The sequence below is a fragment of the Ovis aries genome, chromosome 20 (assembly GCF_016772045.2).
Source record: "Ovis aries strain OAR_USU_Benz2616 breed Rambouillet chromosome 20, ARS-UI_Ramb_v3.0, whole genome shotgun sequence".
In the NCBI taxonomy this organism is placed as follows: Eukaryota; Metazoa; Chordata; class Mammalia; order Artiodactyla; family Bovidae; genus Ovis; species Ovis aries.
This window is the reverse complement of record NC_056073.1, coordinates 29,828,609-29,900,697: the sequence shown is the minus strand read 5'-3', so window position 1 is coordinate 29,900,697 and position 72,089 is coordinate 29,828,609. Positions and strand designations below refer to the sequence as shown.

Below are 72,089 nucleotides of genomic sequence, written 5' to 3'. Positions count from 1 at the left end.
GTGGTACAGTTCATGGGGTCACAGAGTCAGACACGACTGAGTGACTGAACTCAACTGAACAGGGACTCTGGCCCAACTGTGGCCTTTCCTTCTGCACATTTGTAACTAAATGGACAGACATGACAAAAGGCAATTTGGAATATCAATGGTCATTATGGGGGACTTTTGAAATCCCTAAACTTAGTTTCCTCAAAACTGAATTGGGCTATGATAACACAGTAAATTTCAAGAACTGAATGAAATAGTTATTTTAATTGATATTTTGAGGCTTTCCTCAAGTCTGCAGTCTAAAATTTCCCCTTTGCAAAATAAGATTTTAAAATTAACCAAGGCAAAGAAATGATTAAGGAAAGATAAAATGGCTCCTGAAGGCTCAGGCTTTTCTTGCTTGGCTTCTTTGTCTCAAGCACTTTTGACATCATTTTCTTCTTTTCTTTCTGTGACACCTGTTCCTTTACTATATCCTCAAGTTCCCCACCAAAACTTCCCCTTCTCTTGGAAACTCTCCCCACTCCCCATTCCTCTGAATTATCAGAACCTGTCCCCTTAAATGTAAGCCTTCTGAGAGTCCAGAAGCTAAACAGTTTCCTATATTCCAAGGACTAGACCTCAAATTTGAACTGAAGTCAAGGATTTTCCCAAAGAAACCAAATATTCTCACAGATTTGCTGAGGAACTTAATGCAGTCATTCAAATCTATCAATCTGAGTTCTCTGACTTAGTATCAGCTAATTTTTATGCAGTGAAGGCCAGGCCTAGCACTGAATGATAACTCACTCACTTGGGAAAATTCCAAAAGGTTTCTAGAATTACAACTGGGAGACCAGTCCACTAATTTATATACTCAGGCTTGGGCAAATGCTAGGCAGCGTCATCAAACGATTGGCTTTTTCAATTTTGTTGATGGGAGCAGGCTTGCACACAAAAATCTGATGAACCTGGTCATGACTATTACAATGGTCTTCAAATCATTTTTATTGAAAATTCTGATATTCCTTCAGATATTCATTCTGCTCAGGTAGCTCTTAACTCTATGTTTATTAATAGGCTGAACTGAGACTCTCCCGTCTTGTCAAAAGGGGACCAGGACAGAATAAGAAACTGTGTCCAATGCAGATTTAGTTAATCTGGCAAAACTGCCTTTTCCCCCTTCTAGATGAGTCAACTATAACGAAGATGAGCAAAATTCTTAATTACAGTAAACGACACCTCCTAAGTGAAACTAAACCCTCCTAGTTTCTGCTATTCAATATTGTTGCAAACTTTAGACCTCTACCCATCTTTCCAAAGTCCTCCCAGTTCTCAAAGACAGTGTTCTGAGGAACTTTAGATGCTCTTCCCGATCCTTTAGTTACAAAGTCATGTCCAACTCTTGTGACCCCATGGATTGTAGCCCACCAGGCTCGTCTGTCCATGGGATTTCCCAAGTAAGAATACTGGAGTGGGTTGCCATTTCCTTCTCCATGGGACCTTCCTAATTCAGGTATCGAACTCCTGTCTCCTGCATTGCAGGCAGAATCTTTACCGACTGAGCCACCAGGGAAGTCCCCTTCAACATTAGCTTAGAGAAACATTATTCCTGATTGAGGATGAATCTCTTCTAGTCCTAATTGATCTGGAGCCACACTCTGGGTGCTCAGCCTCACTACAATAAAACAGCCCCTGACTGAGAGAACTGAGTAATTTCACACAGTAGGGATCTCCAATGAACGTCAAGAGATTCCTATCTCTGAACTTATTTCCTTTAGCTTAGGCCTATAGAGAGATACAGACTCTTACCTCCACTCTATCCATTTATTAGGCTGAGATTTCTAGAAGTATCATGCCAAAATTTCTTTTTCTCAAAAGGGGAAAAATGTTCTAGAAATGGATACTTGTCATCAAAGTAATCAACCAGGTGAGTTAAATGCTTCTTAGACATCTTTTATTGTCGGTCTCTGACAGGATTGGAACTGATTTTGGAAGCACTGTTCATTTGTCCCAAATGAAATCAGCTACCACCTTCTTTATGGGAAAAATCTCCAACTGATGTTGGCAGAATTCATAGCACACCTCCCACCAAGATTCATACCTTCATACATCTTCCTAGAATTAGTCAATACCCTATAAGTTAAAAGGTCCTTCAAGTCAGAAAGCCCAAAAAAGAAGATTACAAGGTCAAGCCTCATTCCTACACTAACCCAGGTAATACTCCTATTTCACTGGTGAGAAAACCTAGGACTAGGGGTGGAGGTTTGAAATAATGTGCAATTAAAAAATACAATAGAGTCAATAACACAATGTTCATCTCTTTCTCTGTCTTACATAGGGTGGCACTTTTGGCACAATGTTGTAACTTTTCTTTATCATCCTCCTTACTTTCCTTATGAAATCCTCAAAGACAGATAACATGATGTTTATTTATATACCAATTGTCTTTCACAATGCCTGTAAATATATTTGATAAATAGAAGTTTACTGAATCCCCAGAGTAATTCTGCACTGGGAGTTTTTATGGGGATTGCTGCTGAAGATTAGCACAAACGAACTACAAAAAGTCACTGATTAGAGAATAGGTCTCCTAGAAACTCCCACTAAATTTCTATTCAACAAAATGCCATTTACAAGCAAAGGGATCGTTATTCTAGTTATGTTGGGAAAGTTGAGATTCAGATTTGATGGTGTGCATGATGTTGTTGGGTAAATCCTCAGGGCTGCTGAGTAGCTCTTAGAGGCAACTGTAAAGCAAAGGGAAACAACAGTGATGGGAGCTGAGTCACGTTAGCTTTCCACTGCAATCGGTCCTTAACTGACTGATTCTCCACTAAGACGTAACCCTAGAGATTGCTCCATTTTGTGAGTGATAATGAAACTCATTTGAAACTTTTTAATAACTGCATGCAGCATGGGGAGAGCACGTTAATCAGCTCTCCTGTTCAAAGAGCTGAATCCCTGTGGACATAGAGAAAACAAGATCATGGTTATCAGTAGTCCAATTCTGTCTTTATAATGAGATCTCTAGGGTCTTGATTTCCTTCCAACTTGTGTAAAGAGCAGCAGAAGTTGAAAATCGCTCTCCCTCTTGCTCTAGCTGTAAATAGTACTCATTGAACTCATCATGACCTTAAGAATCCCTTCAGATTTTCTGTAATCATCCAGAGGGAAACACATAAGTGAATGTGGCCATGTGTGAATATTACAAGAAAATAGAAATGGCCTAAGAGAAACTACTTTTTGCAATAGATCCAAACATTTCACATCCTTCAGTTTTTTCAATCTATAATTTCATCTCTTCTTTCTGATCTCCTTTAGAACATAACTGTTAAGACAAACAAGTCACTTGTTCAGTGAAATAATTGGCAGGTTATATTTTCTTTTCACTTAGAAGACAAGAAGAAAGTAAATGACTCAAACAAAAGCCTGCATTTCTTTTTGGTTGTTTGGATTTATCAATTTTATGTTCATATAAACAACTGCAAAATACTTAATCACAGAAAGCAATATACTATTACATCTAACCTTTTCCCAAGCTTATTCACACTGTTACCTTGAAAAATACCAAGAAGGAAATCAAGCTAATGTGTTTTCTTTTTTTAAAAACCTAGCCATCTGTGTAAAAATATTTTTTGCTTACAAGTTCCATTTGAGCTTACAGAATCAAAGTGAAGTTTAATTTACAGGGAAATGAAAGTTTTTAGTGTAATAGATTTTTGGTCTCAGATCTACAAATCATTTTCCTGCTTTGATTTTGAAAATCATATGTTTTCTCTATCTAAATGTCAAACTGAAAGAGCCAAAATTATTTATTTCCTACCAAATTCCTGGGTATTGTGAGGAAATAATGAGGTGATGAATTTAATTATGTGGTTACATTAAGGTGGGTCAGAAAACTGGGCAGCGGTGGAGCTCTGGATCAATGAGATTCTGTTTTACAAAGCAAAATCATGGGCTGTATACCACATGTCTGCAACTGCTTATAATAATTTTTATATTTTAGGGATGTGATGCAAACGTTTGTATTCTTTGGGAGGTTACAATTGTTCTAGAGACTAACCTAAATATTAAACTTCAGTCAAATTACTTTTATTTATTTCCAAAATTTTATTTAACCCTTTTAAATGTTAAGGTAACATATACTCATGGTTGTATGTTACATTTTCATATGGTTATATTAACTTTTTTTAATTTAGAAGATTGAAAATCCACTTTCTTCAAACTCTCCAATTATCTTTGCATATTTATGTAAACCATAGAAATGGAAATGTACTAGAAACTTTAAAAAGTTTATTTTATATACTTAAAATAATTATAGTTTAATACTTTTATTAATTTAAACATATTGTTTTAAATATAATTTAAATTTAATATAATTTTAGTATGTTCAATATGGTTAATACATATGTTTAAAATATTTAGTACAGAATATGCTTAAAATATACTTAAATATTGCCTTCCATATCAATAAAACACACCGGGGTTTTTTTTTTTATGTGTGATTTTTCTGTTACTTTACAACTCTGCAAACATTTATTTAACCACTGTACAGCGAATAGTCTAGTGGTTTTCTCCACTTTCTTCAATTTCAGTCTGAATTTGGCAATAAGGAGTTCATGATCTGAGCCACAGTCGGCTCCCAGTCTTGTTTTTGCTGACTGTATAGAGCTTCTCCATCTTTGGCTGCAAAGAATATAATCAATCTGATTCAGGTGTTGACCATCTGGTGATGTCTATGTGTAGAGTCTTCTCTTGTGTTGTTGGAAGAGGGTGTTTGCTATGACCAGTGCGTTCTCTTGGCAGAACTCTATTAGCCTTTGCCCTGCTTTGTTCTGTACTCCAAAGCCAAATCTGCCTGTTACTCCAGGTGTTTCTTGACTTCCTACTTTTGCATTCCAGTCCCCCATAATGAAGAGGACATCTTTTTGGGGTGTTAGTTCCAGAAGGTCTTCTAGGTCTTCATAGAACTGTTCAACTTCAGCTTCTTCAGCGTTACTGGTTGGAGCATAGACTTGGATTACTGTGATACTGAATGGTTTGCCTTGGAAACAAACACAGATCATTCTGTCGTTTTGAGATTGCATCCAAGTACTGCATTTCAGACTCTTTTGTTGACTATGATGGCTATTCCATTTCTTCTAAGGGATTCCTGCCCACAGTAGTAGATATAATGGTCATCTGAGTTAAATACACCCATTCCAGTCCATCTTAGTTCACCGATTCCTAGAATGTCGATGTTCACTCTTGTCATCTCCTGTTGAACCACTTCCAATTTGCCTTGATTCATGGACCTAACATTCCAGGTTCCTATGCAATATTGCTCTTTACAGTATCGAACCTTGCTTCTATCACCAGTTCCTTCCACAACTGGGTATTGTTTTTGCTTTGGCTCCATCCATCCCTCCCTTCATTCTTTCTGGAGTTATTTCTCCACTGATCTCCAATAGCATATTGGGCACCTACTCAATATTGGTAATTGTGTCTCCCTCCCCCCAGTCATTCTGGGTAAGAGGTTTATCAATTGATAAACCCAAAAAAACATACTTTTGGTTTCATAGTTTTTAAAACATTTTTTGTTTTCTATTTTTTTGATTTCACTTCTACTGAAATTTGATATTTTGTTATTTCCTTTACCTCTGCTAATATTGACTTTCCATTTGTTCTTATTTCCTAGTTCTTTAAAGTGAAAGTTGAGGATTTTTTTTGTATTCTTTCTTCAATTACATTTAATGTGATTATCAATATGCTTGCATTTAAATCTGTCATCTGTCATACTTATTGTTTCCTATTTCATTCATCTGTTTTTTCTTTTACCCTCTTTTCCTGCTTTCTTTTTATTAATGAATGTTTATAATTACATTTAATATTCTATCTTGTGTTACTAGCTGTATCTCTCCTTTTTTTGGTAAATAAATCTATTTGTTTTAATTGGAGGCTAATTACTTTATAATATTGTGGTGGTTTTTGCCATATATTTACATGAATCAGCCATGGATGTACATATGTTCCCCATCCTGAACCCCCTTCTCCTCTACCCCCACCAATCCCATCCCTCAGTGTCGTCCCAGTGCACTGGTCCTGAGTGTGCTGTCTTGTGCATCGAACCTGGACTGGCGATCTATTTCACATATGCTAATATACATGTTTCAATGCTATTCTCTCAGATCATCCCACCCTCGCCTTCTCCCACAGAGTCCAAAAGTCTGTTCTTTACATCTCTGTCTCTTTTGCTGTCTCACATATATGGTCATAATTACCCTCTTTCTAAATTCCATGTATATGCATTAATATACTGTATTGGTGCTTTTCTTTCTGACTTACTTCACTCTGTATGATAAGCTCCAGTTTCATTCACCTCATTAGAACTAATTCAAATGCAATCTTTTTAATAGCTGAGTAATAGTCCATTGTGTATATGTACCACAGCTTTCTTTTCCATTCATCTGCCGATGGACATCTAGGTTGCTTCCATGTCCTAGCTATTGTAAACAGTGCTGTGATGAACACTGGGGTACATGTGTCTCTTTCAATTCTGGTTTCCTCAGTGTGTATGCCCAGCAGTGGGATTGCTGGGTCGTATGGCAGTTCTATTTCCAGTTTTTAAAGGAATCTCCACACTGTTCTCCATAGTGGCTGTACTAGTTTGCATTCCCACCAACAGTGTAAGAGGGTTCCCTTTTCTCCACACCCTCTCCAGCATTTATTGTTTGTAGACTTTTTCTGACCGGCATGAGATGGTACCTCATTGTGATTTTGATTTGCATTTCTCTGATAATGAGTGATGTTAAGCATCTTTTTATGTGTTTGTTAGCCATCTGTATGTCTTCTTTGGAGAAATGTCTGTTTAGTTCTTTGGCCCATTTTTTGATTGGGTTGTTTATTTTTCCAGAATTGAGCTGCATGGGCTGCTTGTATATTTTTGAGATTAACTGTCAGTTGCTTCATTTGCTATTATTTTCTCCCATTCTGAAGGTTGTATTTTCACCTTGCTTATAGTTTCCTTCATTGTGCAAAAGCTTTTAATTTTAATTAGGTTCCATTTGTTTATTTTTGCTTTTATTTCCATTACTCTGGGAGATGGGTCATAGAGGACCCTGCTGTGATTTATGCCAGAGAGTGTTTTTCCTATGTTTTCTTGTAGGAGTTTTATAGTTTCTGGTCTTACATTTATATCTTTAATCCATTTTGAGTTTATTTTTGTGTATGGTGTCAGAAAGTTTTCCAGTTTCATTTTTATACAAGTGGTTGACCAGTTTTCCCAGCACCACTTGTTAAAGAGATTGTCTTTTCTCCATTGTATATTCATTCTTGCTTCCTTTGTCAAAGATGAGGTGTCCATAGGTGTGTGGACTTATCTCTGGGCTTTCTATTTTGTTCCATTGATCTATATTTCTGTCTTTGTGCCAGTACCACACTGTCTGGATGACTGTAGCTTTGTAGTATAGTCTGAAGTCAGGCAGGTTGATTCTTTCAGTTCCATTCTTCTTTCTCAAGATTGCTTTGGCTATCTGAGTTTTTTTTTGTATTTGCATACAAATTGTGAAATTATTTGTTCTAGTTCTCTGAAAAATACCATTGGTAGCTTGATAAGGATTGCACTGAATCTATAGATTCCTTTAGTTAGTATATTCATTTTCACTATATTGACTCTTCCGATCCATGAACATGGTATATTTCTCCATCTATTTGTGTTATTTTTGATTTCTTTCAACCAGTGTTTTACAGTTTTTTTATAAATAGGTCTTTTGTTTCTTTAGGTAGATTTATTCCTAAGTATCTTATTCTTTTCATTGCAATGGTGAATGGAATAATTTCTCTTTCTGTTTTCTCATTGTTAGTGTATAGGAATGCAAAGGATTTCTGTGTGTTAATTTTATATTCTGCAACTTTACTATACTCATTGATTAGCTCTATTAATTTTCTGGTGGTGTCTTTAGGGTTTTCTGTGTAGAGGATCATGTCATCTGTTCATTATTAATGTAGTAAATAACAACCCACTCCAGTATTCTTCCCTGGGAAATCCCGTGGACAGAGGAGCCTGGCAGGTTACCATGCATGGGTTGCAAGAGCTGGACATGAGCATGAATACATCTTTATCACAATCTGGCTTCAAATACTATTTTACCACTTCATCTATCCATTACATTACTTTTGTCTTACATTTTACTCCTACATATATATCTTTAACTTATCACAGTCTAACTGCCTTTAACTGATTGAGATGAATCACTTCAAAGATACTCATTTAGTCTGTAAATAGGAAGTGTATAAATTATGGAAGGACTTCTTTTCTTCTTCTTCTTCTTCTGCTTCACAAAAAGGCATGTGGACAGCTTCAGCCATGCATCATAGCCTTCTCCAGAAATGACTGGTGACATGAGTGTTAGTTGCTCAGTCCTATCTGACTCTTTGCAACCACATGGACTATAACCAATCAGGCTCCTCTGTCCATGCAATTCTCCAGGCAAGAATACTGGAGTGGGTAGCTATTCCCTTCTCCAGGAGATTGTCCTGACCCAGGAATAGAACCCGGGTCTCCTGCAATATAGTCAAGTTCTTTACCATCTAAGCCACCAGGGAAGCCATAAGGCTTCCTTAATTATCCCATTTTCCTTTCTGCTTTCCCCAGCAGTAAGTTTTCAGGGCTAATGAAATGGAACTTGCTTGCATTTTAATACTATATTCCTTAAATAAGAACATTTAGTTTTATTTATTCTTTAAATAATAGCATATTTCTGAAGTCCAAGAAATAAGGACAGCCATAGATGAGTAAGCTCCTGTTTCTACAAGAATCAAAATGCCAAAGTATTCTAGATATCCTGGATTTGTGCAAGTGTGCAGATGTGTGTCTCAAATGTGACAGAAACCATATATATGCCTATGGCATGAGAAGTAGAACATTTTTCTACCATTTACTTTTTGATCTGTCTCTGCTGAATGACATGGATTAGGGAAAATAAGCTTACATAATATTGAAAAAAATTTTAAAGCAACTGGATTTAAGATATAACTAAAAAGGTGTTCCCATGTTTTCATGACTTGCCTTAGTTTTCTTTGGGGCCATGTTGAATTCTTTCTAGTTTTCTTTACTTCAGCATCATCCAACTCAGTATATCTTTTCTTTTCTGTTTGTTTATGTTATACAGCATTCTATAAGGTTTTTTGATTGAAATATAATTGCTTCACAATGTTGTGTTAGTTTCTGCTGTGCAATAAAGTGAATCATCTATAGTATACATATATTCCCTCCCTCATGAGCCTCCTTCCCCCCTGCAACCCATCCCATCCAGCTAGGTCATCACAAAGCACTGAGCTGAGCTCCCTGTGCTATACCAGAGATTCTCATCAGTTATCTGTTATACATGGTAGTGTATTTATATCAGACCTAATCTCCCAATTCATCTCACCCTCCCCTTCCCCCACTGTATCCACACATCCATTCTCTACATGCGGGTCTCTATTCCTGCCCTGAAACTAGGTTTGTCTGTACCGTTTTACTACATATATGCATTAATATATGATATTTGTTTTTCTTTTTCTGACTTACTTCATTCTGTATGACAGGCTCTAGGTCCATTCACATCTCCCCATTCACATCTCTACTAATAACCCAATTTTGTTCTTTTTAATGGCTGAGTAATATTTCATTGTTTATACATACCATATATTCTTTATCCATTCATTTGTTGATGAACATTTAGGTTGCTTCCATGTCCTGACTTTTGTAAACAGTGCTGCAATGAACATAGGGGTACATGTGTCTTTTTGAATTATAGTTTTCTCAGGGTATATGCCCAATAGTGGGATTGCTTGGTCATATAGTAGTTCTACTTTTAGTTTTTAAGGAACTTCCGTACTGTTCTCCACAGTGACTGTGTCAATTTACATTCCCACCAACATTGTAAGAATATTCCTTTTAGTCTTCTTTAGTACTGATGCTTGAATTCTTTACAGATTCAAAATATGAGTTTTTCTTATCAGGTATACGGGTTGTAAGTATTTTCTCTATTACTCAGTGACTTGCCTTTTGATAATCAACGGTATCTTTTGATGGTCAGAAATTTAAAATTTTAATGAATTTTAACTTAAATTTTGTTGTATATTGTCAATACTTTTGTGCCCTGTTTAAGAAGTCTTTATTTGCCATAAAGACATTTTTCTATGTTATTTTTCCCAAGCTTGAAGTAAATTGTATCTAAGATGTTCACCACCAATTTCTTTCCTCTGAACACATAATGCAATTTCCTTAACAGAAAGAATGTATTCTTCCTTTCTATGTTGGCTGCCCTTACTGATTCACTTGACCAACAGGATGTGGTGAAAGTAACATTCTGGAACTTTGGAAGTTGAGTCATAAAAAGCTTTAAACCTTCCATCATAGTTTCTTGCAACACTCAGGCTAGGGGAAGCCAGCAAGTAGGTTAGAAATCTAACTACCCTGAGACCACTCTGGCAGAGAAGTGGTTCATGTAAGCACCCACATATTTCAGCTATTTCAGATGAAACACCAGACCTGTGAGTTTAAAACCATACTACACATTTTATTCCTGAAAGATGTAACGTGGAGAAGAAATGAGGCCCCGTACGAAGTGTAACAGCTGTTTTAGGCCTTTTAAGCCATTGTAGTTGAGGTCCCAGACATTATGCAGCAGAAATGAGTCCAAATTCCTCATCTACACAATAATGAGCATAATAAGTTGTTGTTTTTAAGCCTCTAGAATTTAAGGCTATTTGTTATGCAGTGTAAAATAACAAGAAAAAAACAAATTTTATTTCTACATTTAATTCTGGTAAGAAGTATAGTCAAGTGTCATTTTTTCCTACATGGATATTCAATTACACCAGCTCTATTCAAAAGAATTTTTTTCCATTAAACTGTCCTAGTGACATTCAAAAATAAAGTGAATATTTATGTGAGGATCAATTGCTAGGCTCTATTCTGTCCTAGTAACTTGTTTGTCTTTCCTATAAAGTATGTTCTTCCTCAAGATTATTTTGACTCTTCCAATTTTTTGCATTTCATATAAATATTTGGATAATATCGCCAATATCTATGGAAAATTGGGCTTGCATTTTTGTTTGGGACTATATTTATTGATCATAGGGAGAAAAAATGAGCATCTTAAAATACTGATTCTTCCAATCAATAAATGCATCTCTACTTTTATTTAGATTTTCTTCAATTTTTCTTGTAAATATTTATCCATTTTAAGTATAGAAGTTTTTCAGATCTTTAACTGTATGTTAAACAAAATTTACATTACTAAAAATAAAAGCTACCCTAGGGCTTCCCTAGGTTGCCCAGTGGTAGAGAATCTGCCCACCAATGCAAGAGACACATGTTCGATCTGGGGGGCCGAGAAGATCCCACATGTCGAGGTGCAAATAAGCCCATGTCCTTGGTTGAGTCTGACTCTGCAACCCCATGTGCTGCAGCACACCAGGCTTCCCTATCCTTTACCATCTCCCAAAGTTTGCTCAAACTCATGTCCATTGAGTTGGTGATGCCATCCAACCATCTCATTCTTTGTTGCCCCCTTCTCCTCCTGCCCTCAATCTTTCCTAGCATCAGGGTCTTTTCCCAAAAGTCGGCTCTTCTCATCAGATAGCCAAAGTACTGGAGTTTCAGCTTCAGCATCAGTCCTTCCAATGAATACTCAGGGTTGATTTCCTTTAGAATTGACTGATTTGATCTCCTTGCTGTCCACAACTATGGACCCTATGGTTTAAAGCCTAGGCACTACAACCACTCAGCTCTCATGCCACAGCTACTGAAGCCTGGACCCCCTAGAGCCCGTGCTCAGCAACAAGAGAAGCCTCTGCAATGAGAAGCCTGCACACCACAACTGGGGAGTAGCCCTCGCTCTCTGCAACTAGAGAAAAGCCCACACAGCAATAAAGATCCAGCAGAGCCAATAAATAAATAATATAAAAGTAACAAATAAACTACCCTAAAAAATAAAAGGAGCTCACAGAATGCAAATGAGGAATTGAACTGGTGTATTTTAGAATTAGACAGCTTGATCATAAAATGTTATGATGAAAAGTCATTATGATCAAAAAGTACAAACTTAACATCATCTGGACCTAATTTTACAATAGATTTGAAAGTAAGTTTGGGCACAACATGTTGATTACATCATTAAGTCAGAAAATTTTATACAACTGAAATTTTCATATTCTTTGTTTACCATCTTACAGAGTTTCTGCCCCGGTGTAGCCAGGAATTTCCATATGTGTGTCCAAATAGGAAATCACTTCTTTTATGCTAGAGGTTTTCCTCGAATGCCCATTAATCTGTGACTATTGACTCCTTTCCAGGAGTGAAGCACTAATGTAATAATGTGGCAATGGTACACTTTGTTGTGTGGACAGGGCTGGTGGTTGGTTGGGTTTTATTGGAGATCTTTCTGATTTGGCCATCACCTTTAGCAGCCCATAAATTTCAGTATCAGTAGGATTTTTGTTTTGGGTTGGACGATTTACACAAGGATGAATATTCAGTAATCTCTGGTAGATTGATACACAAGCCTGACAGTGATCCCAGAATCAGTAGAAGAACATGGATAGGGTAATCTTACAATTCAGTATGTAGACTTTCATCTGTTCGTCCTATTTTCAGTACATTAACTAACTATACTGACTTTGGTATTTGAGTATGGTTTTCTTTTTGATAAGCCTCGCAGTGGAGTAAACCACTGTTTTGTTGTTGTTTTGCCAAAGTTGGGTTCAGGATGATCATGTGGCTGGTGGAGTGAAAGGAGAAATGAAAGTCTATTTGGGTCTTGTACATTCTTTAAAAAATCTTTCTCCAGAGACTTTGGACGCTCACATACAGAAATAACTAGTGTTTCACAATCCAAACCTTATGAATGCTTTCTAAAATAGATCAACTTGCTTGTGTTCCTCTGTCCTGACTCCCCAACTAGATTAATTTTCAGCTTTATTGGGTCTGATAAGTTAGTTAAGCAATAACCCGATTTCCATCTCTTCTACTGTTCATTTATAGCTTTTTGTATATCCTTTACAATAAACTCATAAGCATAGTTAGTTTTTCCCTGAGTCTTGCAAGCCATTCTAACAAATAGTTGAACTCAAGGAGGGGGTTGTGGGAACCCAGATTTATAGCTAGTTGGTCAGAAGTATAGTAATCTGGTCGGAAGTACAGGTAACAATCTGGGACTTGTGGTCAGCATCTGAAGTGCGCAATCTCATGTAGCTGAGCTCGTGAAATCTGATGCAAACTCCAGGTAGATAATTTCAGAAATAAATTAAAATGCAGGAGACCCAGCTGGTATTGGAGAATTGCTTGATGTGTGGAAACCTCCCCCCTACAATGTGTTGTCAGAAGTATTGTGAATATAAATAAAGGAGAAAAACAGGACTGGTTTTTCCCAAGATGGCGTGTATAGCTAAAGATTATTCATGTTCTGAATGAATACCACTGCATGGTATTCCTCTTAAATACACCACAATTTATTTATCCATATTAAAAAATAAATCAGGAAAGTTATTCATGTGTGTTTGTGTCACACAAAAACTTATCCTTTAGCCCAATTCTGTGCACTTAAGGATAAAAAGAAAGAGGATTTTGAGAAAGAAGAAGTCATAGATTGAATACAAGATAATTGATTGAAACTTGGAAAATTTTTAAATCATCTTGACATTAAATAATATGGCAATGTGTTCATGTAAGATATTAAATATAACCTATGATTATCTACCTTTATCAATTCAGATTCTTACACCAATTAGTGCAGTGGTATCATTTTTGCATTTAAGAAGGAAAACCAGAAGTCCTTGAAGTTTATCCTTTCACTCTTCCATCACTTCCCACTCCCGGGGTATTATCTGGGCTAAATCTAGATGCTAACAGTTATTATATACACCATAAGAAATTAATGACAAGAATCTATCCATAAATAGAAAAGCTTTCATAATATCTGAGGTATCTTATAATTTTATGAAAACCTGCATCCACCCTATGAAAAGGATATCACAGCATATAAATGAAGAATTGAATTGAGATGTTTAAGGATTAGATAGTTTAATCTTAATATGTTTGAATCAAATATAACGTTAATACTATCTGGACTGATCATTTGCAGTGATTTAAAAGTAAGTTTTGGGCAAAATGTGACTTCTAAGTCAGAAAATGTTATCAACATGAAATCTTTATATTGTTTATTCACAGTCTTAAGGGAGTTCTGCCCCACCATGACCAGATTTCCATATGTGTATCCAAATAGCTAATCACTCCTTTGATGCAATAAATTTGGTCAATCTGAAAAGAAATAGGGTTAGAGGTAATTTTTTACATAAGATTCAGGATCCTACCAATACACAATGCATTTTAAACATATATGATTTGCAATCATAACCAACATTCACTGGCAATTGAATTAATAAATTTACAAATTATTTTGCCAAAATATGTCATAATGATTTTATTCACATGCACGAGAATAAACATATCACAGGTCTCATTTTTTCTTTTTAGCAAAATTTGACAAAATTAAAGAGAGACATGGACAAGTCCACAGCCATGGCTGAATAGATTTTAATATATGTCAGTTGCTTTCTCAGCAATTTATAGAGCTAGATGAAAAATACTAGTAAAGCCACAGATGTTCTGAACAGCCCTATCAATTACACTGGTTTAATTGATACTGACATTGCAATGTTTGTTAGAAAACTGTCCCCAAAACAAAAGTTCAATTTGTTTTCACCACTAAAAGTTATAGCAGGCATCAATCTGGGGGACTAAGAAGGAACTTTGCCCTATGGCACCTTCAAACTTACAAATTAGACACTCTCCTTTCCTTCAGCTGTTGGAAATGGCAGACCTCAGTGGGTGCATTCTCTGGTGGATGGTGACCATCCAGCACTTTCACAAAAATGCCCATGTGAAGCTCCTAAGAAATCATCTGACTAGAACTTTTAAAAAGAATTCAACATTTTTGTTTCCTCAGGTAAGCATGTGTTTGATGTCTTAGAAGAATAAATTACCCTTCTGTGACTATAGTCTGTTACAGGAGCTCATTAGATAATATTTTTAAAGCCTGCCATACTTCTCTAATATGGGACATAGTTTGAATGGTAATAACAGCAGTTAATAGCATTAAAATTATGATGGGAAAAAGTATGGTAGATAAATATTCTTGTTTTTCAGGTAGTCAATCAATTCTGGAATTTTAGAAACTATTAATTACACAAAGCAAAACAAAATTTTTATTTTTCTTCATAATCATTAAGAAAAAATAGCATTTTAAAATTTTATCTTCTTAAATTTTATTTTAAATTGGAGGATAATTGCTTACAATGTTGTGTTGGTTTCTGCTGTACGAAGACATCAATCAGCTATAAGTATACATATATCCCCTCCCTCTTGAAAAAATAGCATTTTAAACAAGAAACCAGAAAAAAGAAGTTACTTTTTATGTTTAATATGGAAACAACCTAGATGTCCATCAGCAGATGAATGGATAAGAAAGCTGTGGTACATATACACAATGGAGTATTACTCAGCCATTAAAAAGAATACATTTGAATCAGTTCTGTTGAGATGGATGAAACTGGAGCTGATTATACAGAGTGAAGTAAGCCAGAAAGAAAAACATCAATACAGTATACTAACACATATATATGGAATTTAGAAAGATAGCAATGATGACCCTGTATGCAAGACAGCAAAAAAGACACAGATGTGTATAGCGGACTTTTGGACTCAGAGGGAGAGGGAGAGGGTGGGATGATTTGGGAGAATGGCATTGAAACATGTATACTATCATGTAAGAATCGAATCGCCAGTCTATGTCCGATGCAGGATACAGCATGCTTGGGGCTGGTGCACGGGGATGACCCAGAGGGATGTTGTGGGGAGGGAGGTGGGAGGGGGGTTCATGTTTGGGATCGCATGTACACCCGTGGTGGATTCATGTCAATGTATGGCAAAACCAATACAGTATTGTAAAGTAAAATAAAGTAAAAATAAAAATTAAAAAAAAAAAGAAAGAAAGAAGGTTCATTTGCATAACAGAAAGAGACTCACACACTTAGATGATGAACTTACTGTTGAGGGGAGTGGGAGGAATGAGGGGAAGGGAGTTAGGGAGTTTGGGATGGACATGCACAAACTGCTATGTTTAAAATAGGTAAACAAGGTCTACTGTATAGCACATGGAACTCTGCTCAATGCTATGTGCCAGTTTGAATGGGAGTGCAGTTTGGGGGAGACAGGATACACGAATTATCTGACTGAATCCCTTGCTGTTCACCTGAAACTATCGCAACATTATTAATTGGCTATACCACAATAAAAAATAAAAAGTTTAAAAGTAAAAAAAAAAAGTAAACATACTTTTAATTTAAATTTTCTTACCAATTTTAATTGTGATATTTAATTTCACACAGAATGGATATAAATAGCTGTGTCTATGGAATTTTGTGCCCTCCTTCTCAAGTTGATAAATATTATTTTCAATAAGCCTCATAATGATGACAGATAGATTCATATTATAGAGTCATTTCTTTGAATAACAATTTTTTAAAAATGATCTCCTAACACAATAAAATACTCCAGTGGAAAGAAACTGGAAAGAACTTTGAAGTTTTCACCAAAATTAAGATTTTTATTAGCAACTCAGTACTTGGAATGGTGCTAAGAAAGACTAAAATAAATAGCCCTATCATCGAGGAACTTACAATCTAATAGGAAACATAAGAAACCCCAATATAATAAAATTAACTAGAAGAATGATCATTTCATTGTATAAAAATACAATAGTTTAGAAGAAGTGACAGAGCATTTTAAAATCAAAGAGTCCCAGATAATTTTAAAAATATTAAAGAATCTGCCTGCAATGCGGGAGACCTGGGTTTGATCCCTGGGTTGGGAAGATCCCCTGGAGGAAGGCATGACAACCCATTCCAGTGTTCTTGCCTGAAGAATTCCATGGACAGAGGAGCCTGGTGGGCTACAGTCCATGGGGTCACAAAGAGTCAGATATGATAGAGCCACAAAGCACACACACACATCATATTAGAGTTGACCACTGAAGCACGGGAAGGATTTGGCCGGGCATTTGCACAGGGCAATGTGGGAAGGGGTGATGTCATCGTATTAATAATAAAGAAACATTACGGAGAATGGTGAGAATGCTCACATGGAGTCTACGGCATATCAGCATGATGAAAGAATGTACAAACAAAGGATACAGGCTGGAGCTGGTTATTAGGTCACCCCTACACGCACCACTCTAACAAAGGCACTGTTAGTGGATAATGGAAAAGGTTCAGATATGTATACACACTTCTGAATTCCAGTTATCTTCTCTGTGACTCAGGCTCATTTACATAGGAGCTATAGACCATAGTAGTAGCAGTGTTAGTCTCTCAGTCGTGTCTGACTCTTGGCGACCTCTGGGACTGTAGTCCGCCAGGCTCCTCTGTCCATGGGATTTCCCAGGCAAGAATACTGGAGCGGGTTGCCATTTCCTACTCTAGGGGATCTTCCCGACCCAGGGATCCAACCAGGTCTCCCACATTGCAGGCAGAATCTTTACCATCTGAGCCACCAGGGAATAGTTTTGCCATTTAAAAAATCAGGATGAAAATAGCTACAAAGTTTTTATTAAGAGGCTTGAAACTATCTACTCAGTTTTACAACTTAGGATATATAGTGGGCTTCCCTGGTGCCTCACACAGTAAAGTTACATCCATATTGTATGTACCTAAGGTTTTGGGTTGATTCACCTTGACTCTGGATACACCTCAGTGTATTTATCCACATTAAAAAAACAAATCCAAGAATGTTTGATACATTGGCTAAAGTTATCTTAAGCACAAAATAAACAGTAATGTTTGGGAAAAAAATTTCCTAGAACATTATAACTTAGCATACCTCTGTATTTCACTGTTGCCTCCCCAAAACCTTTTTCAGCGCCCCTTTCACCTCCTTATTCCTTAAGGAGTAGATGAGTGGATTCAACATGGGAGTCACCAGGTTGTAGAAGAGGGTGAGAAACTTGCCTTGGTCTTGGGAAGAGCTGTTTCCTGGCTGCATGTACATATAGATGATGCTCCCATAGAACAAGGAGACCACAGTGAGGTGGGAGCTACAGGTATTGAAGGCCTTCCGGCGCCCAGCAGCTGACTTGATCCTCAGCACAGCTGCTGCGATGTAGCCGTAGGAGACAAGAATAAGAGTGAGGGGCAGTAGGACAATGAGAACGGCAAAGGTGAAGGCCAGCATTTCCACTGCGCGAGCGTCCACACAAGCCATCTTGATCAGGGCCGGCATTTCACAGAGGAAATGGTTAACTCGTCGCTGACCACATCTGGAGAGAGTCATTGTCAGTGGGGACATGACGATGGCATTGACCAGTCCGCTTCCCCAGGCCACAGCCACCAGGCGTAAGCACAGCTGGGGGTGCATAATGACCGTATAATGCAAGGGCTTGCAGACTGCAGCATAGCGGTCATAGGCCATGATAGCCAGAAGGAGGCACTCGACTCCTCCAACAGAAAGGAAAGAGACGAGCTGGACAACACAGCCCGCATAGCTGATGGTCTTATCAGGGCCCCAGAGGTTAACCAGCATCTGGGGGACACAGCTAGTACTAAAGCAGAGATCTAAAAAGGAAAGATTTGCCAGAAAGAAGTACATTGGCGTATGAAGTCGAGAGTCTAATATACACACAAGGATTATGGCTGAATTTCCCAGGACAGCCACTGAATACAGAGTAAAATTTACTATGAAGAGCACCATCTCCAGCTTGGGACGATCAGAGAAGCCCACTAAGATAAAACCGTACTCTGAGCTGTCATTGGATTTTTCCATTGCCTTCTTTTTGTATCATCCGTATAACTGGTAAGAATGAAATAAAGAATACTTAATCTTTATTTTCTGAAAACCATTGAAAATCAGGATTTTTAAGGAACATGTAAGACATCAAGTCCCATAGCCCATTCAATATTTGAATAGCTTCTGCCCAGGCACATAATTTGTTTATCATTTGTTCAAACACATAGGCAGATTATTTCATTGTTGGAAAATTCAGAACGAGAATCAATAACTTTTTATCAAGTAGTAAATTTCCCCTTATTCATAAACTAAAGTATTTTAATCTTATTGAGCATATATCATATCTTAACATCTCTTAATATGACCATCATTAAAATATTTTAAACGAGTTACCACACCTAAATTTTCTTTAGACCAAAGCATTCAGTTTCCTTCAACCATTCTTATAACAAGGTTATCAGGTATATTATCACCTTAGTAGATGTTTTCCAAATATCCTAAATGTTGACAATGACCTTCTGAAAATCTGACAACCAGGACTAATCTCAGTATCCAAGACATGATTTGAAAATCACAAAAAAACTGCCTACCTGGATTATTATAATCTTATTAATGTTGTTTAAGTATGTATTTACTTCATAGTGTCATTATTTTCACTTAGATTATTATTGTATCTGCTAAAGATTCCAGTTCTTCCCGTGAAATTCTGTCAACTCAGATCTCTATCATTAATTTCTTTGAAAGAAATAGAATTCTGCAATCTAAATGCCTAGGGTCAAAGAGGACATTCTATCCAGTAATAAAATGGCAACTTTCGGTATAATCTCTTGGGCTTTTAGAAACATCAGAACAACATGATTATCTTGCAGAAGAGAAGTGCATGGTGATAAGGATGAATGGAGAAAAAAGGAAAGATAGTGCAGTACATAAAAAGTAACTTTAAAAAGTAAAAAAAAAAAAAAAAAAAGATTGACCCTAATATGGCTAAGAAGAATAAAGAGAGTCTTGAATCCATAAAAGACAGATTTTTATTCAGAATAAAGAGCATTAGGGTAATAATGAAACTAAATATCACAATTATTTTTTTTAATAATTACAACTGAAAGAAAATTTAAATTTAGAGTACATTTACTTTAAGTATGAACGTAACTTCTTTCTCCTGATTTCTTGTTGAAAATGCCCACATTTTCTTCTTGATGATTATGAAGAAAAATAAAATTTTGTTTTGTTTAAAAAAAAAAAAAACTGTTAAAATTTTAAGAGTTCCTAAAATTCAGCTATCTGAAAACTCAAAATCTATGTCTACCATAATTTTTTTTCTACCACAATTTATAATACCATTAACTAGTGTTATTGTCATAAAAACTATATACCCTGTGTTAGGGAAGTATGGTAAAATTTTTAAAAAATGTTATCGAAAGAGTTCCTCCTGTAAAGACTGTATCCACAGAAGAATAAAGTGAGAAATTTAATTATTCTATGACATCAAACACATGCTTACCTAAGAAATTAGAAATGTTGAATTTTTTTCTTTTTAATTTTTAGTTGGGTGATTACTGAGGGATTTCCATGAAAAGGAGACAAATGTAAAAAAAAAAAAAAAAAGAACAGTGGGCACAGAAGAAAACACACCTCGAACTCTTAGTCCTGTTGATTCTTTGATAACTTAGGCATAAATAACAAGAGTAAAGTTATTAAATGAATATTATAAAATATCTAGATTGCTGTGTGATTTAGGGGATCAGGACAATTAATAATAATATATTCAATTAGTAGGCTTGGAAAAAATAAAGCAGAGTAGCGCATATCATAGCCACACATATTTTGATTTTCTAATAAAAAGCTTATTTTTGGTGAAAACTTCTCAACTTCAAAGTTATTATAGCAAATTTATTTTCCACAGCCAAATACAGTATACCAAAGTACAAGAAAGAATTTTTTTCTTAATTTTCCAGTTATTTAGGCTTACCTGTTTTCAGCTTTCCCAAGTGATCTAGGGAAACCACATATTAATACTTTTTCCCCCTGGTTGGGATTTGTTATAGGGATTTTATGGAGATTATGCAGTTAATATAGTTAGAAAGTAACAATAGGGTGATATGAGACTAATGCACCAGAAATTATATAGAAATGGTTACAAAGATCTTAACTTTGTCAAGAAAGGGGATGACAATTGAGCTCTGAATTGTCTCCCATGCATTGGAGTCTTGTTTCTTCCTGAAGGTAAGAGTTGTAAAGGCTGTGAGAATTCCTTTTCTTATAATTTGAGTAAAGTGATGGAGTGGTGTATCACTACCTCATAGAAAAGGCAAAGTGGAATAAGTGCCCTTTGGCAGTTAAATTATGGAGAAACGAGGCAATTGAAATAGAAAATAGCATTAGTATTCCTTCCATCTGCCTGCCGTTTGGGCCAAATACCCAGCCTGCAGGAGGCCTTCAGGAGCTGTCAGCTAAAGCCCCCAGAAAATAAGCAGTGCAGCTGAGGACACTCTTGTAGACCCAGATTGAAAAAAAAACAAAAACAACAACAACAAAAAAAAAACACCAAAACAAACCAACCAGAGGACTAATTTCTTAGCATCCAAAATGGTGCCTGAAAGCAAGCATAACATACTTTCTTATTGAGATCATGGGGACTGAACACTCCTTTGGGTAATTAGCTGGGCTGTCAAAGGGAATAGAGTGTATTCTTAGGGGTAATCTTGCAATAATAGCAGATGATTGAGAATCAAACCTCTTAGGTTCTTTTCTTGCTTTCTGACTGGGACCACAATTGTCCATATCCTCACAATTTGAGCCTTTATTTCTGTAGAAAAGTTTACCTTGTATTTGGTGGGGCAAAAAAATCAAGCTTGGAATATAGTACAAATATGAACAGCTTTTGGAAAACTTTTTATTCTTAAATTGAAATGAGACTTAGTCTTTTGTCTAAGGAAAGAATTTGAAAGTCTAATTTCTTTCTATTTTAATCAGTTTTTAAAAAGATGATCCAAAAATCATGTTATGTTTCTTTTTGTCACTTGGCTTATAACTTTTATTTTTACTTAGATTGGTAAACTTACTGGAATATAGTAAATATAGAATAAATATATGAGATTTGGTTGAGTGTTGTTCTTTAAATTGCATTCAGAGGAAACATGGAAACCACATTGATTATCTTTTGGAGAAGATAAAATTGTGGCTCTCCCCACTCCAAACCCCCAAAATGATAACATCATTTCCACAATTAGTGAAATGAAAGCTTAAACAATTCCCTTAAGGGTGGTGCAAAACCTGAGAATAAGCACTAATCGTAGTCACTGATGTGACCCATTAGAGCTTACATATTTTCCCCAACCTAAAGTTATTTAAAACTCATTGGTGGTGGTGGTAGTGGTTTAGTCACAGCATGGCTCATAGCTTCATTGAGTTCTCCAAGCCCCTTTGCCATAACAAGACAGTGATACATGAAGGGGAACCTCTATACTTAAATAACTACAATCACAACAATGAGATATTACTTTTCTCTGATTGTATTGCAAATACCTTTCAGCTTGGTAACACTCAGAGTTTGTGAAGATATAACAAAATGGCACTCATACCTTGCATTTGGTTTACATTTTTGGAGGATAATTTTGCCAAATTACAGGTCTTTGATTCATTAATTTCACTTCATGGGATTAACCATTTGGGTTGCCTTCCTAAGTGTACATAAAGTTCTATGTAGCACAGTTACATTGTAGCTAAAAAAGGGAACAGACTAAATGTCCATTGGCTGAATCAGTTCAGTTCAGTTCAGTTCAGTCGGTCAGTGGTATCTGACTATTTGCAACCCCATGAACCTCAGCACTCCAGGACTCCCTGTTTATCACCAACTCCTGGAGTCCACCCAAACGCATGTCCATTGAGTCAGTGATGGCATCCAACCATCTCAACCTCTGTCGTCCAGTTCTCCTCCTGCCCTCAATCTTTCCCAGCATCAGTGTCTTTTCAAATGAGTCAGCACTTCACATCAGGTGGCCAAAGTATTGGAGTTTCAGCTTCAGTATCAGTCCTTCCAATGAACACCCAGGACTGATCTCCTGTAGGATGGACTGGTTCGATCTCCTTGCAGCCCACAGGACTCTCAAGAGTCTTCTCCAACACCAAGGTTCAAAAACATCAATTCTTTGGTGCTCAACTGTCTTTATAGTCCAACTTTCACATCCATACATGACTACTGGAAAACCATAGCCTTGACTAGATGGTCCTTTGTTGACAAAGTAATGTCTCTGCTTTTCAACATACTATCTAGGTTGGTCATAACTTTCTTTCCAAGGAGTAAGCGTTTTTTAATTTCATGGTTGTAATCACCATCTGCAGTGATTTTTGAGCCCAGAAAAATAAAAGTCAGTTACTGTTTCCACTATTTCCCTATCTATTTGCCATGAAATGATGGGACCAGATGCCATGATCTTCGTTTTCTGAATGTTGAGCTTTAGGCCAACTTTTTCACTCTCCTCTTTCACTTTCATCAAGAGGCTTTTAGTTCTTCTTCACTTTCTGCCATAAGGGTGATGTCATCTGCATATCTCAGGTTATTGATATTTCTCCCAGCAATCTTGATTCCAGCTTGTGCTTCTTCCAGCCCAGCATTTCTCATGATGTACTCTGCATAGAAGTTAAATAAGCAGGGTGACAATATACAGCCTTGATGTCCTCCTTTTCCTATTTGGAACCAGTCTGTTGTTCCATGTCCAGTTCTAACTGTTGCTTCCTGACCTGCATACAGGTTTCTCAAGAGGCAGGTTAGGTGGTCTGGTATTCCCATCTCTTTCAGAATTTTCCACAGTTTATTGTGATCCACACAGTCAAAGGCTTTGGCATAGTCAATAAAGCAGAAGCAGATGGTTTTCTGGAACTCTGTTGCTTTTTCAGTGATCCAGTGGATGTTGGCAATTTGATCTCTGGTTCCTCTGCCTTTTCTAAAACCAGCTTGAACATCTGAAAGTTCATGGTTCCCATACTGTTGAAGCCTGGCTTGGAGAGTTTTGAGCATCACTTTACTAGCGTGTTAGATGAGTGCAATTGCAGTTTGAGCATTCTTTGGCGTTGCCTTTCTTTGGGTTTGGAGTGAAAACTGACCTTTTCCAGTCCTCTGGCCACTGCTGAGTTTTCCAAATTTGCTGGCATATTGAATGCAGCACTTTCACAGCATTATCTTTCAGGATTTGAAATAGCTCAACTGTAATTCCATCACCTGCACTAGCTTTGTTTGTAGTGGTGCTTTCTAAGGCCCACATGACTTCACATTCCAGGATGTCTGGCTCTAGGTGAGTGATCACACCATCATGATTATCTTGGTCCAGAAAATCTTTTTTGTACAGTTCTTCTGTGTATTCTTGCCACCTCTTCTTACTAGCACTCTGTCTATCATATCTAGTCCCTTAAATCTATTTCTCACTTCCACTGTATAGTCATAAGTCAAACCACTTCAGCATTCTTACCTTGAGAACCCCATGGACAGTATGAAAGGGCAAAAAGATAGGACAACTGAAAGATGAACTCTCCAGGTTGGCAGGTGCCCAATATGCTATTGGAGATCAGTGGAGAAATAACTCCAGAAAAAATGAAGGGATGGATGGAGCCAAAGCAAAAACAATACCCAGTTGTGGAAGGGACTGGTGATAGAAGCAAGGTTCGATACTGTAAAGAGCAATATTGCATAGGAACCTGGAATGTTAGGTCCATGAATCAAGGCAAATTGGAAGTGGTTCAACAGGAGATGACAAGAGTGAACATCGACATTCTAGGAATCGGTGAACTAAGATGGACTGGAATGGGTGTATTTAACTCAGATGACCATTATATCTACTACTGTGGGCAGGAATCCCTTAGAAGAAATGGAATAGCCATCATAGTCAACAAAAGAGTCTGAAATGCAGTACTTGGATACAATCTCAAAACGACAGAATGATCTGTGTTTGTTTCCAAGGCAAACCATTCAATAGCACAGTAATCCAAGTCTATGCCCTGACCAGTAACGCTGAAGAAAGTGAAGTTGAACAGCTCTATGAAGACCTACAAGACCTTCTAGAACTAACACCCAAAAAAGACGTTCTTCATTATGGGGACTGGAATGCAAAAGTTGGAAGTCAGGAAACACCTGGAGTAACAGGCAGATTTGGCTTTGGAGTACAGAACAAAGCAGGGCAAAGGCTAATAGAGTTCTGCCAAGAGAACACACTGGTCATAGCAATACCTTCTTCTAACTACACAAGAGAAGACTCTACACATGGACATCACCAAATGGTCAACACCTGAATCAGATTGATTATATTCTTTGCAGCCAAAGATGGAGAAGCTCTATACAGTCAGCAAAAATAATACAGGGAGCTGACTCTGGCTCAGATCATGAACTCCTTATTGCCAAATTCAGACTGAAATTGAAGAAAGTGGAGAAAACCACTAGACTATTGGCTGTTCAGTTCAGTTCAGTCGCTCAGTCGTGTCCGACTCTTTGCGACCCCATGAATCGCAGCACACCAGGCCTCCCTGTCCATTGCCAACTCCAGGAGTTCACTCAGACTCACGTCCATTGAGTCGGTGATGCCATCCAGCCATCTCATCCTCGGTTGTCCCCTTCTCCTCCTGCCCCCAATCCCTCCCAGCATCAGAGTCTTTTCCAGTGAGTCAACTCTTCACATGAGGTGGCCAAAGTACTGGGGTTTCAGCTTTAGCATCATTCCTTCGAAAGAAATCTCAGGGCTGATCTCCTTCAGAATGGACTGGTTGGATCTCCTTGCAGTCCAAGGGACTCTCAAGAGTCTTCTCCAACACCACAGTTCAAAAGCATCAATTCTTCGGCGCTCAGCCTTCTTCACAGTCCAACTCTCACATCCATACATGACCACAGGAAAAATCATAGCCTTGACTAGACGGACCTTAGTCGGCAAAGTAATGTCTCTGCTTTTGAATATACTATCTAGGTTGGTCATAACTTTTCTTCCAAGGAGTAAGTGTCTTTTAATTTCATGGCTGCAGTCACCATCTGCAGTGATTTTGGAGCCCCCAAAAATAAAGTCTGACACTGTTTCCACTGTTTCCCCATCTATTTCCCATGAAGTGATGGGACCGCATGCCATGATCTTCATTTTCTGAATGTTGAGCCTTAAGCCAACTTTTTTACTCTCCTCTTTCACTTTCATCAAGAGGCTTTTTAGCTCCTCTTCACTTTCTGCCATAAGGGTGGTGTCATCTGCATATCTGAGGTGATTGATATTTCTCCCGGCAATCTTGATTCCAGCTTGTGTTTCTTCCAATCCAGCGTTTCTCATGATATACTCTGCATGTAAGTTAAATAAGCAGGGTGATAATATACAGCCTTGACGTCCTCCTTTTCCTATTTGGAACCAGTTGGCTGTATATTGGTTAAATAAATATTTGCAGAGTTGTAAAGTAACAGAAAAATCACACATGAAAAAAAAAACCCTGGTGTGTTTTATTGATATGGAAGGCAATATTTAAGTATATTTTAAGCATATTCTGTATTAAATATTTTAAACATATGTATTAACTATATTGAACATACTAAAATTATATTAAATTTAAATTATATTTAAAACAATATGTTTAAATTAATAAAAGTATTAAACTATAATCATTTTAAGTATATAAAATAAACTTTTTAAAGTTTCAAAATTTCAGATATAGTGCATTCCCATTTCTATGGTTTACATAAATATGCAAAGATAATTGGAGAGTTTGAAGAAAGTGGATTTTCAATCTTCTAAATTAAAAAAAGTTAATAAAACCATATAAAAATGTAACATATAATCATGAGTACATGTTACCTTAACATTTTAAAGGGTTAAATAAAATTTTGGAAATGAATAAAAGTAATTTGACTGAAGTTTAATATTTAGGTTAGTCTCTAGAACAACTGTAACCTCCCAAAGAATACCAACATTTGCACCACATCCCTAAAGTATAAAAATTATTACAAGCAGTTGCAGACATGTGGTATAGAGCCCATGATTTTGCTTTGTAAAACAGAATCACATTGATCCAGAGCTCCACCGCTGCCCAGTTTTCTGACCCACCTTAATGTAACCACATAATTAAAATAATCACCTCATTATTTCCTCACAATACCCAGGAATTCGGTAGGAAATAAATAATTTTGGCTCTTTCAGTTTGACATTTAGATAGAGAAAACATATGATTTTCAAAATCAAAGCAGGAAAATGATTTGTAGATCTGAGACCAAAAATCTATTGCACTAAAAACTTTCATCTCCCTGTAAATTAAACTTCACTTTGATTCTGTAAGCTCAAATGGAACTTGTAAGCAAAAAATATTTTTACACAGATGGCTAGGTTTTTAAAAAAAGAAAACACATTAGCTTGATTTCCTTCTTGGTATTTTTCAAGGTAACAGTGTGAATAAGCTTGGGAAAAGGTTAGATGTAATAGTATATTGCTTTCTGTGATTAAGTATTTTGCAGTTGTTTATATGAACATAAAATTGATAAATCCAAACAACCAAAAAGAAATGCAGGCTTTTGTTTGAGTCATTTGCTTTCTTCTTGTCTTCTAAGTGAAAAGAAAATATAACCTGCCAATTATTTCACTGAACAAGTGACTTGTGTGTCTTAACAGTTATGTTCTAAAGGAGATCAGAAAGAAGAGATGAAATTATAGATTGAAAAAACTGAAGGATGTGAAATGTTTGGATCTATTGCGAAAAGTAGTTTCTCTTAGGCCATTTCTATTTTCTTGTAATATTCACACATGGCCACATTCACTTATGTGTTTCCCTCTGGATGATTACAGAAAATCTGAAGGGATTCTTAAGGTCATGATGAGTTCAATGAGTACTATTTACAGCTAGAGCAAGAGGGAGAGCGATTTTCAACTTCTGCTGCTCTTTACACAAGTTGGAAGGAAATCAAGACCCTAGAGATCTCATTATAAAGACAGAATTGGACTACTGATAACCATGATCTTGTTTTCTCTATGTCCACAGGGATTCAGCTCTTTGAACAGGAGAGCTGATTAACATGCTCTCCCCATGCTGCATGCAGTTATTAAAAAGTTTCAAATGAGTTTCATTATCACTCACAAAATGGAGCAATCTCTAGGGTTACGTCTTAGTGGAGAATCAGTCAGTTAAGGACCGATTGCAGTGGAAAGCTAACGTGACTCAGCTCCCATCACTGTTGTTTCCCTTTGCTTTACAGTTGCCTCTAAGAGCTACTCAGCAGCCCTGAGGATTTACCCAACAACATCATGCACATCATCAGATCTCAACTTTCCCAAAATAACGATCCCTTTGCTTGTAAATGGCATTTTGTTGAGCAGGGATTTAGTGGGAGTTTCTAGGAGACCTATTCTCTGATTAGTGACTTTTTGTAGTCTTTTGTGCTTAATCTTCAGCAGCAATTTCCATAAAAACTCCCAGTGCAGAATTACTCTGGGGATTCAGTAAACTTTTATTTATCAAACATATTTACTTAGACATTGTGAAAGACAGTTGATATATAAGTAAATGTTATGGTACCTGTCTTTGAGGATTTTATAAGGAAAGTAAGGAGGATGATAAAGAAAAGTTACAACATTGTGCCAAAATTACCACCCTATGTAAGACAGAGAAAGAGGTGAACACTGTGTTATTGATTCTATTATATTTTTTGATCGTACATAATTTTCCTACTCTAAAATATGTTTATATCTCATTAAGCATTGTGTTTACTACTGTATTCCCAGTGCCTAGCAAAGTTAGTGCTTGGTCATTACTCAGTAATTGTCAATTATTTCAGTCAACCTATAAGGTGCTAGTATATATAACATGCTGAAGACTTGCTGTCTTTTACAATGAACATTTTGGATAAAAAAGGTATAGGTAATTTTTAAAGGAGTAGGCTCTAAGGGCAAAAAGGTATTGGCTTGCTTCACCAATTAGAATAATAAATAATGCACTGAATAAATCATTCTAGTAAAGAATTTACTTCTGGTGGGAATGGATGTTAGTTGCCTATGAGGGTTATGAACAACAGAGTGTCAAAGTATATCACTGTTGTTTATTGCTGCGAGGTCCAGGATAAACCTATACCTCTAGTTCTAGGTTTTCTCACCAGTGAAATAGGAGTGTTACATGCATTAGAGTAGGAATGAGGCCTTGACCATGTAATCTTCTGTTATGGGCTTTATGACTTGAAGGACCTTTTAACTTATAGGATATTGACTAATTCTAGGAAGAAGTATTAAGGATCTATTTGAATCTTGATGGGAGGTGTGCTATGAATTCTGCCAACATCAGTTGGAGATTTTTCCCATAAAGAAGGTGGTAGCTGATTTCATTCAGGACAAATGAACAGTGCTTCCAAAATCAGTTCCAATCCTGTCAAAGAATGACAAATAAAAGATGTCTAAGAAGCATTTAACTCACCTGGTTGATTACTTTGATGACAAGTGTCCATTTCTACAACTGTTTTCCCCTTTTGAGAGAAAGAAATTTTGGCATGATACTTCTCTTAGAAATCTCAGCCTAATAAATGGATAGAATGGAAGTAAGAGTCTATCTCTCTATGCTGCTGTTGCTAAGTCACTTCAGTCGTGTCCGACTCTGTGCGACCCCATAGATGGCAGCCCACCAGGCTCCCCCATCTCTGGGATTCTCCAGGCAAGAACACTGGAGTGGGTTGCCATTTCCTTCTCCAATGCATGAAAGTGAAACATGAAAGTGTATTCGCTCAGTTGTGTTCGACTCTTCACGACCCCATGGACTGCAGCCTACCAGGCTCCTCCGTCCATGGGATTTTCCAGGCAAGAGTACTGAGTGGGGTGCCATTGCCTTCTCCGGTATCTCTCTATAGGCCTAAGCTAAAGGAAATAAGTTCAGAGATAGGACTCTCTTGACGTTCATTAGAGATCCCTACTGTGTGAAATTACTCAGTTCTGTCAGTCAGGGGCTGTTTTATTGTAGTGAGGCTGAGCACCCAGAGTGTGGCTCCAGATCAATTAGGACTAGAAGAGATTCATCCTCAATCAGGAATAATGTTTCTCTAAGCTAATGTTGAAGGGGACTTCCCTGATGGCTCAGTCGGTAAAGATTTTGCCTGCAATGCAGGAGACAGGAGTTCGATACCTGAATTAGGAAGGTCCCATGGAGAAGGAAATGGCAACCCACTCCAGTATTCTTGCTTGGGAAATCCCATGGACAGACGAGCCTGGTGGGCTACAATCCATGGGGTCACAAGAGTTGGACATGACTTTGTGACTAAAGGATTGGGAAGAGCATCTAAAGTTCCTCAGAACACTGTCTTTGAGAATTGGGAGGACTTTGGAAATGTGGGTAAAGATCTAAAGTTTGCAATAGTATTAAATAGCAGAAACTAGGAGGATTTAGTTTCACTTAGGAGGTGTCGCTTACTGTAATTAAAAATTTTGCTCATCTTCCTTATAGTTGACTCAAGTAGAGTGTGAAAAGGCCGTTTTGCCAGATTAACTAAATCTGCATTGGACACAGTTTCTTATTCTGTCCTGGTCCCCTTTTGACAAGATGGGGAAGTCTCAATTCAGCCTATTAATAAACATAGAGTTAAGCTACCTGAGCAGAAAGAACATCTGAATGAATATCGGAATTTTCATTAAAAACAATATGAGGTCCATTGTAATATTCATAACCAGGTTCATCAGATTTTTGTGTGCGAGGCTGCTCCCATCAACAAAGTTGAAAAAGCCAATCATTTGATGAAGCTGCCTAGCATTTGCCCAAGCCTGAGTGTATAAATTACTGGACTGGTCTCCCAGTTGTAATTCTAGAAACCTTTTGGAATTTTCCCAATTAGTGAGTTTTCACTCAATGCTGGGCCTGGCCTTCACTGCATAAAAACTAGCTGATACTAAGTCAGAGAACTCAAATAGATGGATTTGAATGACTTTATTAAATTCCTCAGCAAATCTGTGAGAATATTTGGTTTCTTTGGGAAAATCCTTGACTTCAGCTCAAAGTTGAGCTTTAGTCTTGGAAATATAGGAAACTGTTTAGCTTCTGGATCCTCAGAAGGCTTATGTTTAAAGGGACAGGTTCTGATAATTCAGAGGAAAGGGGAGTGGGGAGAGTTTCAGAAAAGGGGGAAGTTTTGGTGAGAGAATTATTGTGGGGGACTTGAGGCTGTAATGAAGGCACAGGTATTGTAGAAGGGAAGGAAGATAATGATGCCAGGAGTGGAGCCAGAGACAAAGAAGCCAAGCAAGGAGAGCCTGAGCCATTTTACTTTTCCTTAATTATTTCTTTGCCTTCGTTAATTTTAAAATCTTATTTTGCAAAGAGGCAATTTTAGACTACAGATTTGAGAGAAGCCTCAAAATATCAGTTAAAATAACTATTCCATTCAGTTCTGGAAATTTACTGTGGCATCGTAGGCCAATTCAGTTTTGAGGAAACTAAGCTTAGGGATTTCAAAAGTCCCCCATAATGACCATTGATATTTCAAATTGCCTTTGGTCATGTCTGTCCATTTAGTTACAAATGTACAGAAGGAAAGACCACAGTTAGCTCAGAGTGTCTGTTCCATTCAGTTCAGTCGCTCAGTCGTGTCTGACTCTGTGACCCCATGGACATAGGCACGCCAGGCTTTCCTGTCCATTACCAACTCCCAGAGCTTGGTCAAACTCAAATCCATCGAGTTGGTGATGCCATCCAACCATCTCATCCTCTGTCACTCCCTTCTCCTCCCGCCTTCAATCTTTCCCAGCATCAGTGTCTTTTCCAATGTGTCAGTTCTTCAGATAAGGTGGCCAAAGTACTGGAGTTTCAGCTTCAGCATCAGCCTTTCCCATGAATATGCACAACTGACTTCCTTTTGGATTGACTGGTTGGATCTCCTTGCAGTCCAAGAGACTCTCAAGAGTCTTCTCCAACACCACAATTCAAAAGCATCAATTCTTTGGCACTCAGCTTCCTTTATAATCCAACTCTCATATCCATGCATGACTACTGGAAAAATCATAGCCTTGACTAGACAGACCTTTGTCAGCAAAGCATTGTCTCTGCTTTTTAAATGCTGCCCAGATTTGTCGTAGCTTTTCTTCCAAGGAGCAACTGTCTTTTAATTTCATGGCTACAGTCACCAGCTGCAGTGATTTTGAAGCCCAAGAAAATAAAGTTTCTCACTGTTTCCTTTGTTTCCCCATCTATTTGCCATGAAGTGATGGGACCAGATGCCGTGATATTAGTTTTTTGAATGTTGAGTTTTAAGCCAACTTTTAAGAATCCATCTTCAATGTGGGAGTCCTGGGTTCAATCCCTGGGTTGGGAAGATCCCCTGGAGAAGAGAAAAGCTACCCACTCCAGTATTCTGGCCTGGAGAATTTCATGGACTGTATAGTCCATGGGGTCACAAAGAGCAGACACGACTGAGTGATTTTCACTTCACTTCATTTTCATTGTCCTCTTTCACTTTCATCAAGAGGCTCTTCAGTTATTCTTTGCTTTCTGCCATAAGGGTAGTGTCACCTGCATATCTGAGGTTATTGATATATCTCCCAGCAATCTTGATTTCAGCTTGTGCTTCATCCAGCCCAGCATTTTGTGTAATGTACTCTGCATATAAGTTAAATAAGCAGGGTGACAATATACAGCCTTGATGTACTCTCTTCCCAATTTGGAATCAGTCGGTTGTTCCATGTCCAGTTCTAACTGTTGCTTCTGGACCTGCATACAGATTTCTTAGGAGGAAGGTAGGGTGGTCTGGTATTCCCATCTCTTGAAGAATTTTCCACAGTTTGTTGTGATCCACACAGTCAAAGGTTTTGGTGTAGTCAATAAAGCAGAAGTAGATGGATTTCTGGAACTCTCTTGCTTTTTTGATGATCCAACAGATGTTGGCAGTTTGATATCTGGTTCTTCTGCCTTTTCTAAATCCAGCTTGAATATCTGGAAGTTCTCAGTTCACATACTGTTGAAGCCTGCCTTGGAAAATTTTGAGCATTACTTTGCTAGCATGTGAGACGAGTGCAATTGTGCGGTAGTTTGAACATTCTTTGGCATTGCCTTTCTTTAGGATTGAAATGAAAACTAACCTTTTCCAGTCCTGTGGCCTCTGCTGAGTTTTCCAGATTTGCTGGCATATTGAATGCAGCACTTTCACACATCATCTTTTAGTATTTGACATAGCTCAACTGGAATTCCGTCACCTCCACTAGCTTTGTTCATAGTGATGCTTCCTCAGACCTGCTTGATTTTGCATTCCAGGATGTCTGGCTCTAGGTGAGTGATCACACCATCATGGTTATCTGGGTCATGAAGATCTTTTTTCTGTAGAGCTTCTGTGTAGTTTTGCCACCCCTTCTTAATATCTTCTGCTTGTGTTAGGTCCATACCGTTTCTGTCCTTTATTGTGCACATCTTTGCATGAAATATTCCCTTGGTATCTCTAATTTTCTAGAAGAGATCGCTAGTCTTTCCCATTCTATTTTTTTCCTCTATTTCTTTGCATTGATCACTGAGGAAGGTTTTCTTATCTCTCCTTGCTATTCTTTGGAACTCTACATTCAGATGGATATATCTTTCCTTTTCTTCTTTACTTTTAACATCTCTTCTCTTCTCAGCTATTTGTAAGGCCTTCTCAGACAACCACTTTGCCTTTTTGCATTTCTTTTTCTTAGGAATGGTCTTGATCCCTGTCTCCTGTACAATGTTGGGAACCTCTGTCCATAGTTATTCAGGCACTCTATCTGATCTAATCCCTTGAATCTATTTGCCACTTCCACTGTATAATCATAAGAGATTTGATTTAGGTCATACCTAAATGATCTAGTGGTTTTCCCTACTTTCTTCAATTTAAGTTTTGATTTGGCAATAAGGAGTTCATGATCTGAGCCACAGTCAGCTCCCGGTCTTGTTTTTGCTGACTGTAGAGAGCTTCTCCATCTTTGGCTGCAAAGAATATAATCAATCTGATTTCAGTGTTGACCATCTGGTGATGTCCATGTGTAGAGTTGTCTCTGTGTTGTTGAGTGCCTGTAGGGGGTGTGCTTTCAAGAAACTTAAACGGGATCTCATTTCCTCTAGAGTGGAGAATAATTTTCAAACAACTTAAACAGCTTACAGCACAAATGGCTCAATTCAAACAGCTTGCAAGCCAATCACAGCCAGAATTAAGAATACAGCTGAGTTCCAGAGGAACCATGGATAAGGCTCCCCCCCCACCCCCGCCAAAGGATAGGTGGGGGACTTCCCTGGAAGTCCAATGGTTAAGATTCTGATCTCACATGATGAGTGGTAAAAAAAAAAAAAAAAAAAGGTGGAAGGCTGAAAGACACAGCACCATTTCAGAGAAACAACCCCTATTCCTGAAGGAATGTGTTGAAAGCTAGCTGGCTTCAGGAGAAGCAGTCCCTGTCCTTGAATAACTAGGCTGAAGGCTAGCCAGTGTTAGTGAAGAGGTCTGATCCCCAAATCAGGCCAAAGTGCCAAAAGAGTACTTGCATGAGTAACAGGGCCTTAACCAAAAAGACAAAATCTTTAAATAGATCCCAATTATAGCCTGAAAGCTTCAAACAAGAAAGAAAGAGGAAAAAACAAAGAAAGAAAGGAATAAAAAGAAAAAGGAAAGGCCAGTTTCAAATCCAGAAGAAAAATATAACTTCAAACTCTGGGGTCTCTGAAAAAAGCAGGGAGTAACAATGATCTTAATTGTGCATACCTCATCTGTTTGTCCACCAGTCCTGGAACCTTCAGAATCTTTCCTGGTCCCTGTCTGGGTCAACAAGATATTTTCCTGAAGCAAATGGACTGCTAGATATTTCTCCAACAAAGTTGGATTTATTTGAAATCAGTGGAGAACTGCAGTTCAGGGTCTGCTATTCTACCAACCCACGTTCAAGTCCCCATACAGCATGGGAAAGCTAATACTCTAGAGAGGAAAAGGACATTAGGGTGGTAGATAAAAAGAGTTCATGGCTTTTATTAGCTGAGTCTTTGCCAGTAAAGAAGAGGAATCTTTCTTCTTCTACTGGGCTCTGCTAACAATGCAAACTGTGGGAAGGTGTGAGTGCTCCCTCTTCTGATGTCCAGATTCTATTTAACTGATGTTTTTGTTTACTAACTTTTTACTTAACAGAGCCAGTCCTTTCATTTGTTCTTTATACTCCATTCTACCTCACCTATTCAAGGGTGTAACTCCAGGAATTTACCCATATTTTTATTATGTCATCAAATTCTCTTATTTCATCCTTCCCAGGAGAAAACAAATATATCATTAATTCTAACATCTTAAATGAACAAACAAAACAAAACAAAAAACCTCAAACCTTTCTGGGCCTCACTACCCCATCAGGTGTATTTCTAGTAATCATTCCCCTTCACAGAAAAATTACTCAGAAATAAATTCTTTTGGACTTCTTTGGCAGTCGAGTGGTTAAGACTCCTTTCCACTGCAGGGGCCACAGATTCTATTCCTGGTCAGGGAATATCCCACATGTCATGCAGTGCAGCCAATAAATAAATAAAATTGTTAGTTCTTTATAAAGGAAATAAAGTAATTCTATTTCTTTTATTCTTTTTTAACCTATGCTAGTCTGGAATTTGACTCCACCACTATACAAAAACAGCTTTTGTTAGTGTCACAAATTGCCTCCAATTTGCCAAATACAATGGTGAATTTCAAGCTTGATCTTATCTCTCCTACCAAAAGCATTTGATCAAATTTGCCACTTTATCTTCCTTATTACACTTCTTCACTTGACTATTTCCATCAATAAATATTAAGTGTATGTTGAAGGGGGAGGGAGCAAGAAGAAGATGTCTTTCATTGTATGTCTCTAGACCAAGAGGATCCATGTAGAGAGATTGCTGCCCAGTTACATGGGGTTCCTAGACTTTTAGCTAAATGCCAGGAATGATATAAATTTTGGAGATGTCTCTGTTTTAAAGGCATTGAGCTTATCTTTGCATGTGTGCAGAAAGAAAAATAAATTAGTATTTGATAACTCTAAGAGCAGGATACAGTTCTTTGATAAAAATCAAAGAACAAATATACAAATCAAGTCTAACTCGTCCACGTGATATTTTCCCATACGATTAAATGTATCTGCCATTTCTGTTGGGCTTCCCTTGTGGCTCAGCTGGTAAAGAATCTGCCTGCAATGTGGGAGACCTAGCTTCGATCCCTGGGTTGGGAAGATCCTCTGGAGAAGGGAAAGGCTACCCACTCCAGTATTCTAGCCTGGAGAATTCCATGTGGTTGCACATTTCTATTCCTCATTTTGTTCCTCTGATCCTCAGTGGAAATGGTTATCATTCGTATAATTTTGTTACAAAAACTCCTTAGACAGAATTATAAGGATGTTATTGTTTAGTCACTAAGTCACATCCAACTCTGCCACCCCATGGACTGCAGGCCACCTGGCTCCTCTGTCCACGGGATTTCCTACTCAAGAATACTGGAGTGGGCTGCCATTTCCTTCTCTAGGGGATCTTCCCAACCCAGGTTTGATCCCTGGCAGCTTTGCAGGCAGGTTCTTTGCCCCTGAGCCACCAGGGAAGCCTTATAATAAGGATAGATATACTTATGATACTTCCCCAGTGGCTCACGGATAAAGAGTCGGCCTATAATGCAGAAGACACAGGAGATACCGGTTCCATTGAGGGGTGGGGAAGATCCCCTGAAGAAGGAAATGGCAACCCACTCCAGCATTTTTGACAGAAAAATCTCATGGACAGAGAAGCCTGACGGGCTCCAGTCCATGGGGGTCACAAAGAGTCGGACATGACTGAGCGCGTACCCATATTTATTATAAGGATTGAACTGAATTCATTTATTTACGTTTGATACAATGAATATATGTCCTCAATTGTATTCTTAGGGAAATCACATCTGGAACTATAATTTCTACTATCCTGTTGAATGTTTTAATAACATGCAGTAAAGGCTTTTGTATCAATGTTCAATCTCATCCTGTAGATTTAACATTTTGATTACTCTTATAATTAGATTTATATTTAAATTTAAATATATGTCTCCTATATCATTTGCAATTTCTTTCCCATTGTGTCATCTATGAACCTAATAGGGCTGCCTTCTTTGTCTTCTTCTCGGGCTCATTATAACTGTATATTAACAGAATTAATATTTATATCCTATTATGATAAACTTCTCTTCTTGAGGAATGTTGTTCTATTAACCAACTTAAATTAGACATGAACAAATAGAACTCTATTATAATTTTCCTAATGTTATAAAAGTATATAATGAAAAACCTTCTCAAATTTTAGACTGCAGGAAAGATTATATTTATATTCAAAACATTACTATATCAATCTGACATCTTTATAAAAATGAGATACGTAGGTGAGCATGTAGAGAAATTAGAACCTTTGTACACTGCTGATGGGATGTAAAATGGTGCAGTCACTATGGAAATCAGTAAGGCAATTCTTCAAAAAATTAAAGATAGAATTGCCACATGATCCAGCAGGCAGTTCTTCAAAATTTAAAAGTAGAATTTCCATATGACCCGTTAATTCTACTTCCAGAAGTATACCCAAACTGAACTGAAAGTGGGGTCTCAAACAGATATTTGTACACCCATGTTCAAGGCAGTATTATTCACAATAGCCAAAAGGTGAAAGCAAACAAGTGTCTTTTGAAAGATGAATGACCAAACAAAATGTGGTATATTCATACAATTAAATGATATTCAGTTTTTTAAAAAGGAAGGGGTTCCTTACATGCTACAAGATAGATGGATCTTGAAGACATTATGCTAAATGAAATGTCAGTCGCAAAAATACACAAATACTTTATAATTCCACTTCTATTAGGCACCTAGAGTAATCAAAATCATAGAGACAAAAAGTAGAATGGAGGTTTCCACGGTGAAGGGAAAATCGGTATTTATTGTTTAATAGGCACAGAGTTTTAGTTTAGAAAAATGAAAATTATTCTGGAGATGGGTGGTGATGAAAGTTGCACAAAATATGATGTATTTAATGCCCCTGAACTGTACACTCAAATATGGTTAAAATCACAAATATAATATTATATATTCATCACTACAATTTAAAGAAAGCAACATTCAGAATGTGCTGCTATGCTTAGTTGCTAAGTCCTGTCTGACTCTTTGTGACTTCATGGACTGCAGCCCACCAGGCTCCTCTATCCATTGAAATTCTCTAGGCAGGAATACTGGAATGGGTTGCCATGCCTTCCTCCAGGGAACTTCCAAACCCAAGGATTGAACTCAGTTTTCCTGCATTGTAGGCAAAAAAAATTACTTGGATTAGGAAAATAAAGTTCTCAGAATTGCCAATAAATAAACAAAATTAGCTTACACTTACAATTAGTAAAATTAGACCTTATTCTAAATGAATATATTTGTTATATTTTTAATAATCACAAAGTAACTAAAAATAACTTAGTTATAGAATTTGCCTGTAAATCATTTTCTACCAGTATAAAATCAAACCTAACATATGAAATTGCTGAATCAATTAATCCTTCATTAAGAAAAATTAAAAGCTATTTCAATTTTATTTTTCTTCTATATTCTCAGAATTCATCAAATTTCACTGACTTTGATGCTGAAATGCACATTTGCATCTGGATATTTGATAAATTAGTTATTTGGACCTTTAGCAGTGAATTTATCTACAATGAGGAAAGTACTCTTATGTTTACAATATAATCTATTAGCATTTTGCTTCCATTTACTCATTTAATGATACTTATTTCTCATAAGAAAGAGAATGGAAATTAGAACTTGATATATCCAATTTATTTCTCATATTCGCATTATTCGGTGGCAAAAGTACATGATATTACTGTGATGTTTTAAGGAGAAACATAATAAATGTATCTTTTAACTGTATTTTCTAAATGTGTAATGTATTATAGGAGCAAACATGGGAGAAAAAGAGATAGAAGCACAATTAAATACCTATAATGTGAATCAATCACTCAATAATCCAAAGAACCAACTGATACGTAAGCACATGTAACCCTCAATACTTTGATGCCTCCTAGAGGTGATATCTGACTCTTTGCGACCCCATGAATCACAGCACGCCAGGCCTCCCTGTCCATCACCAACTCCCGGAGTTCACTCAAACTCATGTCATCAAGTCGGTGATCCCATCAGCCATCTCATCCTCTGTCGTCCCCTTCTCCTCCTGCCCCCAATCCCTCTGAGCATCAGGGTCTTTTCCAATGAGTCAACTCTTTCCATGAGGTGGCCCAAGTATTGGAGTTTCAGCTTCAGCATCAGCCCTTCCAAAGAACACCCAGGACTGATCTTAGGATGGACTGGTTGGATCTCCTTGCAGTCCAAGGGACTCTCAAGAGTCTTCTCCAATACCACAGTTCAAAAGCATCAATTCTTTGGCGCTCAGCTTTCTTCACAGTCCAACTCTCAGATCCATACATGACCACTGGAAAAACCATAGCCTTGACTAGATGGACCTTTGTTGGCAAAGTAATATCTCTGTTTTTCAATATACTGTCTAGGTTGGTCATAACTTTCCTTCCAAGGAGTAAGTGTCTTTTAATTTCATGGCTGCAATCACCATCTGCAGTGATTTTGGAGCCCCCAAAAATAAAGTCTGACACTGTTTCCACTGTTTCCCCATCTATTTGCCATGAAATGATGGGACCAGGTGCCATGATCTTCGTTTTCTGAATGTTGAGCTTTAGGCCAACTTTTCACTCTCCTCTTTCACTTTCAAGAGGCTTTTTAGTTCCTCTTCACTTTCTGCCATAAGGGTGGTGTCATCTGCATATCTGAGGTTATTAATATTCCTCCCAGCAATCTTAATTCCAGCTTGTGCTTCTTCCAGCCCAGGTGTTTCTCATGATGTACTCTACATAGAAGTTAAATAAGCAAGGTGACAATATACAGCCTTGATGTCCTCCTTTTCCTATTTGTAACCTGTCTGTTGTTCCATGTCCAGTTCTAACTGTTGCTTCCTGACATGCATACAAATTTCTCAAGAGGCAGGTCAGGTGGTTTGGTATACCCGTCTCTTTCAGAATTTTCCGCAGTTTATTGTGATCCACATAGTCAAAGGCTTTGGCATAGTCAATAAAGCAGAAATAGATGTTTTTCTGGAACTCTCTTGCTTTTTCGATGATCTAGCAGATGCTGGCAATTTGATCTCTGGTTCCTCTGCCTTTTCTAAAACCAGCTTGAACATCTGGACTGAGCAACTGAACTGAACTGAACTGAACTGAAAGGTGATATGGTAAGATGTACAGTGTGGTAATCCAATACTTATGGTATAGACTATGTTCCCTCAAGAAGACTAAAATGCAAAGAAGCTATTGTGAAAGAAACGTGTATGAAACAAAAAATCATTGGAAATCATTAAAGATGTGCTATTTTAATCTCTAGGCTGTCTTTTGGAGTTTATGAGAATACTGAAAATATTAATAAATAGGGAGAATATGAAAAATATTTCAAGGAAGGAAAATTAATGAATGCCTAGGATTTGATCTATGAAGGAAATAAAAAAGAATGTTTCTAATGAGGAGGAAAACATGAGAGTAGAGAATGGAAGGACTTCCCTGGTGGCTCAGATGGTAAAGAATCCTCCTGCGATGTGGGAGACCTGGGTTCGATCCCTGGGTTGGGAAGGGATGTCCTGCAGGAGGGCATGGCAACCCACTCCAGTATTCTTGCCTGGAGAATCTGCATGGGCAGAGGAGCCTGGCAGACTGCAGTCCATAGGGTCACAGAGTCAGACATGACTCTGCCTAAGCACAGAGAATAGAAAATCTGAGTTTAATTCTAGAATATAAATCATTGTGGTTTTTAATATTATGTTGACATGAGTGTGGTATTGAAAATTTTAAACTAGGGTTGTGAACTTCATATCCAAATTTAAAGTTGTTATATTTCAGGGTTTTGGTAAATTTCTTCTAATTATATTTAAAAAAAGGTGTGTGTGTGCATATGGTATTACCAGAGAAATGATTGCTGGCTTTTGTCATATTCTTAGAAAGGTCTGCTGCTGCTGCTGCTGCTGCTAAGTCACATCAGTCATGTCTAAGTTACACCAACTTATACAAACATAAAATAAAGTTGAAAATATTGAGATTATACAGTTTCTGGTGAACTGGAAGACTAATTCTGGATACTTGTTCAATCAATAGGTTTAGGCAACAAAAGACTAATGTAACTTCCTATCAATAAACTTTTATTTGCGGGAGGTAATCAAAATAGTTGTGGCTCAGCTGGTAAAGAATCTGCCTGCAATGCGAGAGATCTGGGTTCAGTTTCTGGGTTGGGAAGATCCCCTGGAGAAGGGAAAGGCTACCTACTCCAGTATTCTGGCCTATAGAATTCCACGGACTCTAATAGTGTATGGGGTTGCAAAGAGTTGGACATGACTGAGAGACTTTCACTTCACAATCAAAATAGTTCTCTGAGGAATGATGAAAACAGGACAAGTTGAAGAGAAGTTAGTAAGCTGCATAAACACTAAACATTTACAAAGCTTATCAGTATATTCCTCATGTTAAATAACAAAATTCAATCAAATGAATTTTAAAGATCTAGTTGGCTTTAGTGAATGATTCATGAATCAGGTAGCATCCCACCAAGCAAATAAAAAATGCCTCTGCTTAGCTGTAGAAAGAAAAAAAATTTTAAGGCACGAAAGGGGCAAAACAACAACAAGAAACACCCAAAACCCAAAGGGAATTATTAGCAAAAAATGCATTGTTTCGGACAAGGTTGCCCTTAGTGCTAACCAGATAATTCCAAGTTGTTTGAGTAAAAGTTACATTCTTGGGGGATTGAGATGGCAATTAGGTTAGGTATTCAAGTCTTTGTACTGTTACATGGACTTAGTATAACTGACTCCATTTGGGGCCAATTTTTTTCTTTTTAATATTTATTTCTTGATTAAGAAGACTCTTGCCATTAACCTTTTGAAGGCCTCCTTAACCTCTTTGTTTCTAAGTGTATATATCAGGGGATTCAGCATGGGTGCAACAATTCCATAAAAGAGGGAAACCATCTTTCCCCGGTCCTTGGAGCTGGGTGAAGGTGGTTGCAGGTACATGGAGATGGCTGTACCATAAAAAAGTGACACCACAAGTAGATGGGAGCCACAAGTTCCAAATGCTTTTTGTCTGCCTTCAGCAGATTGGATCCTCAACACTGCTCGGGCAATAAAAGCATATGATATAACAATAAGTGTAAAGGGTACTAGATGGAATAGCATACTTACAAAGAAGAGTTCAGCTTCATTTGCTGTGGTGTCAACACATGACAATTTGAGCAGAGCAGGGACTTCACAGAGAAAGTGATCTAGTACAAAGGGGCCACAGAGTGGCAGTTGGAGAGTCAAGATAGACAACCACATTGCGTTGCTGAAACCAGTAATCCAGGATGCAGCTGCCAACTGGAGGCAGAGCCTTTGGCGCATGATGACTGAGTAATGGAGAGGCCGACAAATAGCTACAAACCTATCAAAGGACATGACGGGCAGCAGAACACATTCAGTGGCCCCCAAAGCCAGAAATATGAACAGCTGGGCCACACAGCCACCATAACTAATTACCTTCCTGGTGCTGTGCAGATTTACCAGCAACTGTGGAACTGTACTTGTGGTGTAGCAAAGATCTAGGAGTGACAGATTGGTAAGAAAGAAATACATGGGAGTCTGGAGTCTGGAGTCCAGGCGTGACACTAGAATAATGGTCAGATTCCCAAAGATAGTCACCATGTAAGAAATGAAGAAGACCACAAAGAGTAGAAACTCTAGCCATGGTTGATCTGAGAAGCCTAAGAGGATGAACTCCACGGGGATACTCTCATTTACTGGAGTCATGATCAGTGTTTCAATTCTTCATTTCCTGAAACATAAAAATTCAGGAGGTCAATGAACATGTATTGACTATTTCAATTATTTGTAATCACTTTCATACCTGTTTGAAGACAGTAACAGAACTGATGTTGCTTGTAACATGAAAAATATGTAATTATCTAAATATTTCTAAAATTCAGTCTTTCTATCTCTGTATCAGCACTTCAAAGAGAAAAGCCAAAATTTTAAAAGAAAACACCTGATTTAAACAGTTCCAATAAAATTTGTTCTTTGATTTTTATTTTCCTGTCATTTGGTTAATTTTTGTTTGTAATACTTGCCACCTAGAGAACAATTAAGAAATTTCAGTTACAATTCCTGCTGTATTACTTTTTCCTTTTAATTTCTCCTCAGTGCCAAGGAGATCACTGTATCTATCATCTGAAACAAAATTATTTAGGCCACCCCCAAAACTATGTTGTAGATTGATTCTAGCAAGCTATCAGACACGTTTCGAAGGAGCATGCTTCTTTTTGCCTTCTAGGACATCATAGAATCAAAATAAAATGATACAGAATTTGGAGCCAGACAAGCCTGAATTCAAGGCTTTTCTGTGTTAAGTCATGAATTACATTGTCCAGGCAATATTTCTTATGTTCTGTGAATTTCAGGTTCCCCATCAATATAACGAATCTAGCAATGTCTTTCTGGTATGGTGGTGTTAACATGAGAGAAAGAAACTATAGTGATCCAAGACCTCTGAAATGTTCTGAGAGGAAAACTGCTTATTAGTTTTAGAACTCTTTTTTTTTCTTTTATTTATTTTAATTGGAGGCTAATTACTTTACAATATTGTGGTGGGTTTTGCCATACATCACATGAATCAGCCATGGGTGTGCATGTGTTCCCCATCCTGACCCTCCCTCCCACCTCCCTCCCCATCCCATCCCTCAGGATGCATGAGCATCCTGTCTCATGCATCGAACCTGGACTGGAGATCTATTTCACATATGATAATATACATGTTTCACTGCTATTCTCACAAATCATCCCACCCTTGCCTTCTCCCACAGAGTCCAAAAGTCTGTTCTTTACATCTGTGTCTCTTTTGCTGTCTTGCATATAGGGTCATCATTACCATCTTTCTAAATTCTATATATATATGTGTCAATATATTGTATTGGTGTTTTTCTTTCTCTTAAGTGTCTTAGGGTTACCAACGGAAGATGACTCTTTGAGTTAAAAAGTTGCCTTCTCAATCCCTCCACTTCTCCAAAACCATCAACCTCAACAATAGAGGTAATAGTGATTATCTGATGTAAATTTAAAATCTGATCTTGTGTGTAAATTGCCTGGCATAGTGCCACACAGCAATGTGAACTGAGCTATCATAGTGATACAGGAACTCTGGGCTTTTTAGCACAGAGGCTGTTCAGAGATGATGCTGTTAAAGTGCTGCATTCAATATGCCAGCAAATTTGGAAAACTCAACAGTGGCCACAGGACTGGAAATGGTCAGTTTTCATTCCAATCTCAAGTAAGGGCATGCCAAACAATGTTCAAACTACCACACAATTGCACTAATCTCACACACTAAGAAAGTAATGCTCAAAATTCCCCAAACCAGGCTTCAAAAGTACGTGAACCGTGAGTCTCCGATGTTCAAGCTGGATTTAGAAAAGGCAGAAGAACCAGAGATCAAATTGCCAGCATCTGTTGGATCATAGAAAAAGCAAGCAAATTTCAGAAAAACATCTACTTATGCTTCATCGATTATACCACAACCAACTGTGGGAAATTCTTCAAAGATGGGAATACCAGATCACCTTACCTGCCTCCTGAGAAATTTGTATGTAGGTCAAGAAGCAACAGTTAGAACCGAACACAGAACAACAGACTGGTTCCAAATAGGAAAAGGAGTACCTCAAGGCTGTATATTGTCACCCTGCTTATTTAACTTATATGCAGAGTACATCATGCAAAATGCCTGGCTGGATGAAGCACAAGCAGGAATTAAGATTTCCGGGAGAAATATCAGTAACCTCAGATATGCAGATGATACCACCCTTAAGGCAGAAAATGAAGAGAAACTAAAGAGCCTCTTGATGAAAGTGAAAGAGCAGAGTGAAAAAGCTGACTTAAAACTCAGCATTCAGAAAACTAAGATCATGGCATTGGTTCTATCACTTGATGGCAAATAGATGGGGAAACAATAGAAACAGTGAGATACTTTATTTTCTTGGGCTCCAAAATCACTGCAGATGGTGACTGCAGCCATAAAATTAAAAGATGCTTGCTATTTGGAATAAAAGCAATGACCAACCTAGACAGCACATTAATAGCACAGACATTACTTTGATGACAAAGGTTCATTTAGTCAGTTCAGTTCAGTTCAGTCGTTCAGTCATGTCCAACTCTTTGCAATCCCATGAACAACAGCACACCAAGCCTCCCTGTCCAACACCAACTCCTGGAGTCTACCCAAACTCATGTCCATTGAGTTGGTGATGCCATCCAACCATCTCTCCTCTGTTATCCGCTTCTCTTCCTGCCCTCAATCTTTCCCAGCATCAGGGTCTTTTCAAATGAGTCAGCTTTTTGCATCAGGTGGCCAAAGTGTTGGAGTTTCAGCCTCAACATCAGTCCTTCCAATGAACACCCAGGACTGATCTCCTTTAGGATGGACTGGTTGGATCTCTTTGCAGTCCAAGGGACTCTCAAGAGTCTTCTCCAACACAATTCAAAAGCACCAATTTTTCTGTGCTCAGCTTTATATTCCAAATCTCACATCCATATATGACTACTGGAAAAACCATAGCCTTGACTAGATGGACCTTTGTTGACAAAATAATGTCTCTGCTTTTCAATATTCTGTCTAGGTTGGTCATAACTTTCCTTCCAAGTAGTAAGCATCTTTTAATTTCATGGCTGCAATCACCATCTGCAGTGATTCTGGAGCCCAAAAAAATAGTCAGCTACTGTTTCCACTGTTTCCCCATCTATTTCCCATGAAGTAATGGGACCAGATGCCATGATCTTAGTTTTCTAAATGTTGAGCTTTAAGCCAAACTTTTTACTCTCCTCTTTCACTTTCTTTTTTTTTTTAATTTTTTTTTTTTTACTTTATTTTGCTTTACAATACATTATTGGTTTTTCCATACATTGACATGAATCCATCCATGGGTGTACATGAGTTCCCAATCCTGAACCCCTCTCCCACCTCCCATCCCATATCATCTCTTTGTATCATCCCCGTGCACCAGCCCCAAGCATCCTGTATCCTGTATCCAACATAGACTGGAAATTCATTTCTTACCTGATAGTATACATGTTTCAATGCCATTCTCTCAAATCATCCCACCCTCTCCCTCTCCCACAGAGTCTAAAAGTCTGTTCTATACATCTGTGTCTCTTTTGCTGTCTCGCATAGAGGGTTATCATTACCATCTTTCTAAATTCCATATATATGTGTTAGTATACTGTATTGGTGTTTTTCTTTCTGGCTTACTTCACTCTGTATAATAGGCTCCAGTTTCATCCACCTCATTAGAACTGATTCAAATGTATTCTTTTCAATGGCTGAGTAATACTCCATTGTGTATATGTACCACAGCTTTCTTATCCATTCATCTGCTGATGGACATCTGGGTTGTTTCCATGTCCTGGCTCTTATAAACAGTGCTGAGATGAACATTGGGGTACACATGTCACTTTCAATTCTGGTTTCCTGGTGTGTATGCCCAGCAGTGGGATTGCTGGGTCATAAGGCAGTTCTATTTGCAATTTTTAAAGGAATCTCCACACTGTTCTCCATAGTGGCTGTACTAGTTTGCATTCCCACAAGCAGTGTAAAAGGGACTCTCCTCTTTCACTTTCATCAAGAGGCTTTCTAGTCCTTCTTCACGTTCTGCCATAAGGGTGATGTCATCTGCATCCTGAGATTATTGATATTTCTCCCAACAATTTTGATTCCAGCCTGTGCTTTTTCCAGCCCAGCATTTTTCATGATGTATTCTGCAGAGAAGTTAAATAGGCAGGGTGACAATATACAGCCTTGATGTAATCCTTCTTCTAATTGGAACCAGTCTGTTGTTCCATATCCAGTTCTAACTGTTGCTTCCTGACCTGCATATAAGTTTCTCATGAGACAGGTCAGGTGGTCTGGTAGTCCCATCTCTTTCATTTAGTCAAAGCTATGGTTTTTCCAGTAGTCATGTATGGATGTGAGAATTCGACTATAAAGAAAGCTGAGCACCAAAGAACTGATACTTTTGAACTGTGGTGCTGGAGAAGACTCTTGAGAGTCCCTTGGACTCCAAGGAGATCAAACCAGTCCATCCTAAAGGAAATCAGTCCTGAATATTCATTGAAAGGACTGATGCTGAAGCTGAAACTCCAGTACTTTGGCCACCTGATTCGAAGAACTGACACACTGGAAAAAACCCTGATGCTGGGAAATACTGAAGGCAGGAGGAGAAGAGGATGACAGAAGATGAGATGGTTGGTTGTCATCCCCGACTTGATGGACATGAGTTTGAGCAAGCTCTGGGATTTGGTGATGGAAAGGGAAGCCCGTCATTCTGCAGTCCACAGGGTCACAAAGAATTGGACACGACCGAGCAACTGAACTGAATTGTTCAGAATCCTTAGTTTGCTGGAGGTACTAATACAGTTGTTCCTCCAAATCCACAAGGGATTGATTCCAAGTCCCCTGTAGATGCCAAATTCCAAGGATGCTGAAATCCCTTATATAAAATGGCATAGTGTTTGCATATAACATATACATACCCTCTCATATACTTTAAACCATCTCTAGGTTACCTCTATCTTCCCAGGTGGTACTAGTGGTAAAGAACATGCCAGCCAATGCAGGAGATGTAAGAGACATAATTTCGATCCCTAGGTTGGGAAAATCCCATGGAGAAGGGCATGGCAATCCACTCCAGTATTCTTGCCTGAAGAATACCATGGACCATGGAAGTCTGGTGGGCTGCAGCCCACAGGGTCACACAGAATCGGACACAACTGAAGTGACTTAGCTCGCACACATCAGGTTACTTATAAAACCTAATATAATGCACATACTATATAAATAGTTGGGCAGTAAATTTAAGTTTTGCTTTTTGGAATTTTCTAGATTTTTTTTTCCATCCTCAGATGCAGAACCAACAGATAAGAAGGGGGCAATTGTATAAGCCAAAGCCATCAGTACAAAGTTTATTCATCCCAAAATTGTCTACCTTGTTAACACTACTTTAAAGTATTTTTACTATTATTTTCTTGATATAATGATGTGAATTTCATTATAGGAATATAAGTTTTGAATTATTATTCAATATGTATTTTAACTTAGCTCCCTTATTCTACAGCTCTTAGTACAGTATTAATGAAAGTTTTGCTATGCCTGTTGCTATACAGCTGTCAATAAAATGAGGTCTGAGATATAGATACAAATATAAATGTGAAAAAATGCTCAAATCTTCAAGAGAAAAGACAAGTTTCTTAACATTTATTTAGCATGCTTCCAATACAATAGTACATTGTCAGTATTCACATGTACAAAAGTTACCTATAAGTACACAGAGGCATTAAAGTTGTAACTCTGCAGAGTAGCAAAGGGGAGAGTGTAAATCAGACTTTAGTATTTAACCTTACTCCTGCTCATTCTACTTTTAATAAACAAGTATTATAATACCTATCTTAATAAAAATTATTGGATATTATATAGTAACTTTAAATGTCTTACTTGTACTCTGCATTTTACCATAAGGATCAGTATTGCTTTAGACTTTAATACCATAAGAAAATAAATCTGATATAAATATAGTCTTTATCTCTTAGTAGATCCTTGATTAAAGATCTGAATTACAACTCTATATGGAGATTTTCTAAAGGCTGGAGTATGGGAGCATTGGGGACCTGTTGGCAAAAAAAAAAAAAAAAAAGTTGCCACTGATTGTAAGAATTTTGAAAAGCAGGACAAATGTGTACCTAAGGATATTTCAATTTATAACTCCCAGTTAAATATATCACCTGCATTCCTGTACGTCAGTGACATTGCAACTACTTCATGACAGAGATTGAAGAATTCATAATGAGCAGGTCCAACAAAGTCTTAAAAACCTTTTTAAAGCTTTTGCTATGGAAAGAGTTTCCAGATAAGAAAGAAAGACAAAAGTTGTAGTTCCCATCTTGCCACTAAGCCACAACTGGGCAAGATAACAGCTTTGGAAAGCAATTTAATCTTCTGAAATATTTGAATTTTCTGTTTTTCATTTATATTTATGTTTTCTCAAGAAATTACCATGCCTCTGTGAATGTATAAAGTTCTAAATACTTCTTGCTGGAGCATAAGAATTTTTCACATAACATTATAAGTTAGCTTAGAATAGAGAGGGAAATTTTGTTTGCATTTCACAAGAAATTAATTTGGGCAGAAATTTGAATTAGGAAGTTCAAAGAGTTCATTTTCCCAAGGTAGTACATACATAGCAGACTGAAGGTTAGAATGCAAGACTCCTCTACTCTAAAATTTTAACTTTCAGTAGTGATAATAAATATATGCAAAGTAGTGTTTGAAATTAAGAGGCTGAGTTAAATTTTTCTAAAATATAATGCTAAAACAGTCCATAAGCGGAGCGCTCAGTATACCCAAATTTCAATATGTTTTACAGAATCATTTTTAGAAAAGTGTTCTACATACCTTCATTTTAAGCACTGGCAATAGGATGATTTGTGTGTCTGTATGTGTCCAAGAACCTCTGAATTCTAATAGCACTAATTAGAAGCATGTGGAGTTAACAGCCTCTTCATAAGCTATTCAGTTATAAAATGGATATGATTAAGTTTGTTCAATCCTTTGTTCCAGTCTTTAAGTGGCAAATTATGAGCTCTCCATTCTGGATTAACTCAGAAAATAGAAGAATAGGAATAAAATCTTGCAGACAATCAGAATAGATTTTTCCAGCATCTCATTGCAAAGTCTTATGGTAGTAACTGCTATTTTCAGAATTGTCCTCACCAGATTTGCAAAATAAATGAGGATAGGAAACTTTCTGTGTTAATATTGGTGTGTGCTCTGGCTTAAGGGAAAGCAGCAATTCTCCTGTGTTTAATGGTAATTGACCATGATATCCAATGGGAAGAGACAGGGAGGAGCTAGCTCTCCGTGAAGTGGTATTTTGTTTTTAGCTTTAGATTTACTCCACAGTACCCTTTCTCTAGAGACTGTCTCAACTTTTTCCAAGACAAAAAAGAGTGATGATAGAGATTAAAATACTTTATCAAATAATGTTTGGATTTTTAGCTATCAAACTGGAAGTTAGGGGTTTTTTTGTAAGCTAAGCTAGTGAAGCCACATGGAAAAGAAAACTGAAATTCTACCTGAGGTCAGTTTCTATATAGTAAAATAGACCTGTTTAATTTACCATAGAAATATTTTTATTACCTTGATTTACATAAAGCAGATTTATTGATTATATCCAAACATTTCTATCGTTTTTTTCATAGATTCTTGCTTAGTGTCCAGCATTTCTAGGCTTAGTTAAGAAGCTCTCCTTTGGTTTAATCTAGTTTCCTATTTGGGGTTGGGTCAAGATTTTAAAAATGATTCATATTTTTCTAAAGTCTCTTCTATCCAGGATTTATGGCTTATGAGATTCCAAAACAATTTTTCATATGAGTAGACACAAGAAAAACATATCTATAATTATGAAAAAAGCTAGTATCTACAAAATAAAGTTTTTACAAAGTCTAAGAAAAAATACGGAGAAAGCAATGGCAACCCACTCCAGTACTCTTGCCTGGCAAATCCCATTGACAGAGGAGCCTGGTAGGCTGCAGTCCACGGGGTCTCTGGGAGTCGGACACGACTGAGCGACTTCACTTTCACTTTTCACTTTCATGCATTGGAAAAGGAAATGGCAACCCACTCCAGTGTTCTTGCCTGGAGAATCCCAGGGACAGCAGAGCCTGGTGGGCTGCCGTCTATGGGGTCGCACAGAGTCGGACATGACTGAAGCAACTTAGCAGCAGCAGCAGCAAGAAAAAATACAAATAACACAGTTGAAAAATGTCAAATAATATGAACATACAACTCAGAATAGCAAATCTGTATGAGATTTTATATTTCCAAATGATCAGAGAAATATACTAATTATGATAATCACTTGAATTGAAATAAAAATGTAACCAGCAGTAACTCACAGTCCTAACTTTGCTGAAGGAAAACAGCTACTCTCAGAAATTCTGGGTAGAAATTCAAAGTGTCACTAGATTTTTAGAGATAAATACAACCGTTAATATCCATCAGCCTAGCAATATCATTCATGGAAATTTATCCTATGGATTAAATTATCACTATACAAAAACACAGGAACAAGCAGTTTTATTGTAGCAATGTTTGAAACAGCCAAAGATGGAGAAAAACTTACTCCCTGGAAGAAGTATTGACTGAATAATAAATAATCTACACCAGTGATTTGCCAGCAGTATTACTGAGTGAGAAAATAAAGATGCAAGAAAGATTGGATGACATAATCTTTAAAAACTAAAAATTATTTTGGCTGTGCTGGGTCTTTGTTGCTGCCGCAAGCTTTTCTCTAGCTGGGGAGAACAGGGGCTACTATTTTTTGCGGTGCGCGGGCTTCTCACTACGGTGACTTCTCTTGTTGTAGAGCACGGGTACTAGAGCACAGACTTCACTAGCTATGGTAGGGTGGACTCAGGAGTTGCGGCTCCAAGGCTCCAGAGGCTCAATAGTTGTGGCGCATGGGCTTAGTGGCTCTGCAGCATGTGAGATCCTCCCGGATCAGGGATCCAACCCATGTCTCCTGCATTGGCAGGTGATTTCTTTACCCCTGAGCCTCCAGGGAAGTCCTCAGCATAATCTTAAGTGTATAAAAAATGACTGAAATGCTCTAAATATGATTTTAGGTATTGCATGTCTTTATAGGATTACACGAGAATGAAGAAACTAAGGAAGGACACTTATTAGATGCTTCACATGGACAATCCATAGGGAATAGAGGCTGATATCTGTGGAAGAAGGAAAGCTCATCAAGTAAAAGAAGAAAAGGAAAAAAATTAAGATTAACCCACAAAAAATAATGTATAATAACTCAGGACTCCACAAACCAGTAACAGAGCTCACCTCTGAGTGGGCATGAAGGTGTAATTAGTCAGGGGAAAAATGCTCCTTTTAATGTGGAAATTCCTTTTTGTTTTCACAAGTTCTTATAATGAGTAATTTAAAGGAAATAGTAGTTTAAAAAGAAAATAGAAGATCAAACAAATTAGAAAATATGAATATAGACATCTTTAGTTTGCTGAATAGATGAAGATAAATAACTCCCCAAATTTTAGTAGTCTTAAAGTAAAAAATTAAAAATAATGCCAGTTAACAAGGACCTGGAAATAGGAAAGAATCTGCAGAGTTTAATAATAATAGCAATAATGTCTCATTGGTGCTCACTAACCTCAACAACACCCTATAAAATAGCAACACTTTTATCTTCTTTTTGTTGATATGGAAACCAAAACATAGAGAAGTTAAACTTTTTAAAATTCACGTATTTTAGAAAACTGGAGATATACTATGAAGTGGTATAAAATTCAAATTTTATCAAATGCTTTGGCTGAATTTATAGGTTTTCTTTCCAATTTAAAAAAAATTTACATACAGCACTGGTTTTCAAATGTTATACCACTCTATTCCTGTGATAAACCCCAAATGTTGACAATATGTTATGCTTTCTATGTAACACTAGATTAAATTTGCTAATAACTATTTAGGATTTTTGTATGTATTTTCATGAGCTATCTATCTACAGATATATTCCTTTCTTGTAATGTCCTTGTCACATACATTGTTATTCAAATTATGGTGACCTTATAAAATGAGTCATAAAATTGTACCAGTTATCTATTTTCAGAATAACTGTGTAAGAAATAACCACAAAATCCCAGGGCATACAAAAATAGCAAGACGAAAAATGGTCTGATAATCTGATTAATAAGCATTTATTGAGCTGTCTTCTCATGGCTTTTAATTTAAAATCACAGTGAAAATAAACATACACATATATACACACACATACACAAACATATGTAAATATTTATTTCTCTTGGAGGAATTTTAAGCACCGTAGCTAAGAGATAAACAATTGTGCACAATGAGTGAAATCTGATGTTTATTTCTACTTGCTCTATGTAAGAGATCAGTCTATGAAGATGAAGCACAGTTTAGTGAAAGGAAGAATCTATAGAGAATGAAAATGAAACATTTCTATTTTTATTACAGAGAATAGTCTGTTATTTGTAGGAGATGGCAGAACAGTTAGAATACAGCTGATTATTCCTATTTCATACGTAAATAAGTAAACTAAGTAAACTTTTAAAATTACATTATAAATTAAGTAAAAGGTGATTCTGGACCATTGTGATATAATTAAGGACACAGTGACCTTTTCCCTTTGAGATATGACACAATAGTTACAATCTATAACAGTGACTCTAAATTTTCCTGAGAAGAGTGCTATAAAAATTGTTCCTTGTAGGGGAAAAAAGGGAAAATTTGAAAAGTATTAGGTGAAAATTCCATAGGGAGCTTCCAAAATTGATATATTCATAGAGATTTATACTCTGTGTCTTGATTTCTTGCCTCCACTTCAAGATATTATTGACTCTGGAGCAATGCATATCTAGATAGTGTAGAGATGATGTAAAAGTTAATTTTTATCATTGTTCAATAGGGAATGATTCTAAAAGGGCATTTCATCTATATCCCTGAGTCATGAAGATCTCCTGGAGAAGGGAATGGCAACCCACTCTTGTAATCTTGCCTGGAGAATCCCATGGACAGAGGAGCCTGGTAGGCTGCAGTACATTGGGTTGCACAGAGTTGGACATGACTGAAGCGACATAGCATGCACGCAACATATAGTATATTTTTATGGCAGTAGGACACATACTATAAGTTGTTTTTAGTGAAAGACATGAGAAGTGCTAAACCAGGAATATTTATATTCAGTACATGGGCAGCATTAATAATGTCCTTGGTAAACATCACGACTTAGCATCCCCTTTCACTTAGTTTATAAATTAGGAAGAATCAATTATATTCCATATTTTCTACCTTCTTGTGGGAATAATAAAAACTAAACCTAAAACTCATTCTTATAAGCCCTAAGTAATCTAAAATAAAAACTAATCTATTTGGACAAAGTACAAGACTTAGTGCTCAAAATAGGAAACTTTTCGCCTTATGCCTAAAAACAATATGTTTTGAAAAAAATTTATTAGATATTTGGTATTTTTCCTAGGGCCTCTAGATCAGTCTAAGGTTTCTTAAATATTTTTAAGTAGGTTTAAATGAGAACTTGCTAAACCCATGCTTTATTCAGTTCCTAATGATAATACTGGCCAGGCTCCCAAATTTTGGAACCCTTTTCACTTGTCATGAAACTTTAACGTCATATATGGTTTCCTAAGTTATGAAATGGGATTTATCTGATTGACAACACCTCAAGTCTGAAGAAACATGCTTGCCTTTAAGGGTCAAATATATTTTCATTACAACTGGTGAGATACTGCAATTATTAATGTAACTGTGAAACATTCAACATACAGAAAACACTGAACCATAAATATCCCAACAGTTCCCCACAGTTCGTCTTAATGTGGCATTTGGCACTATAAAAGCACATTTGAACTTTCTAGGAATTTTTCTTCACTAATTCTAAGTTCATTCTTTTCACATATATTGAGGACCTGAAAGTGAAAATAAAGTCACTCAGTCTTGTTTGACTCTTTAAGACCCTATGGACTGTAGCCTGCCAGGCTCCTCTTGGAAGAGGCAAGAATACTGGAGTGGGTTGCCATTTTCTTCTACAGGGGATCTTTCCAACCCAGGGATCAAACTCAGGTCTCCCGCACTGCAGGCAGACTCTTTACCATCTGAGCCACAAAGGAATCCCATACTGAGGACCTAAACAGTACAGATCACTGTGTCGGAAGCTGGTATAGGTACAAAAATGACTTGTGTCTAAATTCATGGATAGTATTTTGCAAACATAGGTCACTGTCTGATCCTGTATTGGAGACCTCCTAGTGATGAATCCTTGACTTAGAAGGACTTGAGAGGAATACAAGTGATGGTCAACTCAGGAATTTGCACTTTCTCAACCTAGCTAAACCATTGAATTCCCGCGTCTCATTAAGTCCCTTCTCAGTCTGTAATGTCAGAACACTCCTTTATCTGATAGGTCTAACAGTATATATTGGAGAAGGAAATGGCAACCCACTCCAGTGTTCTTGCCTGGAGAATCCCAGGGACGGGGTAGCCTGGTGGGCTCTTGTCTCTGGGGTCACACAGAGTCAGGCACAACTGAAGTGACTTAGCAGCAACAGTATATATAGAAGGTGGATCAAAACACAGTCCCCAGATTTGATGACTTTTTACTCTATTTCTGCCTCCCCTTTCCCTAGTACCTTCTTCATGGCCTCTTTAACATCTTTGTTTCTCAGTGTGTAGATTAGGGGGTTAACACTGGGAGTGACTATTGTGTAGAAAAGAGTAAGGAACTTGCCCTGGTCCTGGGAATAAGTATTTGCTGGCTGGAGGTACATGTATATGATCGTACCATAGAAGAGAGAAACGACAATGAGGTGGGAGCTACAGGTGTTAAAGGCTTTCTTTCGCCCAGCAGCTGACTTGATTCTTAGCACGGCTCGTGCAATATAACCATAAGAGACGAGGATGAGGATGAGTGGTGCCAGGATGATAAAGATTGCCAAGGCAAATGCCAGTGCCTCAAGGGTCATGGTATCTACACAGGCCATGCCAATTAGTGCTGGCATCTCACAGAGAAAGTGGTCCACTCGCCGGTTCCCACAGCGAGGTAGCATCAACGTCTGGGGTGCCATTATGAGAGAATTGCCAAAGCCACTCAACCATGCTGCTGAAGCCAGCTGCCCACAGAGACGCGGGTGCATAATAACCATGTAGTGCAGGGGTCTGCAGACTGCAGCGTAGCGGTCATATGCCATGACAGCCAGGAGCACACACTCCACCCCGCCCAGAGCCAGGACGAAGTAGAGCTGGATGGCACAGCCCAGATAACTGATGGTCTTATCTGCACCCTGAAGGTTGTAGAGCATCTGAGGGATGGAACCTGTGGTGAAGCACATATCTAGCAATGAGAGGTTGGCCAGAAAGAAATACATGGGTGTGTGCAGCCGGGAATCCACAACTGCAAGTAAGATGATGGTCATGTTGCCAAGAAGAGTCAGCAGATAAAAAGTGAGGACAACCACAAAAAGGATCAGCTCTAGATGGGGACGATCAGAGAAGCCCACCAGGATGAAGCCTTCAAAAGCACTTGTGCTGTCATTTTCCATCACCTGTGACCACATGTTACCTGGTAGGAGAAAGAAGAGTATCTATGAAGGGCATAGATACGCTCCCTCAAAATGGACTGACTGGTAAAATGGTAGAACAGAAACTTCTTTGGAAATGCTGAATGCTTGACCCAGAATTTCAATAGGTGTTAGTTAAGTAATTACTGGATCTGAAAGCATATTATTTGCAAATTTTCAGGCTCTGGGCTGTGAATTTTTTACCAATATTTTGCATCACTCTTTTTAGTTCTGCAGGATGTAAAAAGCTACTTTCAAATGCTGATTATTTTACAAGGGAATGAACACAAAATTATCCACCTTTAAAAAAATTTTAAAGGGAAGCGTTGAATTCTTCTAGTCGCATGAAACGTATAGATGGGAATAGTGGATTATGTCTTTGAATCAGAGAACCAGTTTTGCTATTAAGTGAAATTTCATTCTGTATGTTTAATGAATAGAACTCCATGGATAAGTTCAAAATCTCTCTGCAGCTTCCTCATAGAATGAGGATTTGATCAAGCTTATGTAAATAAAGTGCATAAGCATTTAGGCTGTGAAGTATTGGCATAATAAACCAAACTGCCCATAATATAGTTATGGTCTAAAGTTCAAAAAAATATCAGCCCATACAAAATAAAAACCAAAACAAAACAAAAAACCAACCCAAAGCAAAAAACCATACATGATAAGAAAGAAGCCTAAGTTATATTTCTTCCTACACAGAATCACTAACTTAGTATATTTGATTGCAACCTCAGAAATCCCATGTCTACAGTTGCTTCTGTTTCTTGGGACTTCACTGGAAGTCCAAGTGATATGACCAGAGTGAAAACAAAGAGAAAAGAAAGATGACATTTAGGAAATCTATGAGAGGGAAAGACGGTAAGAAGGCAACAGTACCCAGCAGAGGTGAATCAGAATGAAGAGAGAATATTGATAAGTACACAATAGTTATACCACCTGAAGCCCCCAAATATCCACATGCCCCCTCCCACTCAGATAAGGAGTCAGAGAAGGAGCAGGCTGGGGGTAACTCTGATGTACGCTCTGTACAGGAAACACTTGAAGATTGGAGGATTCACATTTGAAAAGGAAGAATTTATATTGGTTTCAGTGTTGATATCAGATTTGATTCTTCCTTTTCTGCCTCACCCTATGGAGTAAAACTTTCCTTTCAAAATTCCCTGAACTAATTATCTCTAACAAGCGATGGGAGAGTATATAGTCTCAGAGGAAATATCACTTTTACTAAGACACACACACACACACACACACACACACACACACACACACACACACACACACTACAGATTCATCCTAGAGAGAGATGGAGAGAGAGCACCAAATCTTCCCTCCTGGTTTCGTCAAGACCAGCAGTTACTGATAAGCATTAAGGCATGGAACTTGGTCATCTCATAATTCAAAATAGAACCTAGAATCAATGAAAAGATGCATAAGAATCTATATTGCATTTTTAGAGCATGTAGTGCAGAATAGTACTATTCATAGCCCTTTAAAATTTTGTTGATTAATTTTCTATGTAAATTTAAGGTCCATAATAATAAAGCTTAACTTGAAAAAGAGAGATTAATTTTGATATTCAAAATTAAGGTACAAACTATCTGTTAAAATCATAAGGTGAATAATATGGAAACTATTGCATCTTAAAAGTATTTGCTATATTTAGCTTTCAAAGACTTCTAAGGGAGATGAATATCATGTTTCACCTCGACAGCCAGAGATTTCAGCTGGTATACATGAGATACTATGTATAAATGTGCTTTATACCTTGAAAATATTGTTAGATTTTGTTAACCAATATTATTAATATCCTATGGCAGACTAACTTCAGTAGCCATTTCCATAGATTTTTCTCAAGTAAAAACAGAACACATCTGATCATTATCAGGTCAAATACTATGTTTTAAACATACAAATATTAATGACATAGAGTATAATCTTAATACCACTAGTTATATTGGTAGAGATGGAATATACTAGCTAGAAACAGTGATAGTATTATCACCTCCTTTAATTTATAAACAAATGGCATGCAATGATTGTTTTCTGTCAGAAAACACTGAAATACATAGATGAGCAATCAAAGCGAATCAATATTATTCTGTATTCCAGCAAATTTCTTGACACAGCGGGGTGACCTATTTCCCTGAGAATTGCTTCTTTTACTTACACTAAGTTGTTAGGTTGTATACCATCTCAACCTAATGTTTTCTCGTGAAAAGTAGGGAGAAATACCTAGAGAATTTGATGCTGTCAAGAATTTCCTTTTCGAGATAATAAGTCCTTCTGAGAAATGAAGATGAGATTCTCATGGAGCACTTAATGAAGGATGTAGAATTGTTAGCCATAGAAGGAAATTTTGAAGCAATCTTTAAATTTTTTTGCCACCTCATTCTTCTCCATTTTAGTCACACCTGGCCCATCCCTAACCCTAACCGATTACAAATACATTTAAACTTGTAACCGATGGAAATAATATGGTTACAGAAAGTTGTTTTCTGTGAAATAAAATAATACAATCCAAGCATTACAGTGATTACAAGAGATGTTTCCCAGTTGTGATATGACATCATAGAATGTTATCAGAAAAAAAGGGTGAAAAGATAGAATAGGAGGCCCGCAGAAAGCATGAAGAGAATGAGGAAGAAGTACTGTAACTGAAGAACCAAAGAGATTCACGATGCAGGAAATGGCAAAGGGATTTTCTTTACTCGAAGAGGCACTGTTAGTTTTTGAAGCACATGACCACAGGAATCAGAGCCGGTGCTATCAGTGTCAGGCTTGAGTGAAATTCCAGCTTGCCCTCCATCTCCTATCGCTCATGATCCTTCAGCTCTACTATCTCCCACCGCTTCTCCTTCCTCCAGTCAGTAACTCTTCTTGCCTGTTCACTGATGCCAGCCCCTGTATGCCAGCTGTTGTACTGCACTGTACATTTCAAGGTCCTATACTGTAAGAATAAAAATGTTTTATTTTTTGAGTTGGTTTGTTTTTATGTATTTTGTGAAAGGTATTATAAACAGTACAGTACTACATAGCTGATTGTGTTAGCTGGGTACCTAGGATTACTTTGTTGGGCTCACAAACATGCTCTTGGAATGGAACTTGTTTATGTAGGGGACTTACTGTATTTCTCTTTGCTAAAAAAGGAATCTTTCTAAAATATAAATGTTATACTGCCAGTACTTCAAGTCCTAAAGTGACTCATTGTCTAGAGAAATATACACTTATTTCTTAATATTGATGTTACTTCTGGACAAATTTACATTTCCAGCTCTTTTTAAAAGGGATTCTGTTTATTTTATATTCCAAATATTTTGAACTAGTCAACATCTCCCCTAAACAATAAAAAATTGAATGGTATCTGGAAAATAATTTTGAATAAATGGGAAGGACAATAACCTTTGGAGATAGAATGGCTCAAACTCCAGATCAGAAAACAGTGCAGGCTTAAAAACTAGAAAGCTTCATTTACTATCACTGGGGAGAAAAATTACTTTGAAGAATGTTTGTGAAAGTTAAAGAAATATTAAATATTGAACATTGTCCCTGACAATATATAGTAGATCTTTAATAGTTGTGATTTTTTCCAACTATATGTCTTATCACATTCTCTTTGATGAGGATGTTTGTTCTATAAAAAAATTATACTCATAGAAAAAGAAAGGGAATTCCAAAAAACATCTATTTCTGCTTCATGGACTATGCTAAAGCCTTTGGCTGTGTAGACCACAACAAACTGGAAAATTCTTAAAGAGATGGCAATATCAGACCACCTTACCTGCCTCCTGAGAAACCTGTATGCAGGACAAGAACCAACAGTTAGAAACCGGACATGGAACGACAGACTGGTTCCAAATGATTCATTAATTTATGCTTTAGAACTGTGGTGTTGGAGAAGACTCTTGAGAGCCTCTTGGACAGCAAGGAGATCAAACTAGTCAATCCTAAAGGAAATCAACCCCGAATATTCACTGGAAGGACCGATACTTAGGCTGAAGCTCCAATGCTTTGGCCATCTGATGCAAAGAGCTGACTCAGAAAAGATCCTGATGCTGGGAAAGTTTGAGGGCAAGAGGAGAAGGGGACGACAGAGGATGACTTGGTTGGATGGCATCTCTGGCACAATGGACATGAGTTTGAGCAAACTCTGGGAAATAGTGAAAGACAGGGAAGCCTGGTGTGCTGCAGCTCGTGAGGTTGCAAAGAATTGGACAGAACTTAGCTGTGGGGCCCTAAATGGCAAACCTTGAAAAAAGAATGGCTAGCTTTGTGGTTTAGAGCTAAGATGGTGCCTGGCGGAAAAGATGAGGCCGTGGTGTAAGTTGTTTGTTAAAACTTTTGATTGGCGCTCTTGATTTCCGTGCAGGTGGATAGCGCATGATCACCATAGACTCTTGTTACAATGAAGCACTTGACGACTTGACCTTTAACGTGATTGGTGCAACTATGGTATATTAAGATTTGACCTTTAACATGATTGGTGCAACTATGGCATATTACAATTTGACCTTTAATGTGATTGGTCCAACCCCCTTGCTTGCCTATATAAACCAAGAGTTTGTGGCAATAAAGCGGAACTGCTTAGACGGAGCCCCTGTTGGGTCGGGTTGTCTCTCACTCGCCGAGTGGTTGGGTTGGCCGAGGGCAGGCTCACCTCTCCTAGGGACGTCTCGGCTTTGCTGAGGGAAGTCCCACTGCCTCTCTCTTTCTGCGGAGCACCCCCCGCACTTAATGACTGAACAACAAATATAAATTTTTACTCTTAATTTTCTTAAACACAGATTAAGTATACATGTAAATAGATAAACACATGTGTTTTCTGTGAATTAAAGTGTTAGTTGCTCAGTCACATCCAACACTTTGTGACCCCATGGACTGGGGACCTGCTGGGCTCCTTTGTTCATGGGATTATCTAGGCAAGAACACTGGAGTGGGTTGCCGTGCCCTCCTCCAGGGTATCTTCCTGACCCTGAGATCAAACCTGGGTTTCCTGCGTTGCAGGCAGATTCTTTGTCCGAGCCACCGGGGAAGCCCCCTTTGCATTAAAACACACACACACACACACAACTGATAATATGTGTTCTTGATTTTTTTAGCTTTTTATTTTGAAATAATAGACTTACAACAAAACTGCAAAAATAGTTCAGACAGTTTCTGTACACCCTTTAACTATCTTCCCTTAATGTTCCCCCACCCCCACCCCCAGTGCACTGGGTCTTCTTTGTGGTGTAAAGTCTTCTCTAGTTGTGGCATGTGGGAATCTTTGCTTCCTAATGAGGGATCAAACCTGCCTCCCCTGTATTAGAAAGCAGATTCTTAACCATGGGACCACCAGAGAAGTCTCTGTCTTCCCCTAATGTTGAATCTTGCATAATCATTTCCCCAAAAATGGGAAATTAACATTGATAAAAGAGTATTCGAATTTTTCAAATTGTCCCACTAATATTCTTTTATTGCTCTAGGATCCAATCCAGGAAACCACATTGCATTAAGGAGTTGTCATATCTCCTTAAGTCTCCTCTAACTTGGGGCAGTTGCTTATCCTTTCTTTGTCTTTCATGACCTGGACAATTATGAAGAGTAATAAAGTGACCATGATGTTAACTTTGATCATTTGGTTAAAGTAATTTCTACCAGGTTTCTCCATCATGAAGTTACCATTTTCCTTTTGTAACTAAGGATTATCTTGTGGGAAAATGTGTTGAAATTATGCAAACATTTATATCTGATCATGTTTTTATATTTATCTTGGCATTCATCAATGATTCTTCTCTGCAACAAATATTTCTATTGTATCTTTTCTATTTCTATCACTCTTTCTCCACTTTATAATTGAAATTCTATTGTAAAGAAGAGCTATTACTTCTTCTGTTTGTTTAATCTTTCATTAAGTCATTATTTAATCAATATAGTGAAAGTGAAGTCACTCAGTCATGTCTGACGATTCTTTGCGACCCGTGGACTGTAGCCCACCAAGCTCCTCCATCCATGGGATTCTCTAGGCAGGAATACTGGAGTGGGTTGCCATTTCCTTCAGTATAGACCTGTGAATATTTACTTTATTGTACTGGTCATAGTCCAATACTACCATTATTATGCAGTGGAAATTGTCTAATATTTGGCTTTAAAGCTCCTTCAAGGTGACTCATCCTTTCAACATGCTATGTTACTTCATGAGCATTTCCTTGCGACTATAAGATATACCCCGTTTACTCTGTCTTATCCTATTGTTATAATTAATTAATATGACTATTCATACTTCTGCTCAAATTGTCCCAACTTTGGCCTTTGGGAGCTCCTTCAAGTTGATATCCATGTTCTTTTAATGTACGCTTAACATTACTGGCCTCTTGTTCCATCACTTCATGGCAACAAGAAGGGGGAAAAGTAGAAATGGTGATAGATTTTACCTTCCTGGGCTCCAAAATGACTGCAGACAGTGACTGCGGCCATGCTTGCTCCTTGTAGGAAAGCTATGACAAAACTAGACAGCATATTAAAAAGCAGATGTGTCACTTTGCCAAAAAAGCAATGCTTTTTCCAGTAGTCATGAACTGATATAAGAATTGGACCATAAAGAAGGCTGAGCACCGAAGAACTGATGCTTTTGAAATGCGGTGCTAGAGAAGACTCTTGAGAGTCCCTGGACAGCAAGAAGATCTAACCAGTCAATCCTAAAGGAAATTAACCCTGAGTATTCATTGGACGGACTGGTACTGAAGCTGAAGTTCCAATACTTTGGCCACCTGATGCAAAGAGCTGACTCATTGTAAAAGACCCAGATTCTGGCAAAGATTGAAGGCAGGAGAAGGGGACAACAGAGGATAAGATAGTTGGATAGCATTACTGACTCAATGGGCATGAATTTTAGCAAACTCTGGGAGATAGTGGAGGACAGAGGAACTGGGCATGCTGCAGTCCATAGGATCGAAAAGAGTAGGATCTGACTTAGGGACTGAACAACAATGTTGCTGAACACTTCTCTTTTCTGTGGCATCATCAGATATTCCAAGATCACCTTGTGCTTTTGCAGTCCAAGCCCTAAAGCCAACTGTTTTACCAAGGACCCCAGGTTCCTTTTACAGTATTAGAGAATGTATTCAGAAATCAAAATCTGGGTGCTAAGTATGCTCATTGCTATTTTATTATTCCTTCTAGGCTCTCTCAGCTAACAGAGCTTGGAAATATCTATGTATACTCACATATAAATTCACACATATATTCTTATTTCTTTATATTTATTCATGTTTGTATGTTTGTGTGTGTGTATAACCACAAGTTCATACTGATGCCTCCAATTCCAGTAAAATATCACAGAGCTTGTTTTAGCCTCCATCATTTCCTTATTTGTAACTTTTTCTCTGACTGTGGAAAGTTGGCTCTCATGATCTGTAATTTATTTACTTATTTTGTCAGTTTTAATATACAAGCAATTTCAGAAGTTCTAACCCCTACTCCTGCCAATAACAACTTCACTAACTAGAGAACACGACTTATGCACAGTTCTTTTTTTCTTTTTTTTTTCACCTTAGAGTCCTCTACACTGGGCGTGGGAATCAAATGCTCTTTCAGAAAGTTAATTTAGGCTAATTCTTTTCTTCTTTACTTTCTTTAGCATGGTTATGCTGTTCATCTGTAACACTCGTGGGTTCATTTATTCCCATTTGTATCTCTTTTGGGTACCTCACATTCTGGTTGACTTTTAATTGTTTATTTAAATTTTGAATATGTGAAATATTATCATGGTTATAAGGTTAAGAATTATATAAAACATTGTATTCAGAAAAGGGCCACTCCTTTCTTATCCCCTTCTTTCTTATATGGAAAGTAACATATAATACATAGTCTTTGTATTTTGCTTTTTTAGTTAACAATATAACCTGTAATAGTCAATAGTTCATACAGATCTTTATCTTACTTTAAATTATCTTTATTTTGAAAAAAAATTATTTATTTGCAGGAATTTGCAGCAATATTAATACAGAGAGGTCCTGTGTACCAAATGGGCCACTGGAACATTTAACGTAAATATAGTACCATGTCAAAAAAGAAAATTGACATTGCTACAATTCACAGATTTTTTTTTTTTTTTCAGATTTCACCGGTGTCACATGTACTCATTTGTCTGTGTGTGTAGTTCCATGCATACCTCCACAATCAAGATACACAGGAACCCAAATGGAAGTGAGAGAGCCAATTCCTAGGCAGATTGATAAAAATCCGGGGTCCGGGAGGAGGAGAGAGGCGTCTGGAGTTCTCAAGGAGGAGAAAAGGACAAATTTTTTTTTCTTTAAGCCAGGAGCTGATGATTGCACAACAAAACAACTCATCTTGCTCAAGGATATGCTTTCCCTTAAACTCTGTACCGATGATTATGTTACAACAATATATCCTGCTTGAAGACATGTTTCTCCTTCTTGAGAACCTTCTGACTAATCCTATCATCTTAAAATGTATGTTTCGGAAGTGGGTCTGGTGAGACCTTTCTGTTGTTAGTTCTAATCTTGTTAATTTAAGATTTATATTGTGGGAATGGGTCTGGTAAAAGTATATAAGGCCTTGACAAGACTAATGAGTGGGGCACTCTCCAACCCCCTTATGATGTCTATGTCAGAACCTTTCTCTGTCCCTTTTTCACTTTAATAAAACTCTGCTACACAAAAGCTCTTGAGTGATCAAGCCTGGTCCTTGGTCCCAAAGCTGAATCTTCTTCATAGATCACGAATCTGATATCGTTCACTGTAAGCTTTCAGAAGGTTAGCAAAATATAACAATGAGGAATAAGAGAATTTTCCAGGAAGAATATTTTAACTCAGTCTTTATTATTTTAGTATTATTTTTGTTGCTTTTCAGTCGGTAAGTTGTGTCCAACTCTTTGTGACCCCATGAACTGCAGCACACCAGGCTTCCCAATCCTTCACTATCTCAAGGAGCTTGCTCAAACACATGTCCATTAAGTCAGTGATGCCATCCAGCTATCTCATCCTCTGTCGCCTCCTTCTCCTCCTGCCTTCAGTCTTTCCCAGCATCAGGGTTTTTTCCAATGAATCAGCTCTTTGCATCAGGTGGCCAAAGTATTAGAGCTTCGGCTTCAGCACCAATGAATATTCAGAGGTGGTTTCCTTTAGGATTGACTGGTTAGATATTCTTGCTGTCCAAGGTACACTCAAGAGTCTTCTCCAGCACGACAGTTCAAAAGCATCAATTCTTCAGCACTCAGCCTTCTTTATGGTAGCTGTCACATGCATATGTGATTACTGGAGAAACCATAGCTTTGACTATATGGATCTTTGTTAGCGAATGATGTCTCTACTATTTAATACACTGTCTAACTTTGTCATAGCTACTCTTCCAAGCAGCTAAAGAATCTTTTAATTTTGTGGCTGCGGTCACTGTTGCAGTGATTTTGGAGCCCAACAAAATGAAATCTGACACTGTTGCCACATTTTCCCCATCTATTTTTCATGAAGTGATAGGACCAGATGCCAACATAGTTTTCTGAATGTAGAGTTTTAAGCCAGCTTTTTAATTCTCCTCTTTCACCTTCATCAAGAGGCGCTTTAGTTTGTGTTCATTTTCTGCCGTTCAAGTGGTACCGTCTGCATATCTGAGGTTGTTGATGTTTCTCCTGGCAATCCTGATTCCAGCTGTGATTCATCGAGGCTGGCATTTTGCCTGATGTACCCTGCATTTAAGTTAAATAAGCAAGCTGACAATATACAGCCTTGATGTACTCATTTCCCAACTTATATTAGTTACCCTTTAAAGCACTAACTTAAGGTGTTCTATTTTCTATTTTCATCAGTTGGTCATTCCTTTCCAAAGATGGTACAGGGAGGGCTGTGCATGGCTTGAGGGGTGGGGGTGAGGGTGGTGAGGGTGAGGGGTTGAATAAGGATGGCAGGTAGGCCTGAGTTCTAGGCTGCTACTCTCTCCAGAGATTGCACTGTACTTGTGCACCAAGTCACTCATTTTATTTGAACATTGCAAAGATCTTTCAAATTTCACATAAGCATTGTCAACTTTTTGAAAAAGTTGCTTGTATTCATTTGTGTTCTGGATTCTCTTGTAATTCCCTGAAAATATATTCCTTCATTAGCCGGAATCCTTCCAATAATTATGTATGCATTTTAAGACTTGAACAGCTGTATAATAACTATCCACAGTTCACATACTTCGGAGAAGGCAATGGCACCCCACTCCAGTACTCTCGCCTGGAAAATCCCATGGACAGAGGAGCCTGGTAGGCTGCAGTCCATGGGGTCGCTAAGAGTCGGACACGACTGAGCGACTTCACTTTCACTTTTCACTTTCATGCATTGGAGAAGGAAATGGCAATCCACTCCAGTGTTCTTGCCTGGAGAATCTCAGGGACTGGGGAGCCTGGTGGGCTGCCATCTGTGGGGTTGCAGAGTCAGACACGACTGAAGCGACTTAGCAGCAGCAGTAGCATCAGTCCACGTACTTCAGGTGACTGGCACCATCAGACATCTCCACATCCTGGCCCTGTACCTTACATCATGGTGCTGGTAAGTCAGCAGAGTCAGAAATCAGAGCATTCCTAAAAGCCATTAGAATCAGAGCATTCCTATACCAGAAGGGCTAACAGCTACTAACCTACATGTAGAAAATGACTGTAAACTTTATAACAATATCTCTAAAACAACTTTCTCTTAGTCAGTTGACAAAAATTCTTACAGCTACTTCATTACCAGTTTACATGGGAATATGACAGGAGGAAGTTGGAGTTAGTGGTTTTAACTAACTATGGATTAGTTTTTTGCCTTGGTTTTTTTTTTTTTGTTTGTTTTTACAAATTTTGCGAATACATGGGATTATGTGAACACATTGCTAGAATCCTGCCTTCCCTGATTCTTGGAAAGGGCCCATGGAAATGATAGTCTGAAGATTAAGCTCAATCAGTTTCATGGTAAATCCATCTCTGACATTGCCCATGAAGCCACCCACATCAGCAAAATCTGTGCTGTTAACTACAGACTTAGCTCAAATCTGCTACAAGACTTCTGTTTCCAGGAAAGATATAATGCTTTCAGAAGTCCTCAAGAACTAGAAAAGGCATAAAAATAAAATCATTCCTATTAAAATATCAGGGAGCCATGGGAACAACAAAGATAAAAATATTAAGATTCGTTAATGCTCCATAGTGAAGAACTTGTGAAAAAGTGAGCTGATGTTGCTTTTTCCCTAAACTTACTGATTCTGTATGTAAATAAGAAGCTGATTCCTTTAGCTGGTAAAGGACTATTTGAAAAGAATAGAGAGGGAAAAACTCAGATATTTGTCGTTCGTGTAAAGCAAAGTGACAAAAATGAATTGAAAGCCTGAACTACAAGGCAATTTTCCCCTAAAGGTATTTGACAAGCATTTAAATAAGGAGGGAAAATTTAAAACTATGTCAAAATCTTTCAAAAGATTGAGAGGTCAATTGATACTGAGAAGTTAAAGTTTAGAGTTTGATTAATCCAGAAGCATAATACTGTCTAAGTCTGTTGACATTGTCGTGAATAGCAGAATTTCATTCTTTTTTATGTTGAATTTTATTCTTTTATATATATGTGTGTATATGTATATTACTATCTGAAAAAAATCAAAACACTAACTGGAAAAGATACCTGAACTCCAGTGTTTATAGCAGCATTATTTACAATAGCCAAGATATGGAAGCAATCTAAGTGTTCATCAATAAATGAATGGATAAAGAAAATGTGTACTAAATATGTGATTCTTTCGGCAGAGTGCAGTTAGGCAAGGAAATCATTGTGATGTCTGTCCTTGGGGCAAGCTGTAGCATTCCCTTTTATTTCTTGGAATACGACCACTCTCTTGGGACGCTAATGCTAAAATTTCACTTTATTCATTTATCTTTTAGCCGTGCCATGTGGCATGTGGGATCTTAGTTCCCTGACCAGGGATCACAGTTTTGCCCTTTGCATTGGAAGCTCAGAGTTTTAACCACTGAACCACCAGCGAAGTCCCTAAAAGTGTATTTTAAACTTTAGTAGAGTTTGAATATATCTCTACCCCCATTTCCTCCTAGATAAGCCATTATCTCCAGCCTTTTGTAACATTTCTCTTACAGAAAACACAACTGGTTTGCTTACCCTGCTACTGCAGACTTTTATTCCCTGCCTACCTCACTGTTGCAGGCTTTTGTTCCAATATGCAATATTAAAAAGTCACATAGTCAAAGAGTAACATAGCAAATGAGCTTCTTCTAGAGGTTCTTTCCAAGCAAAAGAAGAGAGCTACACTAATTAAATCGATTTCTTAAAAATGAGTCTTGGTGGTAACAAAACGGAGCAGGACTCTATGCTCTTGGTCTATCATGTCCTCTGTCTAACTTTTGTCTGTGGAAAAGCTTTAGCTGAAGAATAAATTAAATCAGAGAAGTGAGAACACACAGGAAATAAGGAAAACAAAGGAAGCCAAATAATGGTTTAGTCATTCATTTCAGTTCAGTTCAGTCACTCAGTCATGTCCGACTCTTTGTGACCCCATGAATCACAGCACAAGAGGCCTCCCTGTCCATCACCAACTCCTGGAGTTCACTCAAACCCATGTCCATCGAGTTGGTGATGTCATCCAGCCATCTCATCCTCTGTCATCCCCTTCTCCTCCTGCCCCCAATGGCTCTGAGCATCAGGGTCTTTTCCAATGAGTCAACTCTTCAAATGAGGTGGCCAAAGTATTGGAGTTTCAGCTTCAGCATCAGTCCTTCCAAGGAACACCCAGAACTGATCTCTTTTAGGATGGACTAGTTGTATCTCCTTGCAGTCCAAGAGACTCTCAAGAGTCTTCTCCCACACCACAGTTCAAAAGCATCAATTCTTCAGCCCTCAGCTTTCTTCACAGTCCAATTCTCACATCCATACATCACCACTGGAAAAACCATAGCCTTGACTAGACGGACCTTTGTTGACAAAGTAATATCTCTGCTTTTTAATACGCTATCTAGGTTGGTCATAACTTTCCTTCCAAGGAGTAAGTGTCTTTAAATTTCATGGCTGCAATCACCATCTGTCGTGATTTTGGTTTAGTCATTAAGCATAGTCAAAGACTTTTAGTTCCTTCTCAAGGGAGATAGTATTCTGAACCATATCCTGGGAACTATTTTATAGATACTGAATTCCCCCCAGGTGGAGAGTTCACTACATGGTGACCAGACTGTAGCCATGACATAAGCTGCCATAACTGCTCAACAAATGGAAACAAACATACCCTGGAAGTGAAGACTGACTGTACTTAAAAAAATCAAGATGATGCTGGTCAGACCACCAATGATCCATTCTAAGATGGCTGTGCTCTTTCTGCATGTAGGCCCTTCCTCAGCCTATAGACGTTCTTGCCCACTGATTGTCAGTGAAGTTGGCCTTTGGACAGAAGTCTGCCCCCTCCTTGGCCCACGCTGGTTGCTAATATCCAAATTAAAACAAACTTTCCTTTCCACCACCTGGCCTCTTTATTGGCTTTTTGAGTGTTGGAGCAGCTGGATCCCACTTCCAGTTAAGTAAGAAGGGAGGCACATAACTCTTTGGTAGCAGAGCCAGAAGGTTAAAAAAAAAAAAAAAAAAAAAACAGAAGTGGGACTTCCACTTATGTAACCAATTTCCTAACACATTTTATTTTAACCACTCTAAGCCTCTATTTCTATATCTATGTATCTTTGGAAATAATGGATGACTGTCTCACAGGGCACTTATGAGGACCTAGTGAAACAGTCCTTTCAAAGCACTCAGCACTGGTGTCTGGGTTATAATAATAACCTCAATAGATCCTTCCCTATTTCCAAGATCTTCAATAAGTGTGCATTACTTGGTACTTTCTAAATTTAAAGAATTCTGAAACAATTTCAGTTTGGGTGTACTTGGTCCATTCTGCAGAATGAATATTTACTTTTATTCATATTTTCTTTAGGCCTTTCTTTACTTTCTTCTTAAATTGTGATTTTTGTTCACTAAAATGTAATCTATTGAAAAAAAAAACTATAAAGATAATTCATACTCTAGTTCAATTTGTCCCCTAACCATCTTCAACCTGCTCTTATTCTTGTATAGAGAAGTAACCAGTGTCATTAATTTTTAAAACTTTTAAATATACACAGTCTCAATTTGTTTCTTTTCTAGCTTTACTTCATGTCCCATCTTCCTCTAGATATTACCCTCTGCCCCTTTCCAGATTACTCATGTTCATGTTATTTAGATAATAATGTTAATTAAGAATTAGTCATTCTTAAAAAAACTATATATTTTCTCATGTAATCTCATACAGACACACAATACATAATAAAATCATATTTCAGTGTCTTAAATTATTGTTTTATAAAAGTAGGGCCATGTAATATATTTGTTTCAACATTTTTGATTTCCTCATTCAGCAAAACCTCAGGAAAACATCTCCAAGACATGTGTTAGTGCTATAATTCCTTGTTTCAGATGAATGAATTTTTTTCATTTTTTCTATTTTTTCCATTACATATTATGCAGTAAATTTGCTATCAAAAAATCCAATATTTTTTCTTCATCATTGGTCATTAAAGTATTGCTATATCAAGCATTATTGTTCATTTGTCCTTTCTAGGGGAATGATTCCTGCGAATAACAGCACTAGATTGAGAGTTTATGTAGTTTTTAGAAGCCATTGCCATATTTTCCCCAAGAAAACTGGTAACTCTTTGAATTTTCACCAGTAATCTGACAGTAGCACTTTTCCTTCATTCTCATTGGCAATAAATTTCAATTCTTTTGCCTCCAGTCTGGTGAGTATGAAGAGGTTTATCATCATTATTTTAATATATCTTTCTCTATTTGAGAATTTGGTCACACTCTCTTATATATCTTGTTTATTTGGATTTGGTATTCTAAATCACAAAGAGTCAGACATGATTTGGTGGCTAAACAACAACAACAAATTGTCTATTCATATAATTGGTTTCCTATTGGGATATTCGTGGGGTTTCCCCATGTTTGTTAAAATCATAATCTTTTTTTCAGAATTATAAATATATGTCTTCTAAATCTACTCACCTGGAAAAGAAATTGAAAAGAACTTGAATATGATAGCACATAAAAATAGAAATATAACATTTTGGCCAGAATAAATTCTACAATATAAAACAGTTAAATTACAAGACAATCTATATAATTGTGAGTTGAAGAAGAACTTGGTTACTACACCTGGAAATTTTAAAAATCCATGAAAAAAATATAGAATATATTGGTTCTACATAAACTGTTTAAAACTGCTTTATGTAAAATGTGTCATAAACCAAGTTAAGCAATTTTCTTAAGATAAATTAAATTGAAGTCTATTTTCTGATACACAAATCAAAGGGTTGGTAGCATAACCTCAGATGGGTTCTCAGCAAATTTACACTTGCAATAAAAATTCCTTCCTGAGAGAAATAAGTAAGTTTAGACTAGAAAACAAATTCCAGTTCAATTGCAGAAAATCCGAACTGTCTTTGAAAGATATTTTAGTCCCCACTGTCATTTTGTCTTAGACAAAGTTAAGGATTCAGCCTCTGGAGAAAGGGTTTGCTGAGCAAATCAATGACGAAAGAGGAATATCACTTCATAAAGCTCTCCTCTTTCTCTCTTCCCACTGGGTATTTGCTATAAACTATGGGGAAAGACTCTTGCAATTCAGTGTTTGAGATTTCTGCCAGAGACCAAAAAAAATTCCAATATTAATAGAGAAAGCACATTCATTTTGAAAAACTAGCTGGGAAAAAACAAACAAACTTGAAAACAGCAGTTGGTGCGCTAATTACAAGTGATGCCAGAACACCATTCAGATCATCTGTAATACTTCCTTCTTATCTTCCAGTTAACTCTGAATGGAGACATCATGGCTTGCTACATTGTGAGTGTAACTAAAAGAAGCTGAATGAATTTCATCAAATCAGTTATACAGCTAAATAGCGTATGAAGGTGTCATTTTACCTGTGCACTTTAAATTAGTCCTATTTTGAACTCAAGTCTTCTTGGACATAAAACTGATCTATCACCAATGTTTAAGATGGAGGTAAGTAGCATATATTTCAAAAGAAAATGACACTAAAATTTGAGTATTCTAGGCATGCATTTCATGGACT

General features: G+C 37.5%; 3 protein-coding genes across 3 annotated transcripts; all 3 read right to left on the bottom strand.

The window, feature by feature from the left end:
• Positions 1 to 17,884: 17,884 nt before the first annotated feature.
• LOC101102593 (putative olfactory receptor 2W6) lies at positions 17,885 to 18,814 on the bottom strand. The gene has a single exon (XM_004019047.4). The coding sequence runs from the start codon at positions 18,812 to 18,814 to the stop codon at positions 17,885 to 17,887; it is 930 nt and encodes a 309-aa protein (XP_004019096.2).
• A 22,821-nt stretch (positions 18,815 to 41,635) lies between these two features.
• On the bottom strand, positions 41,636 to 42,577 carry LOC101103354 (olfactory receptor 2B6). Its single transcript, XM_004019049.5, has one exon. It carries the CDS (start codon positions 42,575 to 42,577, stop codon positions 41,636 to 41,638), a length of 942 nt encoding a protein of 313 aa, XP_004019098.3.
• A 12,432-nt stretch (positions 42,578 to 55,009) lies between these two features.
• On the bottom strand, positions 55,010 to 55,966 carry LOC105603798 (putative olfactory receptor 2W6). The gene has a single exon (XM_027958584.1). The coding sequence runs from the start codon at positions 55,964 to 55,966 to the stop codon at positions 55,010 to 55,012; it is 957 nt and encodes a 318-aa protein (XP_027814385.1).
• Positions 55,967 to 72,089: the final 16,123 nt, after the last annotated feature.

What these genes read in the sequence shown, in the direction of transcription:
- LOC101102593 (XM_004019047.4), bottom strand. Translation starts at nt 18,814, where the DNA reads ATGGAAAAATCCAATGACAGCTCAGAGTACGGTTTTATCTTAGTGGGC.
- LOC101103354 (XM_004019049.5), bottom strand. Translation starts at nt 42,577, where the DNA reads ATGACTCCAGTAAATGAGAGTATCCCCGTGGAGTTCATCCTCTTAGGC.
- LOC105603798 (XM_027958584.1), bottom strand. Translation starts at nt 55,966, where the DNA reads ATGTGGTCACAGGTGATGGAAAATGACAGCACAAGTGCTTTTGAAGGC.